The sequence below is a fragment of the Oncorhynchus clarkii genome, chromosome 17 (genome assembly GCF_045791955.1).
Source record: "Oncorhynchus clarkii lewisi isolate Uvic-CL-2024 chromosome 17, UVic_Ocla_1.0, whole genome shotgun sequence".
Lineage (NCBI taxonomy): Eukaryota > Metazoa > Chordata > Actinopteri > Salmoniformes > Salmonidae > Oncorhynchus > Oncorhynchus clarkii.
In genome coordinates, this window is record NC_092163.1 from 64,648,044 (window position 1) to 64,720,132 (window position 72,089).

The 72,089-nt window shown below is 42.4% G+C and overlaps 3 protein-coding genes across 3 annotated transcripts; all 3 read left to right on the top strand.

The window, feature by feature from the left end:
* Positions 1-415: 415 nt before the first annotated feature.
* On the top strand, positions 416-16,276 carry LOC139371272 (glutamate receptor, metabotropic 6b). Its single transcript, XM_071111554.1, has 10 exons — positions 416-878; positions 5,199-5,415; positions 5,576-5,711; positions 5,871-6,025; positions 6,171-6,311; positions 6,420-6,620; positions 11,075-11,214; positions 11,343-11,966; positions 12,143-12,454; positions 16,037-16,276. Exons 1-10 carry the CDS (start codon positions 426-428, stop codon positions 16,274-16,276), a joined length of 2,619 nt encoding a protein of 872 aa, XP_070967655.1. The 5' UTR covers positions 416-425.
* An 11,624-nt stretch (positions 16,277-27,900) lies between these two features.
* Positions 27,901-34,610, top strand: LOC139371273 (protein SAND-like). The gene is made up of 6 exons (XM_071111555.1): positions 27,901-28,025; positions 28,385-28,550; positions 31,196-31,594; positions 31,822-32,587; positions 32,682-32,829; positions 33,033-34,610. Exons 2-6 carry the CDS (start codon positions 28,418-28,420, stop codon positions 33,171-33,173), a joined length of 1,587 nt encoding a protein of 528 aa, XP_070967656.1. The 5' UTR covers positions 27,901-28,025; positions 28,385-28,417; the 3' UTR covers positions 33,174-34,610.
* Positions 34,611-36,895: 2,285 nt separating this feature from the next.
* LOC139369881 (macrophage-stimulating protein receptor-like) lies at positions 36,896-55,459 on the top strand. Its single transcript, XM_071109163.1, has 21 exons — positions 36,896-37,172; positions 39,199-40,531; positions 45,322-45,498; positions 45,629-45,751; positions 45,866-46,036; positions 46,306-46,466; positions 47,419-47,554; positions 47,786-47,922; positions 48,671-48,850; positions 49,004-49,103; positions 49,230-49,448; positions 49,612-49,752; positions 49,923-50,076; positions 50,274-50,363; positions 50,543-50,761; positions 50,990-51,070; positions 51,369-51,550; positions 51,694-51,803; positions 51,998-52,163; positions 52,331-52,467; positions 54,776-55,459. Exons 2-21 carry the CDS (start codon positions 39,311-39,313, stop codon positions 55,005-55,007), a joined length of 4,137 nt encoding a protein of 1,378 aa, XP_070965264.1. The 5' UTR covers positions 36,896-37,172; positions 39,199-39,310; the 3' UTR covers positions 55,008-55,459.
* The last annotated feature ends 16,630 nt before the right edge of the window (positions 55,460-72,089 follow it).

The window sequence follows — 72,089 nt, forward strand, 5'->3', positions numbered from 1 at the left end:
TTCTGGGATCTTTTATTTCAGCTCATGAAACATGGGACCAACACTTTACATGTTGCATTCATATTTTTGTTCAGTATATATGCCAGTGATGTCAAGACATTGTGTATTGTAATTTCTGCTGCCATGGTTAGAGCATTTGCAGATCAATTTGTATGATAAACAGTTATTTGACTCATGCAGTGTTAGTTTAAAATGTATGTAATGAAAGCTATACAGATGTATTTAACTTAACCAAAGACCAACATGTCCTCATTAAACTGTTCACAGGTATCAAAGGTAGAGGGAGGAGCCTGGTACTTTAACACTGGATACAGGAACCTTTGATGGCCAAAATCATGACATCACAGAGCCACAAATCGCAGTCCTGCTGTGGGTTTGGTCCACCTTTTGGATGTCATGTAACAACATTTCCCAGGTTACTGTTAATGTTGTTTCTGGGTCTAAGTCCAGAGACATGGGCTCAGCAGGGCACACAACCACACTCCATCAAGATTGAGGGGGACATCACCCTGGGTGGCCTGTTCCCAGTGCACTCCCGTGGGCCAGCCGGTGTGCCCTGTGGGGAGATCAAGCGGGAGAAAGGTATCCACCGTATGGAGGCCATGCTGTATGCCCTGGATCAGATCAACAGTGACCCTGACCTTCTGCCTAACATCACACTGGGGGCCAGAATCCTGGACACCTGTTCTAGAGACACCTACGCCCTGGAGCAGTCGCTAACCTTCGTCCAGGCCCTCATCCAGAAGGATAATTCGGACGTGCGTTGCTCTAATGGCGAGCCACCCATCATTCCCAAACCGGAGAGGGTGGTCGGAGTAATCGGGGCATCCGGCAGCTCAGTGTCCATCATGGTGGCCAACGTGCTGAGACTCTTTGCGGTGAGACTCCTTCTTGTGCTGTGCATTGCAGCCCTCACTGTACTATATTCCCATGCTACAGCATTATCCTCACACACGTACATATATTCTTCAGCAGAGTTAAAGGCCCAGTGCAGTCAAAAACTAGATTTTCCTATGTTTTATATATATTTCCACACTATGAGGTTGGAATAATACTGTGAAATTGTGGAAATTATGATAATGCCTTTAGTGTAAGAACTGTTTGAAAAAACTGTCTGAAATGTCTTCCTGGTTTGGTGGGAAGGAGTGTTGGCCTTCCATGGTGACATCACCATGCAGTTAAAATAGACCAATAAGAAAGAGAGCTCCAAACCTCTGCCAATAACAGCACATTTTCAGTTTTTCCCTCCCCACTCAAACCACTCCCACACAATCTTGGCTAAATTCTTTCTTGAGAAACAAAAGCTACTTTTGTTTCTTTTTGACCATTTTAATAAAAGTTATTTAATTGTTACCTAGAAATGATTTTATATTGAGATAAAAACAGCTACATCGGACCTTTAATATACCTTTACATTATGTAATGTGTGGGGCAATTGTGTGTTTTGATATAAATCAAAATTACACATTGAACTAACGTCTGTGCCCAGTGGGATGTAGCAGTAGGGTATGACGTCTATGGAAAGTGAACGCTATTCCCCTGTGAATCCATGTTCTGAGCCGCGAATAGGTTTTCCTGATGAATCAGCTGTGAACTCACACCCTGGCATTTTCCTCAACTGTTTCATTTCACACAAACTCAATATAAGATGCACTGCTGATTGCTATAACGGGACACTAAGGCTGCCTAAATCCCTCAGTGACATGACTCATTAATGACCCACTAGTAATCTAGAAATGTCGCTGTTAAAACTAGCCATTTCAACTAGGTTCAATAATCTTCAGGTTCAAGAAGCTAAGCATCTACCATCTCTAGTCTTCTGTCACTAGTTAATTCTCTTTATGGAGAGCTATTAGTTGGGAACCAAGGCGTCAACTTGCATATCGTGAAGATGTTAACTACAGAATTATAGATCCCATCCTCCATTAAGCCCCTCTCAGCAGCTCAAGACCCAGTCTGAAAATGGAGCATCAGGCCAGAGGGATGACATTGGTTCTACGATATCAGCAACTTTCTAACCGGTGTTCTGCAGATTTAACTAAAAGGTGGGCTTGTCCTGTACGTATGTACTCAGGGATGGAAATTAAGTCAGCCTGCTAGTCAGAGGCTAGTATTCTTTAGACCAGACTTGTAGAAAATGTGTCCAACTAGCCTGCTGCACAAGAAACTGTGTTTTCAAATATTGCATGGCACAGATTTTGGACCTGGGCTACTTAAAAATGTGGTCTACTAGCTGGCCAGTGCCCAAAATCCTTAAGTTCCATCCCATAATGTACCGTTCTAGAGTTTGCACAGTTACTCAGATAGAGTCTGATGTGTGATGTCCTCAGTCTGATTTAATACGCATTGCATCACCTCTATCTAATACCAGAGTCAGAGAGAATTTGTTTAAAAGCGTAATTTTCATGATTTAATATGATTGTTCTCTCATTTTAATCACAATACATAATATTCTAACATGACATCTGAACTACATGTTCTCTGTGGTATTTATTAAACGTTTGAGTTGTCCTGGTCTTGAGAGTGAATTGTAAGAGCTCTGGGAAGGGTAAGGTTTGTCTATAGAGTTGAGGTCAGAGATCCCTGTAAATGTCATTGAACTCAACACACATGGCACTGACAATATACATGGCATGGCCAAATAACCTGATAGGGTTGCAACATAGCAGAACAGTCTATTTATTTTTTGATAGACATTTGTCTGACAGCCATAATCAATTGATTTCTGAAGATAATTGATGTCATCCTTGTCTTTTGGTTTAAAGGAGGCTTAATGTTGTTTTAGGAATTTGTGTTGGAATGTAAATATTGGAAATGAATGTTACTATTGATGTTATCAATGTTTGGTGTATTGAATTTCACTCTCCCCAACAAAAGACTATATACACTGCTCAAAAAATAAAGGGAACACTAAAATAACACATCCTAGATCTGAATGAATTAAATATTCTTATTAAATACTTTTTTCTTTTCATAGTTGAATGTGCTGACAACAAAATCCCACAAAAATGATCAATGGAAATCAATTTATCAACCCATGGAGGTCTGGATTCGGAGTCACACTCAAAATTAAAGTGGAAAACCTCACTACAGGCTGATCCAACTTTGATGTAATGTCCTTAAAACAAGTCAAAATGAGTCTCAGTAGTGTGTGTGGCCTCCACGTGCCTGTATGACCTCCCTACAACGCCTGGGCATGCTCCTGATGAGATGGCGGATGGTCTCCTGAGGGATCTCCTCCCAGACCTGGACTAAAGCATCCGCCAACTCCTGGAATGTCTGTGGTGCAACGAGGCGTTGGTGGATGGAGCGAGACATGATGTCCCAGATGTGCTCAATTGGATTCAGGTCTGGGGAACGGGCGGGCCAGTCCATAGCATCAATGCCTTCCTTTTGCAGGAACTGCTGACACACTCCAGCCACATGAGGTCTAGCATTGTCTTGTATTAGGAGGAACCCAGGGCCAACCGCACCAGCATATGGTCTCACAAGGGGTCTCATCTCGGTACCTAATGGCAGTCAGGCTACCTCTGGCGTGCACATGGAGGGCTGTGAGGCCCCCCAAAGAAATGCCACCCCACACCATGACTGACCCACCGCCAAACCGGTCATGCTGAAGGATGTTGCCGGCAGCAGAACGTTCTCCACGGCGTCTCCAGACTCTGTCACGTCTGTCACATGTGCTCAGTGTGAACCTGATTTCATCTGTGAAGAGCACAGGGCGCCAGTGGTGAATTTGCCAATCTTGGTGTTCTCTGGCAAATGCCAAACGTCCTGCACGGTGTTGGGCTGTAAGCACAACCCTATTCAAAAGTGACCAAAACATCAGCCAGGAAGCATAGGAACTGAGAAGTGGTCTGTGGTCACCACCTGCAGAACCACTCCTTTAATGGGGGTGTCTTGCTAATTGCCTATAATTTCCACCTGTTGTCTATTCCATTTGCACAACAGCATGTGAACTTTGTCAATCAGTGTTGCTTCCTAAGTGGACAGTCTGATTTCACAGAAGTGTGATTGACTTGGAGTTACATTGTGTTGTTTAAGTGTTCCTTTTATTTTTTGAGCAGTGTAGTTGGAGCCATATATGGTATTCATGCAGATGTGGGATCTTAATTTGAGCCAGTTTACAACAGCAAGAAATCTATCCTGCAGCAACAGGAAATGTGAATTATTATGTGGATTATAATTATTGGACATTTTTGTAGGGGTTGATATATTTTTCGTAAGGGAAAATCAAGTCTGAAATTTCAAAGTGGAAATTACAAACTTCAAAAGTCTTTTTAAACCTCAAATACACTACAAGATTAACATGTCCTGCAGTGCAGGAAAGTTCACTTGCAACAGGGTGATCAAATTAAGATCTTAGATCTGTATCAGAGTAATATACGAATGTTCCCACTAGAGGGAAAGGGTGAAAGTAAAGCAACAAATTTAAGCTGCACGTGGCCATCAGAATTAAATATATTGTATGGCTTACAGCTGAGAAATGGTAACCTTGTCTCTTGATCTCTGTCTCTCTCCCTCTGTGCTTAACGTAATTTGACTAAAACCCATATAATCCTTCCAGATAATCTGTGAAATGGTTCTCTCCCTCTTCTCTCCTTCTCCCTTCACAGCCCCTTGTGTCTACCTTTCTCTCCTCATCCCTCCAAAGAACCTCTCATTAAACCATGGGCAGGCATTAGTGGGGTCAGAGCCAAGACCACTCGCATAAACTGTGTCATTAATGAAGTAGCACACCAGTAAATTAATCTTCTCATCAATTTTTTTCCAAACAAATGCTTTTACTGCGGTGAAATTTATCATCTGTATTTTACCATGACGTTGGCTTTTATGGCCGACACAGACCAGTAGTTATTGCTGTAGCAATATTACACTGTATGAATGTTCCAGTGGATTACATTGGCTGGACAAGTGAGAACTATTCAGCACCCTCCATTATAGTGTTGTTTTGGGACAAAATGCCTGTCAATGTGGTATTATGTTGTTTGTTTACCAACTGTGTGTATGATTTATCCAGACGAAGATTGATTTGATAAATGACACATGGTGTCTGGTGCTGCAGAGAAAGGCCCACATGGTTCAGTAACTTTCCAACATCCAGTAACCGTCCTTTTGAATCTAATGATTGTCTCTGGTATCTTTTTAAAGTTCAGCACATGCAGCCATTAACATCATGTAACATCTGTATCTTTCAGATCCCCCAGATTAGTTATGCGTCCACGGCTCCAGAGCTGAGTGACAAAAGCCGTTATGAGTTCTTTTCCCGTGTGGTCCCTCCTGACTCCTACCAGGCCCAGGCCATGGTGGACATCGTCAAGGCTATGGGGTGGAACTACGTATCTACACTGGCCTCAGAAGGAAATTACGGAGAGAGTGGTGTCGATGCCTTCCTCCAGATATCTCGAGAGGCAGGTTTGTACTGAATTTAGTGGTAAATTGACATTTTCTGATGTAGCGTAACCATGGCCACTATGGTGTTGCAATTGATGGTACTGTATGGGGAGGATATGAGGTCCAATGAAGAAACACCTTGATGGTTTGAATCTTGTGTCTTTCTTCTCCCTTTATTCAGGAGGTCTATGCATCGCCCAATCCATTAAAATCCCCCGAGAGCCCAAACCAGGGGGCTTTGATAAGATCATTAAGAGATTAATGGAGACCTCTAATGCTCGTGGGGTCATCATCTTTGCCAATGAGGACGACATCAGGTGAGTGGTAACTAAGTAGTAACTTTTCCTTTCCATAGGAAGGTTGTCACATAACCACCATGTTCTACTTGTTCTCTAAGCTCTACAGTACCAAGTTCTTATAGAGTCTAGAGCTACTAAAGGACCAGTGTGCTAATGTCTTACCACCACTTCTCACAGACGTGTCTTAGAGGCAGCAAAGAGGGCCAACCTGACGGGTCACTTCCTTTTTGTGGGCTCTGACAGCTGGGGGGCCAAGAGCTCGCCCATCCTGGACCAGGAGGATGTGGCTGAGGGGGCTGTCACCATCCTCCCTAAGCGGGCCTCCATCGACGGTAAGGAAAACATATGGAAAAGGTATTGCAGAGATACATTATATTTTGGTATTCAGTATGACTTTAACTTCAGTGGGTGATGGGAAAGTCTTAAACATATGGTGATAGTGATGTTCTGTTTGTCCTCTGTTGGTTCTTTGCCAAGGGTTTGACAACTACTTCACCTCAAGATCTCTGGAAAACAACAGAAGGAACATCTGGTTTGCTGAATACTGGGAGGACGACTTCAAATGTAAACTGACCCGAGCAGGTATCAAGTACGACCTTGGTAGGAGAAAATGTACAGGTAGGAGAAGAGGTTACTTCTGACATATTTTATAGCTCAAATCAGCAGATTTATTTATAGGCTACACTGGCTTTAACCATTGTATGCCACCCTTCCTCCCTTCTTCAGGTGAAGAGAGAATCGCTCAGGAATCTCAGTATGAGCAGGAAGGGAAGGTACAGTTTGTGATTGACGCGGTGTATGTCATGGCCCATGCCTTACACAGCATGCACCTGGACCTCTGTCCGGGCTCCATGGGTGTCTGTGAGAAGATGGACCCAGTGGAAGGGAGTAAGCTGCTCCAATACATTCGCTCAGTCAACTTTAATGGTGAGTTGGAAATGTAGGGAGCACGGGTCATTAAAGGTCCGTTTTTATCGCAATAACAATATCATTTCTGGATAACGATTAAGTACAAAAATTGCTTCTTAGCAAATGGCAATTTCTCAAACACAACTTTTGCTAGGACTGTCTGGGAGTGGTTTGAGTGGTCTTTTAACTAATTTAGTGCATGATGATGTCACCATGGAAGGCCAAAACTCCATCCTACCAAAACAGGTAGAGGTTTCAGGCAGGCGGTAATTTCCAACAGCTCTTAGGGTCTTGAGGGATTCCATTGGAGCAGCAATCAATCAGGTCTTGGAACATTCTATACACTTTGTTTAAATCAAGTTTGAAAATATATTTTCCATCCTGACTTTTATTTTTGTTGTTGCTGTCAAATCAGAATATATTCTTGATAAATTAAATTATTTTAAAAAATGGTTAGAAAGTGTATAGAGAAAATGCACAAACCAGTTGAATCAATGTTGTGTCAACGTAATTTGTCAACGTATTGTGACGTGTAATTTAATTGGAAAATACATTGGATTTGAAAGTTATCAACTGTTGTTTTGAGGGTGGAATTTCAACCACAGGATTGTGTCATCATTGTAACACATTTTCAGCATAGACAAACCTTGTATAAAGTACACTACAAGACCAAAAGTATGTGTTCACCTGCTCGTCGAACATCTTATTCCAAAATCATGGGCGTTAATATGGAGTTGGTCCCCCCTTTGCTGCTATCTTCTGGGAAGGCTAGATGTTGCAACATTGGTTGATGCTTATTTATAAAACCCTCTTAGGCCTCACTCCCCCTATCTGAGATACATACTACAGCCCTCATCCTCCACATACAACACCCGTTCTGCCAATCACATTCTGTTAAAGATCCCCAAAGCACACACATCCCTGGGTCGCTCCTCTTTTCAGTTCGCTGCAACTGTAACGAGCTGTCAAAAACACTCAAACTGGACAGTTTTATCTCCATCTCATCATTCAAAGACTCAATCATGGACACTCTTACTGTCTCTACCTTCTTGCTTTTGTGCTGTTGTCTGTGCCCAATAATTTTTTAATTTTTCTTTTAATTTCACCTTTATTTAACCAGGTAAGCTGGTTGAGAACAAGTTCTCATTTACAATTGCAACCTGGCCAAGATAAAGCAAAGCAGTGCGACAGAAACAACAACACAGAGTTACAGGGAATAAACAAGCGTACAGTCAATAACACAATAGAAAAAAAGAAAGTCTATATACAGTGTGTGCAAATGGCATGAGGAGGTATGGCAATAAATAGGCCATAGTAGCAAAGTAATTACAATTTAGCAGATTAACACTGTAGTGATAGATGAGCAGATTATGATGAGCAGATGATGGTGTGTAAGTAGTGATATTGGTGTGCAAAAGAGCAGCAAAGTAAATACAATTGCTGTGTGGACTTGCTTCCATTGTCACGTTCTGACCTTAGTTCCTTTATTATGTCTTTGTGTTAGTTTGGTCAGGGCGTGAGTTGGGGTGGGTAGTCTATGTTCTTTTTTCTATGTTGTGTTTATGTGTTTGGCCTGGTATGGTTCTCAATCAGAGGCAGGTGTCGTTCTAGGACTAGGACTCGTTTTACTATATAGATACTTTGTACCTGTTTCCTCCAGCATCTTCACAAGGTCCTTAGCTGTTGTTCTGGGATTAATTTGCACATTTCGCACCAAAGTACGTTCATCTATAGGAGACAGAACACGTCTCCTTCCTGAGTGGTATGACGGCTGCGTGGTCCCATGGTGTTTATACTTGTGTACTATTGTTTGTACAGATGAACGTGGTACCTTCAGGCGTTTGGAAATTGCCCCCAAGGATGAACCAGACTTGTGGTACAATTTTTTTTCTGAGTTCTTGGCTGATTTGTTTTGATTTTCCCATGATGTAATGCAGAGGCACTGAGTTTGAAGGTAGGCCTTGAAATACATCCACAGGTACACCTCCAATTGACTCAACTCAACTGATAAGCTAACTGACAATTAGCTTTTCAGAGGCTTCTAAAGCCATGACATCATTTTCTGGAATTTTCCAAGCTGTTTAAGGGCACAGCCAACTTAGTGTATGTTAACTTCTGACCCACTGGAATTGTGATACAGTGAATTATAAGTGAAATAATATGTCTGTACACAATTGTTGGAAAAATTACTTGTCATTCACAATGTAGATGTCCTAACCGACTTGCCAAAACTATAGTTTGTTAACAAGAAATAAGCAGAGTGGTTGAAAAACAAGTTTTAATGACTCCAACCTAAGCGTATGTAAACTTCACACTTCTATTTAGGCCTATAAAGCATTTGCAAAGTCATCAACTGCTATTGTTTCAATTCAACCTAGAATTAAACTAAAAATAGACAATATATATAGGCCCTAATGTTTCAAGCTGGTTTCAAGTTGATTTCACATGTAATGTTCAAGTTAATAATTAATATGTTGGATTCACATCTCCATCTCAACCAAAAATCTAATTTAAAGAATAAGACAAAATCAAATCAAACTTTAAATGCACTTTAAATCATTTGATTTGATTTAGTCCTATTCTTTAACTTAGATTTTTGGTTGATATGGAAACATGAATCCGGACAAACTGGAATTAAAGCCAGACCAATTCCATGGCACAAAAGATACATCTCATTTAAATGTTAATATGTTGATGCGTTGACAAACAAACACAATTCAATATAACTTTGCAATACAGTAAATAGCCTATGAACTTGTCGACAAATAAATCATATGTTGGATTCACGTCTCCAACTAAACCCCAAAAACGAGTTAAAGAATAGGATTAAGCAAGAGGCTCAGATGAAACTGTCCAAGTACTAGATAAATCTCCTTTAAATTGTGATATTTGGTTGGGTACAATTCAATATGACTTTTAAAATACAGTAAATAGCCTAAAGTTAAGGCTATCTTACAAACTAATGTATCAGTATTTATTCAACCTAAAATGAGGGACACGTCCATGGCCACATTTTGAGGTTACTGTAACTATAAATGTTTTCTTATGTTATCATAGAAAGTGTGCATGTTGAAGAGATAGCATGCAAAGATCCCAGGTCTGTGGAGATCTTCACAATTGCTACATTAATCTGTGCAGAATCTTGAACGGCATTTATCACTTACACTTTTAATGTAATCTCAACTGCAATCCAGGTCATTTAGTTGTGCTAATAGATGAAGCACAGCAATATAATACAAAGTCAATCCAGGTCATTTAGTTGTGCTAATAGATGAAGCACAGCGATATAATACAAAGTATCTGATTTTGTATTCCCATTGTAGACCTTTCCTGCAGTCAAAATACCAAATCACCCTTTAGTGGGGTCATGGGTGGAATGTTTTTTATATTTGAAACTGTTTTGTTATATTTCAGTGTTCTGTGATTTTTATAACGTGTAATATTGTGATACAGGTGTCTTCATTTTTTTAAGCCCCTAATTTTGTTTCAAAGTAGATTTATTTAAGACTACCAAGAAACACTCTGTGTGACCCTGATTTAGCCAACTGCAGTAAAATGTTATTAACTTTGTTGTGATTTTAAATGGTTGAAAGTGCAGTGATAATACATTTAGATGACAGCTAAACCAAAATTCTGACATTGTTTTTCAATTGGAATCTGGTTGTGCTTTAAGATTGTTGAAAGCATAGTGATAACACATTGAGAATTCAACAACCTTCTGGCTGCCTTTCTGAGTGGGTGAATACATGTTGAAATCTCATTGATCAACTTCTCAACCAAATGTTACCCAGATTTCCACATTGAAATGACATGGTGTGCCTAATGCATGGCTTCATGAAGCCTTTTCCACTTCTGGTTCCCATCACGTCCCATGGGTTTAAGAGAAGAGTGTGGAGGGAGTTCAGTCTGAAGACAGCACTGCACTCTGCATTAGCCTTGGGATCTCTGCTAATGTACTAAGCCACAGTACACAGCACATCCCTTCAATGCACTCTTCTTCCCCAGGGCTGCCTCTCTTCTTTCTTCATACACAAGACACACTCCTCTTTTTAGCTCCATCGTTCATAAAAAATACACTTCTTTATCACTGTTTGGAGTCCAAGGAGCTTTCTATGAAAGCATAGCTATTTCCTTTTCCCTCTTAGTGGATGACCTTTGTATAGAAAGCCCTCTCTGATTGAATGCCTGAACAGAACAGGCAGGAACAAGCTATAGTGTTAAGGCAACAGACCAGAGAGTACAGAAAGAATAGCATCATGTATGGAAAAGAACCCTCCACAGGAAGAATCTTATGCTCAGCTTTGCCCTGGTTGCATAAGTCTTATAGGTTCACCTCCTCTAATGTTACATTTTTCTTTGGTCAAAGGTTTAGGCATTCCACCAGGGAACACTACTGACCCTTTATGGTGCATACAATATACTGCCCAATAGTGGGTAGCCCTGTTGAAAATCCTTGCTCCTCTATCCAACAGGCAGTGCAGGGACTGGGGTCATGTTCAATGAGAATGGAGATGCTCCTGGTCGCTATGACATCTTCCAGTTCCAGCTCTCAAACACCACCAACCCTGGCTACCGGTGTATTGGCCAGTGGACAAACTATCTGCGACTCAATGTAAACATTTGTTTTGGCCTTTTTCATTTAGCTATGTTGATGTTCACTTTATCAGTGTTTTTATCACTTGATGTTCTTCAGCATGGTTTCTGTCACTGTGTCTGTTTCTGTCTCTGTTTCTGTGGAAGGCTGAGGAGATGCAGTGGTCGGGTGGGGACAGTGCAGTCCCTGACTCGGTGTGCAGTTTCCCCTGTGAGTTAGGAGAGAGGAAGAAGATGGTGAAGGGTGTGCCCTGCTGCTGGCACTGCGAGCTGTGTGACGGATATCAGTACCAGCTGGATGAGCTAAACTGTGACATGTGTCCCTTCGACATGCGTCCCATGCCAAACCGGACGGGCTGCCGGTCCACACCCATTATCAAGCTGGAGTGGAGCTCCCCCTGGGCCATCATCCCTGTGTTCCTGGCTGTCTTGGGCATCTTAGCCACCTCTGGATGCATCATCACCTTCATCCGCTTTAACAACTCCCCCATCGTCCGGGCCTCCGGCCGGGAGCTCAGCTATGTTCTCCTGACAGGCATCTTCCTCATCTACCTCATCACCTTCCTCATGATCGCAGAGCCCAGCGCCCCAGTATGTGCATTCCGCAGGCTGCTGCTGGGCCTGGGCATGTGTATTACCTACTCAGCTATGCTCACCAAGACCAACCGCATTTACCGTATTTTTGAGCAGGGCAAGAAAGCAGTCACGCCACCTCCGTTCATCAGCCCTGCTTCTCAGCTCATCATCACCTTTATACTCATTGGAGTGCAGGTGAGTGGGTTTCTGCCTCTCTCCTACTGCATGTGATGAAAACGAGGCAGTAATACAACAGTGTTTTTTGTTAAAGACATAGGAAATGGTGTCTGGAATGGTATACAGTAGAATTAGATCGAACGGCTGAACCATGGGCCACATCAATATTTTGCTAATTCTGTGTATATCCACAGTTACTTGGAGTTTTCATCTGGTTCGGAGTGGTGCCCCCACACACCATCATAGACTATGAGGAGCAGCACCCGCCCAACCCAGAGTTTGCACGTGGGGTCCTGAAATGTGACATGTCCGACCTGGCCCTGGTCCTCTGCTTAAGCTACAGTATCGTGCTGATGGTGACCTGCACTGTGTACGCCATCAAGAGCAGAGGGGTGCCAGAGACCTTCAACGAGGCGAAACCCATTGGCTTCACCATGTACACCACCTGCATCGTGTGGCTGGCCTTTGTGCCCATCTTCTTTGGCACAGCCCAGTCTACTGAGAAGGTTTGAAATTCAATGTTATATTTATATAATTGCTGGTATTTACCCTGCAGGAAAAATGTACATTTTTGATAAAACATTTTTTTTTTAAGCAACCATAAACTATGTTTTCTAGAATTGGTTCTAGAGCTAACTTCTCTATTGAAGAACTGTCAACACTGTTATTAAATGCTAGTTTGTTACCTGTCGTACTCACAGTATGTTCAGCATCCTCTTCCTTGAATGACAGATGCCAATTTACCTTGTGGCTTATTTCTATGCTTACAAAGCAGTGGAACAATAGTCAAGATTTAAAAGATGGAAGTTTATTCAGACTAGTAGGGTGTGTTATTAAGAGTGAGTCAAACTGAAATGATCCAACCCCCAGGTGAATTAAAAGTATTTTACCCTCTGCAAATGGAAATGAAATTAATCAAAGATGGGGGAACTCAGAAATGAGGTCAGATGAGCTCAGGGACAAAATGGGTCCCAGAGTGACAACAAATACCCCATACATGCTTTTCAATTACACAGTTACTCATAGCTTAGAATGTCTAAATATAGCATCAATAACATTTAGTTGTCAGATTGCATTAGTTGCAGACAGTATTATAACAATTACACAGTTACTCATAGCTTAGAATGTCTAAATATAGCATGAATAACATTTAGTTGTCAGATTGCATTAGTTGCAGACAGTATTATAACAGCACAATAACAGTAAAACAGTGTTATTAGGTAGGAATGCAGGGGTATTGATGCATTAGATTTTGAGAGGTACTCAGAAAAGTGTCAATTGCATGCTGATCATTAGGGAAGTGTGAATGGAAGGTGTTAGATTTGGGAGAGCACGGCAAACTTAGGGTTGGCTATGTTTTTACATTTTCTACTGACTTGCTTCAATGTGTGTGGTCTGGATGGTTGACTTGATTGCTGATGCACATGATAAGAAAATATCTCTCTCTGGTCTGTATTGCCTTTGGGTCTCATTAGAACTGCTCTTTGTCATATTTCAATGCCACTTAGTTGCTGAGCCATACTGTACCTAGCACTAGCCTGGGGTCGTGATGTCTTTAATATTAACTCATGTGAACGGTGCTCTCTGGTCATCCATGCGTTGCCACATCAGTGCTGGCCAGGTCATTGAGAGCCAATAAAAACCATAACAAAGAAGAGGACAGAGAATATAGAAATGAAAAGATATGTGGGTTATCCCCTCAGGATATTGTGCCATGTAGCTATTTATTAATTCATGAGGTGTACTGCTTTTGAATTGTCAGTGCATTGGACTCAGACCACAAGTCAGTTCTCATTACTGTTGTTGCCAGGCTGACAACAGAGGAACACCAAGATGATTAGCTAAAATACCCATGAATAGAGCACCACTCCTCAGTGTTTATAGTTACTGGGTTATAAATCTATTCGGCTAAAAACACAGCCGTCTAAAATCTAATCAAATCAAACTTTATTTGTCACATGCGCCGAATACAACAAGTATAGACCTTACCATGAAATGCTTACTTACAAGCCCTAAACCAACAGTGCAGTTCAGGAAGAGTTAAGAAAAAATGGACCAAATAAACTAAAGTAAAACATTTAAAATCATAAAAAGTTACAATAGCATAACAATGACGAGGCTATACACAGGTGGTACTGGTACCGAGTCAATGTGCGGGGGTACAGGTTAGTTGAGTAATTTGTACATGTAGGTAGGGGTGAAGTGACTATGCATAGATAATAAACAGCGAGTAGCAGCAGTGTAAAAACAAAGGAAGGGGGTCAATGTAAATAGTCCAGGTGGCCATTTGATTAATTGTTCAACAGTCTTATGGCTTGGGGGTAGAAGCTGTTAATAAGCCTTTTGGACCTAGACTTGGCGCTCTGGTACCGCTTGCCGTGCGGTAGCAGAGAAAACAGTCTCTGACATGTGTGACTGAAGTCTCTGATAATTTTATAGGCTTTCCTCTGACACCGGCTATTATATACATCCTGGATGGCAGGAAGCTTGGCCCCAGTGATGTACTGGGCTGTACTCACTACCCTCTGTAGCGCCTTATGGTTTGATGCCGAGCAGTTGCCATACCAGGCGGTGATGCAACCAGGCAGGATGCTCTCGATGTTGCAGCTGTAGAACATTTTGAGGATCTGGGTACCCATGCCAAATCTTTTCAGTCTCCTGAGGGGGAAAAGGTTTTGTTATGCCCTCTTCATGACTGTCTTGGTGTGTTTGGACCATGATAGTTCATTGGTGATGTGGACACCAAGGAACTTGAAACTCTCGACCCGCTCCACTACAGCCCCATCGATGTTAATGGGGGCCTGTTCGGCCAGCCTTTTCCTGTAGTCCATGATCAGCTCCTTTGTCTTTCTCACAATGAGGGAGAGGTTGTTTTCCTGGCACCACACTGCCAGTTCTCTGACCTCCTTCCTATAGGCTGTCTCATCGTTGGCGGTGATCAGGCCTACCACTATTGTCATCAGCAAATGTAATGATGGTGTTGGAGTCGTGTTTGGCCTCGCAGTCGTGGGTGAACAGGGAGTACAGGAGGGGACTGAGTACACAGCCCTGAGTGGCCCCAGTGTTGACAATCAGCGTGGCAGATGTGTTGTTGCCTACCCTTACCACCTGGGGGCGGCCCGTCAGGAAGTCCAGGATCCAGTTGCAGAGGGAGGTGTTTAGTCCCAGGGTCCTTATCTTAGTGATGAGCTTCGTGGGCACTATGGGGTTGAATACTGAGCTGTAATCAATGAACAGCATTTTGTCCAGATTAGAAAGGGCAGTGTGGAGTGTGATTGAGATTACATCATCTGTGGATCTGTTGGGGCGGTATGGAAATTGGAGTGGGTCTATGGTATCCGGGAGGATGGTGTTGATGTGAGCCATGACCAGCCTTTCAAAGCACTTCATGGCTATCGACTTGAGTGCTACGGGGCAGTAATCATTTAGGCAGGTTGCCTTCGCTTCCTTGGTTACAGGGACTATGGTGGCCTGTTTGAAACATGTAGGTTTTACAGACTCGGTCAGGGAGAGAAAATGTCAGTGAGGACACTTGACAGTTGGTCCGCGCATTCTTTGAGTACACGTCCTGGTAATCTGTCTGGCCCTGCAGCTTTGTGAATGTTGACCTGTTTAAAGGTCTTGCTCACATCGGCTACCGAGAGCATTATCACACAGTCATTCAGAACAGCTCCTGAACGTTCAGATGAAGAAACAACGTCTGTATGCTGTGTACCTCTGAGACTTCTCATCATATAGCTTCTTCAGTCATCGTATAGTAGTTAGGCATAATAAAGGTGTCATGGGGATTGCCATGGAAAATATTATGTAAGACAACCTCCATACATTGTTTATTGAATGTTTACTGTATTCTCATTATATTCTCAGAATACTATATACTCATTCACATTTTATTCTCTGATTAATAGAAGGAATTACAGGCATAGGATATATAATACAAATTTTAAAAAATCATATTTTGAGTTGTGAATGCAACACATGCAATTCACGTAGTACCCAGCCAGGCAATCCAACCCCTATTGTCAAATGTATAGGTTTATACTGAGGTATTTATTGTTAACTTTCACCCTGCCTTCTATCTGCTCCAGATGTTCATCCAGACCACCACCCTGACGGTGTCCATGAGCTTGAGTGCCACTGTGTCGCTCGGCATGTTGTACATCCCTAAGGTCTATGTCATCATCTTCCTTCCGGAGCAGAACGTGCAGAAACGCAAACGCAGCTTCAAGGCTGTGGCTTCAGCAGTGACCACACAACTCTCCCAGAAAGAAGACAAGCAGAACGGAGAGTCCAAAAGTAGTGCCATAGTCCCTGACAGATCACAGTGAGTAAAGCAGAGACGGTGTCCAGTCAGAACTCTTAGGTGCTATTTAGAACCTAAATGGGTTCATCGGCTGTCCCCATGGGAGAACCCTTTTAGGTTCCAGGTAGAACCCTTTCAGTTCCATTTAGAAACCTTTTGGGTTCCATGTAGAACCTCCACATGGAAACCAAAAGGGTTCTACCTGGAACTGAAAGGGTTCCACCTAGAACCAAAAAGGTTAACTACTTGTAACCAATAATGGTTGTCCTATGTGACAGCCGAAGAACCCCTTCGGAACCCTTTTTTCTGTGTCCACTGATCCTTCACCTGTGTTACTGTATGTATTCACAATGACAGAAACAGATTACAGTGTTCATTTTTCACTAAGACAATAGTAATTGCTCTCTCTTCAATCACTTTAGATAACCCAGCAGGAAACCAGAGATGAATGCGACACTTGGCGCCTTACAGATGACAGCTTAGCATGGTCTCTCTTGGCAAAGCACAGCTTTTGATCAATGGTGAAGGCTACACTGTCACATGGTTGGGATGGAAATGAAAAGGAGACGCTAACTTTGTCATTCTAAATAAACACTGACTGACTCGCAACAAGTGCTGTGACCTGACTGTAAACGGAACAGTTGATACATTGGATCATCCTCCTGGATCATCCTGATTCCTGAACAGAACACAATGAACATTGTAGACAGCTTTGCCAGACTTCAGGACACAGTGTCTCCTTTTACAGTAGGACATCTCAAATTGACCATGGCAATGAAATAGTCTTCTTTGATTTTTCTCCTCAGGACAATTATTTGGGTCAGTAGTTGATCAAATGATAAACCTTTTCCCGACTGGATGATCCAAAGTGGGATATTTTGAAAACAATGAAGCTTTGTTTGCTTGATTTATCAGCACTACATGGGTTGTGTGTACATTATATGAATGCTTCCATAGTATTGTGTGTATGAGTGTTACGACTTTGACTCGTTCTTTTTTACTGATTTCACCGGAAGGAACTAGCTTTTCTATACACTACTAAATCCTGGAATACGTGTAGGGTTCATGGAGGACATACTTTTAAAGAGAGAAACAATTGTAGGGAATTTTGATTACTGACGTCAATACTACCAGATCAAACCTCATGTAAGGGACCATTTTAATATAACATCTACAGTAAATGCTTTTGTTCGGTGTTAATTGTTTTAGTGGTAATGACTTGTATATGCTGCTGCAGTCTCTCTATACAAGAAACCATTGATTCTGAACAGGATATTGTGTTTTGTAAGGCACCTGTGACAATTGCGTTGTTAGAACAACTTATGGTAGACACTACACAATGTATGGCAGTTCCCTAGATTGTTCCAAATATCTTTACAGTGCTGCTGGGGTTGTGATAGGGAGAACAGTTATGGTAACACTAGATTTCACTGGGAATATCATTTGTATTTCCAATGCCTACTTTTGTTCGTCAATATTGTGCCATAAAATCACAGGTTTGTGGTATCAAAATGTTACAAGTTTCCCTTAATTTAAATTAGTGATTTTATGTAAACCTATTTGTAAATGAATATTGTGGCACCATAATGGTCCACAAAACCACGATAGCCCAGTTAAGGTCACATTTCTAGATCACAGAACGCTGTGCTGAGGGGTACTGAGTTTCTATTTTGTGAGCTCGAACGCCATGCAGTGGTGGCTCAGTTTGCAACAATGTTATTTGCAGTAAGATAATGTTTTACTTTGCCGGGGTTATGCTCAGGCTAAGGGAAAAAGGTGACAGAATTATTTTTTAAATGATATTGATAGGCATTTTATATTTTCAAATACGGTTACACTAAAATATGAATAATATATGAATAATGACAACTCCATTTGATACCCCACAATTCCACCTCAGTAGCTTTCTTTTTTTTTTCCTTTTTTTAATTTTACCCCTTTTTTTTTCCCCAATTTCGTGGTATCCAATTGTTGTAGTATCTTATCTCATCGCTACAACTCCCGTACAGGCTCGGGAGAGACGAAGTCATGCGTCCTCCGATACACAACCCAACCAAGCCGCACTGCTTCTTAACACAGCGCACATCCAACCTGGAAGCCAGCAGCTGGCCACCTTGGTTAGCGTACACTGCGCCACAGGAGTCGCGATGAGACAAGGACACCCCTACCGACCAAGCCCTCCCTAACCCGGGCGACGCTAGGCCAATTGTGCGTCGCCCCCCCTGACCTCCAGGTCGCGGCCAGTTACGACAGAGCCTGGGCGCGAACCCAGGGACTCTGATGGCACAGCTGGCGCTGCAGTACAGCACCCTTAACCACTGCGCCACCCGGGAGGCCCTAGCTGTAGCTTTCTTCCATTGAGTGAGGCTACCATTGTGGGAGATTTATTGAAACTGTACAGTAAAACAGAACTACTTACTGGGTAAGCTAACCATTCTGTAGTGTGGAGACTAGAGTGTGGCACATTACGTGCCCTGTGGTGATGTCTCCACTACAGTATCATAGTGAGACGCATCTTGCAGCAAACCCTATCCAGGTCTGTTTAGAATGGAGAAACAAACAGGTTAACACACCACACGCAACAGTTTATGAAAAAACAATAGTTTATTTTTTGACAAGAGATCTTATGCAGTAATCACAAGTAAACATATGCATCTAAAAGAAATTGCATTTGAAAAATTTTTAAAATGTATTTAACAAGGCAGGTCAGTTAAGAACAAATTCCTATTTAAAATAACGACATAGGAACAGTGGGTTAACTGCCTTGTTCAGGGGCAGAACGACAGATGTTTTCCTTGTCAGCTCGGGGATTCGCTCTAGCAACCTTTAGGTTACTGGCCCAATGCTCTAACCACTAGGCTTCACTGCCGCCCCAAGTGGGAAACAACTTCTAAATATTCAATACAATGCTGTATTACAATATTCAGACAGTAAGTAAAACAAGAAATGTTCAAGTGTGAAAGATGGATCAAATTTGGATTTGTGTAATGTGCAACTGAGTCAAATGGCTGACATTTCACAGATGCTAGTAATGATATGTTTCAGTCAGCAGAGCACCCTTCCTTACACTCAAAATTATAAACCAGAAAAAAATGAAATGTCTCAACACAAAATGACTAAACACAGACAGGGGGTTTCATGAGCCAAATGAAGTCTCGATACACCAAAACAAATTCTCATCAAACTAGCAGCTATGCCCATTCATGCCCAAAGCTTGGAGCAGGGCCTCAAGTAAGAGGTCCAAGTTATTTTTTACCTGACTGGTAAACCTATTCAGGTTGCTCCTCTATATTTCCCCAGACGGGCTGGTCACTAGTGTCAGAGGTGCAACTTACACACATGCATCAGTCAGGGATGGAAAGGTCACAGGTCACTCCAGAAAACTGTTAAGCGTAAGGCAGGTGGAGATCTTGGGAGGAGCTGGTCGGGAACCATTTTTTTCTCTTGGCCTTTATGAGCGGGTGAATCTCTGACAAAAGAGACTGGTGTGGGGGGGCTGAATTAAGGAAAGTGGTATTCCATAACAAATGGCATTCACATGTTCCTCCACTATGGTTTCCTATGAGATTAGTTACAGCAAATGTATAACGACATATATTTGTCAATAGACATCAGAGGATAAAATACATAGTCACAATATTTACTTCAATACCCATATCAATAAAAATACCTGTCAGTACACCTGAATTGTATGGTTTGAGAAAAGGATACAGGCTGGAAGAATTTGGTTCTTCCCCAAGTCCACCGTAACCACGACATTGTCATATCGTTGACAAGAACAAGACAGGGAGTCAGGTTAAACCTACAGCTCCCAGTTTAATCCTCTTGGGGTCCAGCATGCTGCCGAATGTTCTCTTCCTAAACAGGTTGGTGTTACGGAAGGAGGTATCCATGGGCACCACCTCCTCTCTGGCCTGAGAAGGTTATGGCATGCTTATGCTTATGGCATGCCATGCACACTAATGTACAACACATCTTGCTCTAAAATGTAACATTACATTAGTAATTTAGCAAATGATCCTAACCAGAGGCAAGTCTGTTCATGTGTTAAGTGAACCCTTGGAAGTGGTAAAATACCTTACTTCCAAACGAGGCTTTGTCTTGGTGTTTGGTCAGTGAGGACGACAACCTGAGAAACAAAAAAAACTAGATAATTATGATCAATACTTCATGATAACTGTTCATTAAAAAATAAGTGTCAGAAGCATATGTTCCTCGTCAATGACACACTGTAGAGGGAGACTCACACGGCAGGGTCCAGATGCATCTTCTTGGATGGGACCTGTGACAACCTTTTATACACCGGGTCAGGGGTGATGATGTCAAAGGTCATGTTGAGGGCAATGTCCTCACTGTTGGGAGGCTGGTGGAGATGGGGCGGTTTCAGCTCCACTGGGGCAGGGCTGAAAGACAAGGGGGAAATAACCCATCAGTGACTGACACCAGATCTACCAAGAAGGTATCTTTACAGTGCATTCGGAAAGTATTCAGACCCCTTGACTTTTTCCACATTTTGTTATTTTAGAATAAGGCTGTAACATGTATTAAATAGTTTTTTTTCCTTCAATAATCTACACACAATAACCCATAACGACAAAGCAAAAACAGGGTTAGGAAAACTAAAATATTACATTTACATAACTATTCAGACCCTTTACTCAGTACTTTGTTGAAGCACCTTTGACAGCAATTACAGCCTCGAGTCTCCTTGGGTATTACACTACAGGCTTGGCACACCTGTATTTGGGGAGTTCCTCCCATTCTTCTCCGAAGCTCCTCTCAAGCGCTGTCAGGTTGGATGGGGAGAGTCGCTGCACAGCTATTTACAGGTCTCTCCAGAGATGTTCGATCAGGTTCAAGTCTGGGCTCTGGCTGGGCCACTCAGAGACTTGTCCCGAAGCCACTCCTGCGTTGTCTTGGCTGTGTGCTTAGGGTTGTTATCCTGTTGGAGGGTTAACCTTCACCCCACTTTGAGGTCCTGAGCAGGTTTTCATCAACAATCTCTGTACTTTGCTCCGTTTATCTGTCCCTCAATCCTGACTAGTCTCCCAGTGCCACTGAAAAACATCCCCACAGCATGATGCTGCCACCATGTTTCAGCTCTAGGAAGAGTATTGGTGGTTCCAAACTTCTTCTGTTCAAGAATGGAGGCCACTGTTCTTGGGGACCTTCAATGGTGCAAAAATGTTTTGGTACCCTTCCTCAGATCTGTGCTGATGTAACCGATGTGAAATGGCTAGCTAGTTAGCAGTGGTGAGCGCTAATAGTGTTTCAATTGGGGACGTCACTTGCTCTGAGACCTTGAAGTAGTTGTTCCCCTTGCTCTGCAAGGGCCGCGGCTATTGTGGAGCGATGGGTAATGATGCTTGGAGGGTAGCTGTTGTCGATGTGTGCAGAGGGTCCCTGGTTCGAGCCCAGGTAGGGGCGAGGAGAGGGATGGAAGCAATACTGTTACACCGCCACAATTCTGTCTCTGAGCTCTACAGCCAATTCCTTGAACCTGGCTTGGTTTTTGCTCTGACATGCACTGTCAACTTATATAGACAGGTGTGTGCATTTCCAAATCATGTCCAATCAATTGGATTTACCACAGGTGGACTCCAATCAAGTTGTAGAAACGTCTCAAGGATGATCAATTGAAACAGGATGCACCTGCACTCAATTTCAAGTGTTATAGCAAACAGTCTGAACATTTATGTAAATAAGTCATTTTGGACAGCTTTCATGTCATCCTTGGTCATGTTCAACTCCATTGTGGCTTTATGCAACTACAGAGATATGAGAGACGGTCAGTCTGAGATCGGAAGTAGAGACACAACCGACATTATCCCAGAAAAATTTCAATTCATGCGTTTTGTTTACATGCATTACCTTGTTGTTTGAAGCAAACACGTCCCTTTTGAGCTTTTCACACATTTAGTTTGAAGATCTGAGGCTCCCTTTTAGCTTGTCATACTCTCTGCCAAGGATAATAGGATTACTTAATAAATATACTTACACAACACTGATGCCCCTGACAATGTATAGTGCAACAGTAACACACAGCAGCTATGAGTTTGATGTTCCTTACTTCTTGAGAGAAATGCAGTAGATGGAAAGCTGCTCCACATGCAGCCTGGCCAACACCCATGTCAGTGATCATGGACTCCTCAGTTCTCTGATTCTGCAACACCACATCCAGACTGGGAAGCACACACACACACACACAAGATATACAAGCCAGCAAAGTATGGTTAATGTTGGCACGATAGTGTGCTAATTATTATTGTGTGAGTGTGCTGCGGGCTACCTCTCATGTGTTTTCATTTTGGTCCGGAGTCATCGGGCTTCCTCCTTGGCAGCCTGGGTCTCACATTGCTGGTTCTCCAGGTATTTCATCCTTTTCAGACAGGTAAAATAAAAAAATAAAAAATACACATTAGAGACATGTCAGGTAGACACGAGAGTGTAAATACATTTGGCTTTGTGTTTGACAACTTGGCATCCTACCCTGTGAGCTGAGCATATCTTTCTCTTCAATCTCCTTCCTCACAATGTTCAGGTCTTTCTTCTGCCTGTTCACAGCCTCCTCCAAGCCCTCTACTATCTTCAGTCTGTCCCTCGAGTCTCTGAGAATAAAAATACAAGTAAATGTTTTAGCCGTACCAAATGCAAAATAGCTACACCATCATAATGACACATGGTATATCAAAGCAAGCATCAGTTTTATCCACTGGCCTCTAACCTTTGGTACTTAAAACAACTTTCATTCCATTGAGCTCATTCTGCAGAAGTAATAAACAAAACACTGAATAAACTCCAAATCATACAATAATATTAACCCCAATCCACATGCCATGAGTGACACTGACAATAGGCTATTCATGAGTAAATAGTGTTTCCTCCTGGTATAGGCATACCTGCAAACTCTCTGGGTCAGCAGAGGATCCCTATTTTTCACCATGAATGTCAAAGAACAACCTGTTGATGTGTCTGATGCTAACCTGAGGGTAGAGTACAGATAAAGATAAACATGCAGAAGAAGAGGCGGTAGGTAGCCTAATGGTTAGAGCATTGAGCGAGTAACCGAAAAGGTTGCTACATCAAATCCCTGAGCTGATAAGGTAAACATCTGTTGTTCTGCCCCTGAACAAGGCAGTTAACCCACTGTTCCTAGGCTGTCATTGTAAATAATTTGTTCTTATCTGACTTGCATAGTTAACTTCATTAGCATACTGGTTTTTGTCCAGAATTTCGGATGACTGATGTGCCCAAAGTAAACTGTCTGTTACTCAGGCCCAGAAGCTAGGATATGCATATACTTGGTAGCATTGGATAGAAAACACTCTGAAGTTTCTAAAACTGTTGAAATAATGCCTGAGTAAAACAGAACTGATATGGCCAGCAAAAACCAGAGGAAAATCCATCCGGAATAATTTGTTTTTGAGGTCACAGGCCATTTCAGTGCTTGTCTATGGGAAATACAAATAGATAGGTCCCAGATTGCAGTTCCTATGGCTTCCACTAGATGTCAACAGTCTTTAGAAAGGGTTTCAGGCTTGTTTCTTGAAAAATGAACAAGTAGTTGGTAGAACTACAAGGTCTCTCATTAGAAAAGTGGTCTTGGAGTGTGAATGAGGTGCGCTCTCTTTGTTATTTATCTTCCCTATTGAATATACTATTCTCCGTCTTAAATATGATTGTTTATTTAGATATTAGAGTACCTGAGGATTACTTAGAAACATCGTTTGACTTGTTTGGACGAACTTTACTGGTAACTTTTTGGATTCATTTGTATGCATGTTGAAAGAGTGAATTACTGAGATTGTTGGCGCCAACTAAACATACTTTTTTGGGATATAAAGAAGGACTTTATCGAACAAAACAATAATTCATTGTGGAGCTGGGACCCTTGGGATTGCAAACAGTGGAAGATCTTCAAAGGTAAGTGATTTATTTAATCGCCATTTGTGATTTTGTGATGCCTGTGCTGATTGAAAAAGTATTTTGGTGTGGGGCACTGTCCTCAGATAATCGCATGGTATGCATTTGCCGTAAAGCATTTTTGAAATCTGACAACGCGGTTGGATTAACAAGACGTTAAGCTTTTCAATTATGTATGACACTTGCATTTTCATGAATGTTAAATATTAAAAGTTTTGTATTTGGAATTTCGGATTATTATTATTATTATTTCACCGGATGTTGTCGTAGGTGTTCCGCTAGCAGTTTATGTGCCAAAAGAGGTTATATAAAAGGTCAAATAAAATACCTGTTTTCTACATTGTGGACAGGCACTCCTCTCAGTAGAGCCCAGGACACAGCCACACCTCGTGTTGAATGTGCCACCACAGATCCCAGCACTGGCCTGCCGGTCAGACAGTATGCTGTCGTAATCGTGTCCACAATCCAGTGAGACAAAGAGCTGGTCTGTTGTTCTCACTGACCGTGTCCGCTCCACATAGGCAGACAGCATGCGGAGAAGTAATTACAATTTAGCAATTTACACTGGAGTGATATACGTGCAGATGAGGATGTGCAAGTAGAAATACTGGTGTGCAAAAGAGCAGAAACAAAAATGGGGATGAGGTAGGTAGTTGGTTCAATGGGCTATGTAGAGCTGCAGCGATCGGGAAGCTGCTCAGACAACTGATGATTGAAGTTAGAGAGGGAGAAAAAAAGACTCCAACTTCAGCAATTTTTGCAATTCGTTCCAGTCATTGGCAGCAGAGAACTGGAAGGAAAGGCGGCCAAACAAGGTGTTGACTTTGGGGATGACCAGTGAAATATACCTGGTGGAGCGAGTGCTATGGGTGGGTGTTGCTATGGTGACCAGTGAGCTGAAATAAGGCAGAGCTATACCTAACAAAAACTTATAGATGACCTGGAGCCAGTGGGTTTGGCAACGAATATGTAACGAGGACCAGCCAACGAGAGCATACAGGTCGCAGTGGTGGGAAGAATATGGGGCTTTGGTGACAAAATGGATGGCACTGTGATAGACTGCATCCAGTTTGCTGAGTAGATTGTTGGAGGATAATTTGTAAATGACATCGCCGAAGTTGAGGATCGGTAGGATAGTCAGTAATACAAGGGTAAGTTTGGCAGCATGAGTGAAGTAGGCTTTGTTGCGAAATAGGAAGACGATTCTAGATTTAATTTTGGATTGGAGATGCTTAATGGGAGTCTGGAAGGACTTTTAAAAAACTAGCCTTTGCTTTCCTAACGGACTGTGTGTATTGGTTCCAGACTTCCCTGAAAAGTTGCATATCGCGGGGACTATTCGATGCTAGTACAGTACACCACAGGGTGTTTTTGTGCTGGTCAAGGGCAGTCAAGTCTGGGGTGAACCAAGGGCTATATCTGTTCTTAGTTCAACATTTTTTGAAAGGGGCATGCTTATTTAAGATGGTGAGGAAAGCACTTTTAAAGAACAACCAGGCATCCTCTACTGACGGGATGAGGTCAATATCCTTCCAGGATACCAGGGCCAGGTCGATTAGAAAGGCCTGCTCGCAGAAGTGTTTTAGGGAGCGTTTGACAGTGTTGAGAGGTGGTCGTTTGACCGCGGACCCATATGCAGGCAATGAGGCAGTGATCGCTGAGATCCTGGTTGAAGACAACAGAGGTGTATTTAGAGAGCAAGTTGGTCAGGATGATATCTATGAGGGTGTCCATGGTTACGGATTTAGGGTTGTACCTGGTAGGTTCCTTGATCATTTGTGATTGAGGGCATCTATCTAAAATTGTAGAATGGCGTGTGTGTTAAGCATATCCCAATTTAGGTAACCTAGCAGTACAAACTCTGACGATAGGTGGGGGGAGGCAATCAATTCACATATGGTGTCCAGGCCACAGCTGGGAGCTGAGGGGGGTCTATAACAAGAGGTAACAGTGAGGGACTTATTTCTGGAGAGATGGATCTTTAAAAGTAGAAGCTCAAACTGTTTGGGCATAGACGAAAGTACCTATTGAGGTTGCGGAGGGTCCAGAATCGGTCGAAACCCTCAGTTTCTTTTTTGGACCACAACATAAGTGGAGTAGAACCCACCTAGCCGTTCTGATGTCTCAATCCTGCGGACGACACCCTTGTCCAGGATTGAGGAATTATTCAGGGGGGTCGGCCACCGTGGTGACACCAAGGCCCCTGAAGAACGGAGGCCGGCACTGTAATTGGAGTCAGTACCCCTCGATCATCAAGGACAACACCCATGGGGACTCTAGACACTCCACCCACTTTGCCCTTTGAGACCGGGACAAGCGGCCAAGGCCAAGGAAGGGTGTGTCAGGGGACCTGCCGGGGCCCGCCTCTCCTCTGGCGCCCCAAGCACATGGGTCCCTCAGGCACGTCCCTATGGTGGTGACTATTGACACCATCACACCTGTCAAAGGGAAGTTAGAAGCTCAGCCAACCCAACAAGTCCACGAAGCAGGGGTCCGAAGCCCTGGAAGAGCTTATGTTGTGACCTGCTTGGAGGAATAGGAACCCTTGAGGGATATGGCAGAGGGATACTCAGCAGAGATCAGGACAGATGGAGAATACTCACTGTCCACCAGTTGATGACCAGTGCAGTGACTACCCAAGTGAGTAGGCCTCTCATAGCCTCTCGAGCCGCTGAAGCCCAGCTGGCGGCCTCTGATGGCCTGTCAGCCCCTCTTACATAGTGAAGAGTGCCAGCATCGTCCCCCAGGAACAGCCTATCACTGGCCAACAGGGAACAGCTGTCGTTGCCATCGAAGCTATCAACCTCCTGACACAGGGCATGCGCCCTCTGTTCAAGGTGGTCCCAGCAGTCCAACTCATGCCCCCGTCCAGGACTGGCAGCAGATGGGCTCTGCCTGCAGTGGCTCTGGTACTGGGCCAGGTAGAGGGACTGACAACTCGCTGCCGCACCACTCCTGCGTCCTCAGCCTGAACCCCAGCCTGGCCGACCCACTTGCGCATGGCTTCCAATCGCGCCAGGCGCAGGTGTGCTAAGAACACCACACAAAACAGGTATCCAGTATGGCCCAAACCCAGGCAGAGCATACACAAGGTATGTAGATCCCCAGGGGGATGCCACCATCACACCTGTCACAAAGGGAAGCCATAAGCTCAGTCAAGCCAACAAGGCCACGGAGCCGTGTTCCGACGCCCTGGGAGAGCTATGTTGTGACCCGCTTGGAGGAATAGGATCCCGGTGAGGGATAAATTACCTAGTACCTCTGAAAACACAGGGAAAACCCCCTGTGGGAAAAACAGGCAGACAAAAAAAAAACAGCAACCAGGTAAAGTATTTGATTTATGTGTTTTTTTTGTTTTACTTCAACTGCGATTTTACCTAGCAGGTTTAAGTAAAAGTAAAAGTATCTGCCCCTTGTGTGTATGTAGTCATCAAAAGGGTACGTTCGGATATCTTTTTTTTTTGTTTCTTTGTTTGAGCTATGCCGTGAAATTAATTTTTCAGAGCTAGACCATCCCATACTTTCTAAATTGAAATATTGTTAACCACCACAAAACTAGCGAGTTAGGCACACTGAAAATTGTAAATGTACAAAATATGAACGAATCTACGTAGCATCATGCTAACCCTCGTAAAATGAAAATAGACGCATTCGGGAACGTACCCAATGCACTCAAAATGGTGAGAAATTACTTCATTCCCCATAATTCAATAATAAAGGCACTGTACTTCCGTCAGGAGATACGCGCCCGCTAGAGGTGGTATTATTCTACACACAAAGAGTCAAACAACAGTTTACGATAACGTTACAACAGTTAACATGCATTTAAATTCTTCTCGGAGAAATTAAAGGTAGCTATGATTTGAAAATAATGTGTGTACACAGGAAAATGCAATAGCTAGCTAGCTAACTATCCTATTTACCTGCAGAACTAGCTAGCTATGCTAACAAACTAACGTTAGCTAGCTAGATAGCTAAGTGTTGTCTCAGCAAGAACAGCTCGAAGATCCGCTCAAGTTGTCGACTGTTGTACCAATCGTCTTTCCCTCTCATCTTTAACATGACATGTATACATAGTCACAGAAAAACACAGTCAGTGTACTCAACTTGGAGTCAATGTGTACAACAACACGAGACTAGGCCGATGCGAATACTGAAACGCACTGTTTCAGATGTTGACAGACTTGGTAATTACTATCCCGTGTTACAGGTGGTTGTCCCTGTAGTAACTTATGCAGCAGTGATGGCTGTATATGTCCACAACAAGGGTATACCGTGGGAGGTCCAGCAGAATGGCACCCTGGCACCAGTGGACCGTCTCCGCAACGAGAGGTCTGAAAGCCCCACTCCAGGCCTGGTGGTGGGCACAGAACCAGGTGGGCATGGCTACTCTAATAATGGCATCACTTTCCAGTGACCGATATCCACCTGTAGCTTACTTACTGTAGATGTCATGTTACTACAGACTAGCTCCCCTGTCTGAATTAAACATCCAGTCATAGTTCTGAACAATGCCACTTTATGGTGACAGAAAATGTATATTTCTCTAATTGAAATATGTGTCCTCTTGAACAGAGGATAAAATGGGCTGCTTATAATATTGCACTTGGCCAACTATGGACCTAATTTTTTATTATTATTTTACTTAATTGGAAATAGTTTCAAATAAATACTTTACATGCCACATGTTCTATTGATTGGACTAACAGCTCTTGCTGTGCCACAATTTCACGAGCACGACGGCAGCATGAAATAACTGTTGAATCTACCATTAACTCAATTTCATCATGTGACGTTTTCCAAGAAACCGCTTTGACACATTTTGAACCATGCAACCTCTGAACAGACCTTCAGTGTGTGTTGGCTGGATAAGAGGGAGAAGGAATGTCGCTGCACAAGAGCTCACATGTATCCTTTCTCATCCACATATCATGCTTCCTGGATTTAGAATAAGTGGTCTTTGAAATAAGTGGTAGGTTTTGCTTGTCTTATTTGTTCTGTTTCAGACTGAGAGTATGTTGGATTATGATTGATATGGTACGTTTGTTTATTTGCCTTTCCTGAAGGTCATGATACAGATTTGTTTTGGGGAAGGAAATACAGTACTCTATTCTTCAGGAGTGATTCATGCTGCTGGCTCTGTTAATTAATAACACCAGCATTACTGAGAAAATAGGACCACAATGAGTTTAAAAAATACTTTGGCAGTGCATGGCCAATTAATCTATTAAGTCTCGGGCCCTGTAAAGGAGCATTTCAAAGGCCTGCCTCTTGGCATCAACGTAATTTCCTGTCCTAGAGATGAAATGCACGTTGAGGTTCCACCTCTGAAAAATAGGCTGCTTATTCGTATTCATGAATTGGGTGTGGGAATTTCCACGTTGATTTGGTAAACGTTAACAAATGGGGCACTGACAGCTGTCAGCGTAGTTAGCGAGCATGTTAACCTTATCTAGCTAGCTAATGTTATCTGTTTTTACTACACCGTATTCAAAAGATTAGCCATTTGGCTCTATGGCTGGTTCTGGAGCTGGATTTGTGATAAGCATTGATTTTGGGAAAACTTTGCCACAGATGGAAACATCTTTGACTTCGCCATCTATTGTTATCTCCAAAATGTTGGCATCTTCCATAAATTGCGCCTGCAAATCCGCCATAGAAAGAAATAGTTAGAAAAAATAAGATGAAGCTCCGGTAACTATTGAACTATTGAAAGATGGATAAAAAAAGTGGATGTGCATAAACACAAGTTTGCAGCCCTTATTTTTTATTTGTTCCATGGCTCAGGCGGCCAAGTGGACAAGCCTGTTTGGCTCATCTCAGTCATTAAGAGGAATAACTTTGCAGCTGCTGTTTCTATTTAATTAACAATGCCATGCTAGTAGGTGGTAACCTTAAAATAAAACCCAGCCCTGAAATGAAACGTAGGCTGAATAGAATTTGTATGTCATATCATAGGATAAAACATTCACACAGATTTGCAAGAAGTAGGCAGTTTGGATTTGTCACTTCAAGCCCGAGTATGTCATACTTTGACTAAAACTATGATTTCTCGACTTTAAATTGTTGTGAAACATCTTGGGTAAGCACTGGCCATTGTCTTTCAGTACGAAAACATTTATTTCTACTGATGTGGGCATTTAACAGGGGTACATTCTTTTTTCAAATCCAACTTTATTTATATAGCACATTTCTGACACGGATGCACCCCAATACACTTTACTGGGAAATGTATAAAAACAATAAAAAGAGCACGAGACAGACAATCTGTAGATAACAGTCATGGGAGTTCAAACAGTAAAAGCAGATGACAAGAGGACTGTAGAGACTAATCCATGTTTAAAACCAAAAGCTGAAATGTTTTTTATATAAAAATATAAATGATTAGCTAAAATAAGACTAAGAGCACCCAGGGAAAAGCAAAGCTGAAAATATATATTTTTGTACACCCCTCAGATTCTCTTGCATGCTGTTTTTATATATTTCCAGGGGAGAACTTAAATCCTAGTCTGACCTGGGAAAGGCTTGGGAACTCTTACTGCAGATGGAAGTGTCATCTAAATTAGATTATCTAAATAGGATATGACTTGCTGTCCAGGAAACATTCGTACATCATTCAATGAAAGATGGCCTCCCTCTTTTTCCCATTCCCCTTAGGCACTCACATCAAAGTGCTGTTCTCCTGGAGGTGATCATAATGCACACCACTTATGACCTCTGTCTGGAATGGCTGTTAGTGTTGTAGTCAACGCACAGTTGAAGCAGTTCAGTTCTCTGTCCTTCCAAGAACATCCATAAACTGATTTCACTTTTACTTTATTACGCTTGTACTCATTTAATATTTTTGCCTGCTAGATGTCACTGTTTCATCAATTGATATTATAAAAGACCAATATTTTACCCAGTGTTTGCTGTCAGGACAGTCAGTTAAGCCATACATTTCCCCCCTGTATTCAGATGTTGATGAGGATGGGTTTATGTACAGAATCACTGTATTAAAAACATGATCTCATCTCCACAGGTGCTGGCCAGGAGAGTGCCATGTTTGTTCATGCACAGTCCTTTGAGGACCTGACTGCTGACAGTGAGCCGACTACTGAGCCAGAACCTGAAGGAGAGACTGTGCTTGGAGAGTCAGCAGAGGAGGAGGCTCTATGTCTGGGGGCTGAGCAGGTGACCCAGGAGGAACAGCAGCCGGAGGTAGAGGAGGAGCGCTCAGAGAACAGGAGTAAGGAAGAGGATGTGTGCAGTGAGGTCTGGCGTAGCCACAGGAAGCATGTGTTTGTACTGAGCGAGGCAGGCAAGCCCATCTACACCCGCTACGGCACAGAGGAAGCCCTCTCCAGCACCATGGGGGTCATGATGGCACTAGTCTCTGTCGTGGAGGCAGATAAGAATATCATCCGCTCCATTCATGCAGGTGAGTAGAAGATGTAGGGAGTATCTCTGTGGAGGGGCAAATTAGTTAGAGTAGCCTTGCAGTTTTTTGTCAATGAAACATGGTGAACAACTATGAAGTAGGCTACATAATTGAAAGCTCAGTCGGTAGTTCTGTCAGTAAGACATGCCATATTGCAAGAAAGGCTGCACCTATCTACTAGTACTGTAGATGTTTCATTGCCCTCTCATTCAAATCTTCTGTTCAAGATGGTTACAAAGTGGTGTTCCTTCGCAAAACTCCTCTGGTCCTGGTGGGTGTATCCCGGACCTGTCAGTCAGACAGAGAGCTGACGCGTGAGTTGCAATACATCTACTACCAGATTGTCAGCCTGCTCACCCTCACCCAGCTCAACCACATCTTCCAGCATAAGCAGAACTACGACCTGCGCCGCCTACTTGCAGGCTCCGAGCACCTCACTGACAACCTGCTGCGTCTGCTGGACCGCGACCCGGGCCTGCTCCTCAGTGCTGTCACCTGCCTCCCCCTGGCCAGCTCCACCCGCGACCTGGTCTCCTCCAGCCTTCAGGCCGCCAAGGCCAAGAGCTTGGTCTTCTCCATCCTCTTGGCTGGGGACCGTCTGGTCACCCTGGTGCGCAAGAAGGACCAGTACCTGCACCACATGGACCTGCACCTGCTCTTCAACCTGGTGGGCTCCTCGTCATCTTTCCGCGAGGGCGAAGGCTGGACGCCCATCTGCCTCCCTAAATTCAACACTGCTGGCTTCTTCCATGCCCACATCTCCTACCTGGAGCCTGCCTCTGACCTCTGCCTCATCCTGGTGTCCACCGACCGGGAAGACTTCTTTAACCTGTCTGATTGCAAGCGCCGCTTCCTGGAGCGGCTGAGTCGACGCACTGCCTACCAGTCCCTGAAGGAGGCACTGAAGTGCCCCAGCTACTCTGTCACCCAAGTCAGCATCCCAGAGCTCAGGCACTTTCTGTACAAGTCTAAGAGCTCAGGGCTCTACACTAGGTGAGTATGGATCATCAGACACATGATAGCACACATGATCTCCTATCCTGACTTACCACCAATTTAACCATTCTGTTTCTGTGTTCTCCATCAGCCCTGAGCTGCCCTTGCCATACCAATCTTTAGAGGACCAGGAGAGGCTGATGGGATTGTACCAGTACCTCCACAGCCGCTTGCACCAACCGACACGTCCCCTGCGCTCCATCTACCGCTGTGGAGAGACTGAGAACTTGCTGGCCTGGGTAAGCATAGTGTTATACCAATCTATAGATTTGCATTGTTATTCATCTCATCTTATTGATACCATCTTGTAGATGTTACAATTCAGTCTTGCAGTGCATAATAAAGATATTGGTTCATAAGGATCTCTTCAGGGGGTATCTGTAGTACCATTGTTATTAATCTCCCCTCTAAATCCTCTTCCTCTACCCTACCTCTCCTTTAGGTGACCAGTGGCTTTGAGCTCTACCTCTGTTTCAGTCCTCTTGGGACCAAGGCCATGGCCGTGGCTGCTGTTAATAAGCTGCTGAAGTGGATCAGGAGGGAGGAGGACCGCCTCTTCATCCTTAGTCCCCTGACATACTGAGCCCCCATCTGAACTAGCTACAGTTCCAAGAAGCCCTGGCCCTCTAAACTCGCCTCATGACGTTGAAGTCTGATGGTCACCATTGGAGGCCATGGATATAATGCCAACAAACCATCATGCATCACTGTTGTGCATATGCAGTCTGTGTTTGCTCTTTGCAGACCCTTCAGTCTATGGTCATCAGGGGGTCCAATGAGGTCATCACAATGAGAGTACAGCTATGTTTTATCAAACATAATTTTTTGATTTTAATTGTTTGCTTCAACTACGGTGATTGCCCTATGGGAATTGAGAGTTACGCAGCAGACATTTCAATTAATAACAATAACATCTGTGATGCTGTCCCTGTTGCTATAAGATGATTATTTTAAACTCACTGTATGGAATCACTACCTGGACATGAGGAATGCTGTGTGTTGTTTTAGCAGTAACCTACAAATATAACCAATAGAGACTGACCATCTTGAAAAGGAACTACATTTGTTTTTATGTAACTAGTATGTGCCTGAGGGGCTGTTTTATGTTTACCAAGATGCTCTTGCTTGGTTAGGGGATGCATGTGAAGGGAAATGGTTAACTTTCTGGGGAAAGCACATTCCTGTGACTCAATAGAGTCAATATTGTCAATAGTCCCTTATAGTTAGCCCAATAATTGATGAAACCAAAAAAATATTAATCTCACTTAATGACTGTAATGCAGTTAGCCCCATGCGCTCTACTTAGGCACATATGCACATACTTAAAAATATACTTATTCATTTCATTATTTTGTTTGTCTGCATACTGCAAGAGTAATGTGAAAATTCTACCATGATTACTGTTTTGTTTTTTCAAAAGATTGTTTTGAAAGTTTTTTTTTTTAATGATTATTTGTGTCTTCATTTTTTGCTTGGATTAATGTTTTGATCATGGATTTTCACAGTCAAAGATGATGTAATTGGAAAAGTATCTTTATTTTAAGATGGGAATCTCTCAGGTGTCTGTATTAATATGATTTATGTTATCTCACAAATTATAAGTGTTTCATGAGTCCATCACATTTGATTAAGAAAAATACTGTAATTTTCACATTCACCTTGGCAGTCATCAAAGGCCTTCATGCCTTACCTAATTGCCTTCAGAGTTGTGCTAAGCTAATGGGGTGTGATGGCTGGAGCTTGTTAGGGTTTTAGGGTATTGTAGCTGATTAGTTTACAGTGGTGGAAAAAGTACCCAATTGTCATACTTGAGTAAAAGTAAAGATGCTTTAATAGAAAATGACTCAAAAGTGAAAGTCACCCAGTAAAATCCTACTTGAGTAAAAGTCTAAAGGTATTTGGTTTTAAATATACTCACATATTAACATTACATTAAGTAAATGTAATAGCTAAAATATACTTAAGTATCAAAATGAAGTATAAATCATTTCATATATTATAAACTCAGCAAAAAAAGAAACTTACTCTCACTGTCAACTGTGTTTATTTTCAGCAAACTTAACATGTGTAAATATTTGTATGAACATAAGATTCAACAACTGAGACATAAACTGAACAAGTTCCACAGACATGTGACTTACAGATGGAGTAATGTGTCCCTGAACAAAGGGGGTTGTCAAAATCAAACCACCAACGCCATTAAGTACTGCAGTGCATCTCCTCCTCATGGACTGCACCAGATTTGCCAGTTCTTGCTGTGAGAAGTAACCCCACTCTTCCACCAAGGCACCTGAAAGTTCCCGGACATTTCTAGCGGGAATGGCCCTAGCCCTCACCCTCCGATCCAACAGGTCCCAGACGTGCTCAATGGGATTGAGATCCGGGCTCTTCGCTGGCCATGGCAGAACACTGACATTCCTGTCTTGTAGAAAATCACGCATAGAATGAGCAGTATGGCTGGTGGCATTGTCTGCTGGAGGGTCATGCCAGGATGAGCCTGCAGGAAGAGTACCACATGAGGGAGGAGGATGTCTTCCCTGTAACGCACAGCGTTGAGATTGCCTGCAATGACAAGCTCAGTCCGATGATGCTGTGACACACCGCCCCAGACCATGACGGACCCTCCACCTCCAAATCGATCCCGCTCCAGAGTACAGGCCTCGGTGTAATGCTCATTCCTTCGATGATAAACGCGAATCCGACCATCACCCCTGGTGGGACAAAACCGCGTCTCGTCAGTGAAGAGCACTTTTTGCCAGTCCTGTCTGGTCCAGCGACAGTGGGTTTGTGCCCATAGACAACGTTGTTGCCGGTGATGTCTGGTGAGGACCTGCCTTACAACAGGCCTACAAGCCCTCAACCCAGCCTCTCTTAGCCTATTGAGGACAGTCTGAGCACTGATGGAGGGATTGTGCGTTCCTGGTGTAACTTGGGCAGTTGTTGTTGCCATCCTGTACCGGTCACGCAGGTGTGATGTTCGGATGTACCGATCCTGTGCAGGTGTTGTTACACGTGGTCTGCCACTGCGAGGACGATCAGCTGTCTGTCCTGTCTCCCTGTAGTGCTGTCTTAGGCATCTCACAGTACTGACATTGCAATTTATTGCCCTGGCCACATCTGCAGTCCTCATGCCTCCTTGCAGCATGCCTAAGGCATGTTCACGCAGATGAGCAGGAACCCTGGGCATCTTTCTTTTGGTGTTTTTCAGAGTCAGTAGAAAAGTCCTTTTAGTGTCCTAAGGTTTCATAACTGACCTTAATTGCCTACCGTCTAAGCTGTTAGTATCTTAATGACTATTCCACAGGTGCATGTTCATTAATTGTTTATGGTTCACTGAACAAGCTTGGGAAACATTGTTTAAACCCTTTACAATGAAGATCTGTGAAGTTATTTGGATTTTTACGAATTATCTTTGAAAGACAGGGTCCTGAAAAAGGGGCGTTTATTTTTTTGCTGAGTTTATATAAGCAAACCAGATGGCACCATTTTCTTGTTTTGTTTAATTTATGGATATCCAATACTCGGATACTCAACATAATTTGCAAACGAAGCATGTGTTTAGTGAGTCCACCAGATCAGAGGCAGTAGGGATGACAGGGATGTTCTCTTGATTAGTGTGTGAATTAGTCCACTTTCCTGCATGCTAAGCATTCGAAATGTAATGAGCACTTTTGGATGTCAGGGAAAATGTATGGAGTAAAAAGTACATTTATTTTTTCTTTAGGAATGTAGTGAAGTAAAAGTAAAATTGTCATATATATACTAAAGTACAGATACCCCCCCCAAAAAAATATAATTTAAAGTACTACTTAAGTACTCTACTCCACTGTTAATTTGTGCCACAGGTCTAGCTTGTAGATCTGCCAACATTTTACAAATGTTCCTAGCGATTAGTGACTTAATATTAGGATAAATAATACATGTGTTATGAAATGTAATGTGTAGGTGTTCATGTCTGAATACAACACATTGTGAGAATTTTGTCTGTAGGCTATCATAGGACAACTGACATCAGTAACTATTTAACCACATACAAGAGACAGATTTTTTTACCCCCTCTTTGGTAAGATTTTATTGTAAATTGTTTTTTAAATTGTTTTTATTTCGTTACTTTCAACAATTGCACATGGACTACTCATTCATATATTTATGTTAAATCCCCAAAAGTTTTTTTTCTTTGTAAATAAATGAATAGGAAATACATTTTTGAAGTCAAGTGGCAAGCTTCATCAATTTCACTATCATTTTATGCACTTGGCAGATGCTACACTGTATTACTAGTGCGCGCCAAGAGGAGGGGCGTGCGTTCCCTCATTTTAGGAGTACTGCATGTCGTCTATGGTTCAACTTGTGCATGGAATTATTAAGAACTGTTTACATTTTTGAATATACTTTTTTGAATAGGGTAGGCTATATTATTTGGGAAAATTCAGGCTCATGTAATGCTGTATTAGAATCAATAGGCCTATCGGTGGAGTGAAAAAGTAGGCTTACATGTTAAAGTCCGCGCGCCGTCAAGAGTTTGGCAATGCAGTCAGAGCCAAATGAGAGATTCGTGATCTATTTTCATTAGCTCAAACAGGTAAGTAAAATCGTAAAATGCTTTATATAATTTGAGATGAGTTTCCTCGTTCTCCCTCCTCACCCAGCTATACTGTGATTTAGACATCGAATGAATTCAATTTGGATTCAGAAGAAGGTTATATTCACACTGATATGATTTAATAATCTGAAATATAATATACGCTTTTCTATGATAGATTCCCAGTAACTGGTCTACATTGGGTGTTTCAAACCTCCCACTGGGCACAGACGTCAATTCAACTTCTATTCGGCGTTGGTTCAATTTAATGTAGTTGAAATGACGCTGATTCAGCCAGGGAGTGTGTGTCAACTGTGTTGTCTCTACTCCACTTGAAGGACAACATTCTTTCTGTTTATATTGTTTTTGTCAGTTTTAGAACTAGGTTGAGATATGCTGAAAACAAATAATATATATAATATTGTATTGACAACTACTGTATGTATTTACCTGGTTTTATGGAGGAATTGTGTACCTCAACTGTTTTATGATGATATACACATGGCATTTCCTACAAGTCAGATAAACTCGTATTGCCTTATTGCATGTTTAACAGGGCAGCTGTGAGAATTATAAACCTATTAATCACATCGCAGTTTAGTTGGATAGCTAATACATTAGTGCTATTGGAGATGTTCCCAGGCAGACTCATGGCTCAGACAGTTGACCAAGCTGCATAGACAAAGTACTGTACTCCACTGTATTCATTGATACATAGCCTATTCTAATGCTCTACTCTCCTAATGACATTTGTAGAAAGAACCTGAAAAGGCTAAGGTAATGCTATTTGTGACTTTTCAATGACCAAAACCAGATTACAATGCATCACATGCCTACCTAAAAATGGCAATGAATGGAAACTCAATTTCAAACCTTTGGTTTATTAACCATGAGCATGCAGAAAGTCAATCAGTCCTATTAATATGTATACCCATGTCCCTTCTGGTTTTAAACACTAAACCTCAGTTGGTTTGACATGAAGTTGCAGGTGTTATAATGTAACATGTACACCAGTGCAATTCAATGAATTATTGATGTTGTATATTATTGATGTTGTATATTTCCAATTTTCAATCAAGTCTAAAGGCAAATTATTATAGGTATTTTTACTGTATCATGAAGATTATTATATACCGGTAGTTAACCTCCTTATAATTATTCTGTTGTTGAAATTGCACAACACGTTTTTGAGAAGCTCCCATGTTCATGTGGGACTTAGAAGGCACGTATTGTATGACCATCTTTCTCCCAGAAAGGCACGTAGTGGTTGTGACAGGAATGCAAAGTAGAGAGGCCCAGGTCCCTGAGTGCCACATTGCTATGATGTGTCCAGTTAAACATCAACCCAGGGGATCAGGCTCAATTAAAATGCAGAATGTCCAGGGGACATGGAGTGCTTTGGTCAACTTCAGTACTAGCTGTAATTGATGAGCAATTATGTATTTCAACCCATTCATCATTTGAATGTAAAGACCTCTAGGAAAATTAAAATCTCCAGGGAGATTACTATTCTATTGAATTAGAAGAAGTCTGGATTATTGATCTGTATTGAGCTAGAAAGACAGAGGGTTTGAATTACTATAGCCTTCGTATGAGAACACATTGGGATAGATGCTTTTTGACATTTCTAGGGCTTTTACATTATTAGGTTGTGAGGACAGAGGACAGAGCATGACATTTTTAGGCACTTTATGAAATAATTCAGATTGTTAATTAAGAAAAGGTTTCACAGACACATACTGTGTAATACCAACACAGCTCTCTTTGGCTACCGGTATCTAAACATTTCCTATATTTATTTACATTCCCTTCCTTATTTACTATGATTCAGCAGAAGCTTTTAACATTGGCTCTTTATCACCACACGTCTCTTCATCACTGTCTCTCTCATATTTGGCTTGACCAGAAAGTACTCAGCTCTTTGTTTTTTAGATAAAATCCCATTATGTTTACAGTTTAGGAGTCATATTGACTGCAATCTTGTGGACTGTCTGGGTGTCCTACTTTAATAATTCATCTTTTTTAGTCTCTTCAGAGATCTGCAGCTGGTCTCAATAAGGATGACATTGTCCAACCATCAGACCTGGAGGTAACCCAAAGACGTCAGTGCTCCCTTCTCTCTGTGTCCCAGATTGGAGATGGTCCACTGGGCCACCCAGTGGTTGACATGTGTCTGGCTCCAGACTGTCCTGGCCTCTGCGTTGGACACCTGTCCCTCCACAGCCCCTAGCCCTGTCAACTTCTCTGTGGCCTACACCATGCCCTTCTTCCAAACAAAAAGCCCCATCCAAAACATAGTGACCAACTCAATATACCAGGAAGTGTATGTTGCATCTCAGAATGTGGTCGAAGCTGTGAACATGAGTTTGGAGAAGGTGTGGGAGCTTCCTACAGGCCCTGTGGGCAGCCCTGAGTGTAAGATTTGCAATTTGTGTGATGTTGACAAGGATCCCAACTTCCTAGAGAACACTGACAATGAAGTATTGTTGTTGGATACGTTCTTTATGTATTTATATTCTTGTGGGAGTTCTCAATATGGTGTGTGCCATTTTCACCAACTTAAGACAGATGGACAAGCACCCAATAAGAATTCTTCAAAATGTTTATTCAGAAAAGAATCTAACTCTGCTGCCTATTGCCCTGACTGCCTTGCCAGCCCGCTGGGCACCAAAGTCACCATGGTGGAGGAGGGGCAGACTGTATACTTTTTTGTGGCTGCCACTGTCAATGACAGTGTTACACAGAGATATGGCAGGAAGTCCATATCAGTGCGCCGACCATTGGCAACAGAAGATGGGTTCTACAGCGATGTGCGGGGACTGACCGTTCTGCCTAACCTGCGCAGGACCTACAACATTGAGTATGTCTACAGCTTCTTCACCCAGGAGTTTGTCTACTTCCTGTCCGTCCAGAGAGAGAGCCCTGACCAGGAGTTCTCCCCGTTTCAGACTCGGCTGGGCCGCCTGCCGAGGAGCGAGTGGGAGATGAGAAGATACCGGGAGGTGGTTCTGGAGTGCCGTTTCGAACCCAAGCGGAGGAGGAAGAGGAACACGGTGAGCGGGAGCGAGGCCTTTAAGGATGTGGTTTACAATGTGGTGCAGGCAGCCCACTTTGGGAAGGCAGGCAGGGAGCTGGCAGATGAACTAGGGGCAGAGGAAGAGGATGACATCCTGTATGGAGTGTTCGCTGTCACAGATGACAACGGGGTCACAGAGCATGACTCAGCCCTCTGTGCCTTTCCCATGGACAACGTGAACAAGGCTATCGATGACGGGGTGGATGACTGCTGTAAGTCCGGCCCAGAGCAGCTGTCCCGGGGACTGTGCCACTTCCAGGCCTGCGAGAGCTGTCCTCATGAGGTGAGTTCACCAGCCCACCCACTCAACACTCACACAGGTTTCTCCAGAGAGGTGTTGATAAATTGTGTTATATACTGTATGTATATTCCGTCTGTTCAGTATGTCTCCAAAATGCATATATAGCATGTAGTTTTTCGCTTACAGGCTTACTGCACTCTAATATTTGTGACAGACTGAGTAAACGTTAGTTTGGCTGCTTGAGCAGTACAGAGAGGAAGCCCAGATGCGTGCGTACATGCCTGGCTGGACTGGTAAAATGAAGACTTGTCTGTGAAGTCAGTGAGAGTGGGTGATCCACTGATAACTATATAAAAAAAGTTTTACAAAAGTGTGAAACAGTGTAAAGGATAATGAGTGCACCAGGAGATAAGTGGGAGCTGTCTGTAGGACTGGAACATTCTGTACTCCTTTTATGGCAGTAATCCAGATTATTTTAACAGCTCTCATTCCTGTGTAGATGAAGATATAAGATCATTTGTATATTCTACAGTACATTTGGAAGGTATTCAGACCCCTTGACATATTCCATATTTTGTTACGTTACATCCTTATTCTACGAAAATTGTATTCTACATTTTTTCAAATTTATAAATTTATAAAAAATAATACCTTACATACAGTACCAGCCCAAAATTTGGACACACCTACTCATTCAAGGGTTTTTCTTTATTTTTTACTATTTTCTACTTCGTAGAATAATAGTGAAGACTTCAAAACTATGAAATAACACATATGGCATCATGTAGTAACCAAAAAAGTATCAAACAAATCAAAATATATTTTATATTTGAGATTATTCAAGGTAGCCACCCTTTGCCTTGATGACAGCTTTGCCCAGATGACACATCCATAAGGCTTAATCAAAATTATTCTGTTGTCAGCTAATATTTTGTCTATTCAATTTAGTGAATAGCATTGGTGTTTAGTATGAGGTTTTCAGCATGAAATATCCTTTATATATTTTGTACACAATTTTATTTATTTTACAATGTCAATATGTATGTTTTGTCAATGTTTGGGCATCAAATCAGTGGCAGTTGTGATGTTTTTGTTTGGTTTATAATGCCATTGATGAGTAGATGTGTTTTTTTTTCTCAGTAAAAAGGCAATTTTCTCTTGAACCATATGGCCTATCTATTAAAAACTCAGGGACAATATGGACACTGATATAAAAAATGAATAGTATATATGAATATATATATATATTTTAAGTTATTCAAGTATAAATTACAAAATTTACCATAGATTGCTATAGATTTTCTGTTCATTACCAAAATACCTGAAGATTCTGGTAACTTTGGTAAACTAACGGTAGCTTTGCAACCCTACTTCTGACTCCTTAACTCCTCTAGGGAGCAATCAATTTGTCCGGAAGCTATTTTCTTAGGATGTAAAACTGCTTTATGGAAAAAGGACACACCATTATTCCAACACAAGAAAACAGCTGAAAAGGAACAGGATTTTGGACAGAGGCCAATGTATTTGGGAGTTAGTTAGCTTTTAAACTTGTTTCCAGATATGTGTCTTTGAATAAATGTCTCATGGCACATGTACTTTAACAGTGCCTTTGGCAATGTTCTATTGTCAGTCAAATGAATGTTATGCCTCATTAATCTGGCAATTAAACAACATTTTTGATTGTCACCGTGATATATAGGCGTAAGGCCGAGACAATAAGAAGACACAGTGGCAGAATAAATTCATCCACACCTTTGTTTCATCACAAAACCGGAGAGCAACATCTGCCTGGTGAAGTCCACAAAACAAACAGTTACATGGTCAAGCAAGTTAATATTTCCAACATTTTCAGACTACTAAACAACTATTGATTTAGAACCAGAGAAAGTTACTGCAAGTCGCAAAGAAAACAGGAGCTGCCTCCACTAATTCCAGCAGCATTTCAACGTCAATATTTCCACATCATCAAATCACCTATGTTTAGTCTAATACAGTGACAACTAAGATACCAAAAAACGATTTAGCCCAATCAACGTAATCTAAATATGATATGGCTGTCCATGGTACTGATTAACATGTTGACTCACCCTGAAACGCCAATGCCATCGTCCTCTCTTTTATGACTCTGTCATACAGTACACACTTTTAGTTTTAGTTGTCCTAGGTTACCTGGTTAAAATGCTTGCTCGTTAGTCTAACTTCCTTTGATGGGCAATGACGCGCCAGGCCAGCTAGTTTAACATTAGCCTACTACCTCTAGCTACATTTTGAACTTCCATCCTCTCAGGCCAGGGACACAATATATGAATTTATGGTTAGATCAGAATCACCATTATAATAATTTGCCAGTACGGAGAATTAAGTAAAACCACTAGTCCAAATCCCTATCTCGATCCATGGGTAATTTAGGAAAGGGACGATTTTAGCTAGCTAGTTAGCCACCGGAGGACAACAACACAATGAGATGCAATAATTACATTTTTTTCTGTAAATTACGTTTGGCTTGTGATTGGTTTGAAGCCAAATCCAAACTGGCATCAGATAGAGTGCGTACACATACTGAGACAGAGGGGTGCTGTTTCGCTCAATACTGAGACAGAGGGGTGCTGTTTCGCTCAATCGGATGCTTTTCCAGGGAGATACATTCAGCCTCCTACAAACTGAAGGAAGCCTGGCCATGAACCTCCTTGAATGTGGAATGTTCCTGTAAGGCCATTGGAGAGTTTGACATTTAGCCACATTATGTGCATCAGATAACTATTGACTAAATTTAGAGGTTCCAATGATATTGAAGATGGTTGACAGCTTGAAATGTTGTCTTTGCCAGATTCATTAGCGAAGTATTATGCCAAATTAAGAACTTGCCAACAAACTCCTGTCATCCACTATTAGTCACACTTGACATTAAATGGGTGGATGAACGAAAATCCTTCATTAGATTCTCATTCTGCAATACTGTAATTCTAGGTGAAGGCAACTGAGGCCACCTCTACCATGTTTTACAGTACTTTTCTGTTCCTGTGTGTTTTCACAATTCAGGGCAGGAGTGGCCTGCCAGCTGGAATTTACAGGAATCTGAAATCCTGGCCCCTCCCTCTCCAACAGTAGCTCATAGCTGATACCAATAACCCTGCTTCTCACAAGAACAACTACACTTCCTTTTAGTGTCATTACCTGTTGTGTAGTAGGCATTATTGAAGTGGATATATTTTGTTATGTGGTCAGATGACTTGAAAACAGAGCCCTTTGGCCACACATACCAGTGGTGGTTTGGTGCTCGAAAAACAGATGCATATGCAGAAAATAACCTCATACCTACTGCAAAATATGGTGTTTTGGGATTATTTTGCTTTCACTGGTCCTGGGGGCCTTGTTAAGGTCAATTGCATCAAGAACTTTTCCAAGTACCAGGACATTTTTGTCAAAAACCTAGTTATCTCTGCCAGGAGGCTGAAACTTGGCCACAAGTGGATCTTCCAGCAAGAGAAATAACCCCAAACACACAACAAAATCTACAAAGGAATGGTAAATTGACCACAAATCAACATTTTGCAATGGCCATCTCAGTTTCTGGACTTGAACCCCATTGAAAACCTGTAGTTTGAATTGAAGAGGGTAGTCCTTAATCGCACACTAAGAATATCAAGGATCTGGAAAGATGGAGGAATGGTCTCTCTGTTTGGAGGAATGGTCTAGGATCCCTCCCAATGTGTTCTCCAATCTCATAAAACATTTGACAAAAATGCTCAGTGTCACTATCCTCGCATGCGGAGGTTATTAGTTGTCAAACAAAACCTCTGACCAATTGTATTAGTATTAAAATGTAAATAATTAAAATAATAAAATGTGTAAAAATGTTTGCTCATCTTTATCAAGGGTGCCAATAATTTGGGACCCGACTGTATAATTTGAAGTCTGTTTCAGTGTACTATTACTGGCCCATTGCATTGAGTGCTTACCGTTGTCTGGTTATTGCCTCACTGTCTGCCCTCTACCTCCAGCACACCCAGATGTTGTGAAACCATGGAAATAAACCCACCTTAACCAATCTTTTCCTAGTACAGTATTGTGGGAGAAAACACCTTTTTTTACAAGTTCCCGAGACAGTCAGAAAAAACACTCTGATCATACGACATATTACATTTTGTGTCAGTAGTACAGATACTGATTCCCAAACACCACAAGCAGTTATGTTGAACTAATGAGTATATACTGTTCCTTAGCTATATCCTTCTTCTTCTAGTTTTTGATTCAACTGCCTTTTTGGAGAATTCCTAATTTGCACAACAGCTTGTGTGCATATTCTTGACTGTTGTAACTTGAAATCTGAGACAATGATTGCTTCGTTATCATGTTATTTGTACCTCTTTAGATGGATCGAATAATAGGTTTAATTGTACCACGTCAGAGTGATCACTAGAATATAGTAGCGCTATGAATCACTGTGGCCTCTGAGGCCAGACACGTTACAACTTTTTCTTCCTTGTTCACTTGGCATCAGAAAAGCTGCTCATCTAGTTCCTTGTTCCTAGAACTTTCATGCCACATTTGTTTACAAAACAACAGCAGTAGGCTGTAGTGCCTCAAGGCCTGATGTCAAGTACCCTCATATACTGCCCTACGTTTACTAAAGCACTTTAGCCAACAGGTTGGAGCTGGAGGGCTTTTGTTACAAAATGTGAACACAATTTGTACATGCATCAAGATAATATATTTTTTTTGCTTTCTGTTATTTACACTCTTAGAAAAAAGGATTGCAAAAGTATTCTCCTGGCCCTACTAAAAATGTACATCGTCTCCCTATCTACTATGGCCTATCTCCCTGTTACTAGAGCATGGAGAACAACGCCACCTGCAGGGACCACCCCAGCATGGTGTCTAAGCCTTATTACAGAGTGGACCTCTTCAACAAGCAGATGAATGATGTCCTGCTCACCTCACTGCTGGTCACCACCATTGAGAACAAGACCGTGGCACACATTGGCACCTCCACTGGACGGCTCCTGCAGGTATGGAGGGGGACAGAGAGCTCACAATAGTGTGTGATCCTGATCCATTTGATCTAATGAATAAAAAATGTGAACACAGTCCAGCCCTTCTTTGATAGATTACTAACTATCTGCTCTGTCTCTTTGTCAGCTTGTTTTGAGAAGATCAAGCCCTACTATCTTTGCTAATTACACCTTGGTAGAGAACCAGAGGGTCTCCTCCATTGCTGCTGTGTACTCGTCAGAATCTCTACTGTTTGTGGTTGGAGACAAGGTATGGAAAAGCCTGTTCAAAATCTGTTACAGTTAGTAAATACACTGTACACAGTAATCAAAGTGACTCTTTGATTTGATCAAAGTTAATCAAATCTCTCTCTTTGGCTGTTAGGTGATCCAGGTGCCTCAGAGGGGGCCAGGCTGCCAGCACTTCATGACCTGTGCAATGTGCCTGATGGCCCCTGAGTTCATGGGCTGTGGCTGGTGCTCTGGAGTGTGCTCTTGGAAGGAGGAGTGCAGTGGCCGCTGGAGGAATGAGTCTTGCCCCCCTGGTATCACCGGGGTGAGAAGAACTGGGGAGAGGGATGTGTTTGTTTAATGCAGTTTAGATTGGAGCAATTAGCTTCCCACCAATACCATGGTTGTTAATGCTGGCTAGAAATGTCATTAGTCATATGCATGTTTGGTTATCCTAAAGATATGTTTGAGATTGTCCATATTCACAGATTACCTGAGCATAACGTGACCATAACGTTGTATTTGTATGTGGTTATTATGCTAAGTTGTTATTGTTGGTCATATGCTGAGTCTGTTTGTTCCTGTTTGGTTTAGTTCTTCCCCAAGATGGCTCCCCCTGATGGTCAGTCAGAGCTGACTCTGTGTGGCTGGGAGTTCCAGTCTCCCCTGAGGCCTGCCATCAGCTCCAGAACCCACCTGGTCAGACTGGGACAGACAGCCTGTGCTGTGCTGCCACTGAAGAGCAACAACACACAGTAGGCTTTTTCACACTTCATTGTTCTTCGTCCAAGACAAAGACTGGCCCTGGGTTAACTTAGCCTGTTTTCCCACAAGCAGGATTAACTGAAACCAAATGTCACTTTTCTGGAGTAGCAAATTCAAATTAGGTAACAGTAGAACTCTGTGATTGGCTAGCCCCGAAAAGTCGGTGCTAATCCTCCTCCAAAGCAGGGCCAGCTAGTCCTGGGCCAAGGTTGGTGCTAGCCCACTTTAGAATGTTTAAGTGTAGATACTCTCTTAGCCCTGGACTAAGTTTGAACTCTCTCAGTGAGTACCACTCACTATGACAGAGATACACAGTGAATCATATTAGACATATTGACTTAAACTGAGTATACCAAACATTAGGAACACTTTCCTAATATTGAGTTGCATCCCCGCTTTTGCCCTCAGAACAGCCTCAATTCATTGGGGCATGGACTCCACAAGGTGTTGAAAGCATTACAAAGGGATGCAGGCCCATGTTGACTCCAATGCTTCCCACTGTTGTGTCAAGTTGGCTGGATGTCCTTTGGGTGGTGGACCATTCTTGATACACACAGGAAACTGTTGAATCTGAAAAACCCAGCAGCATTGCAGGTCTTCACCCTCTGAATGACACACATACATAATCCATCTCTCAATTGTCTTAAGGCTTAATCTACACTGATTGAAGTGGATTTAACAATTGACATCAATAAGGGATCATAGTTTTCACCTGGATTCACCTGGTCAGTCTATGTCATGGAAAGAGCAGGTGTTTTTAATGTTTTGTTTACTCAGTGTATACAGTAGGTTTATTATATGTAGGTAGGTTTTACTCAACTAGTAATGCAACATAGATGTTAATAAAACCGAAATGTATTCATGTCTCGTGGTGATTTCTGATGCATCAATGTTAATTTGACACTGACATATTGATGAGCCTGTTCTTGTGCCGCTCCTTAGCCTGGTGTGTAAGATTCGCTCTGGGGCCATTGAGCTGTCCAAACCAGTTAACATCACTGTAGAGGTGCAAGAGGGGAAGGTGGAGGGCCGCTACTCCATCGACGGGAACGCGGAGATGCCAGGATTTACCTTTGTGGTAATTTGAACCTACCGTTGATTTAACTGCTTAGTTGTAGTTGGGTGATTCATTTAATTATGCCTCTGTTAATAATAAAATATATTATTGCATGTAACAGAAACATATTGTAAATATCAAGTGAGTTTGGAAGTATCCTCTGTTGTACATACAAAGTCACCATCACATTATCAGCAATACTTGATGAATGGCCTTTTGATTAAATTGGGGACATTTTGCTCCCTCTGGCAGATTCCCAACATCACAGAGATCCAGCCCAACTACGGGCCTCGTGTTGGGGGAACTCTGATCACTGTGACTGGGCCTCACCTGGACGCTGGGAAGACCAGAAGGGTCACTCTGAATGGAGAGCCCTGCCCAATCACCAGGTGGGCAGATGCAGTTACTGGTTATGTTATTATGTCTCTCTTGTGATGGTTTCACCCAAGTCTGTTTTCTCTAACCTGGACTTCTAAAATACCTGACTGTACACTCTTAGAAAAAAAGGTTCCAAAATTGTTCTTCCGCTGTTCCCATAGGATAATCCTTTTTGGTTCCAGGTAGAACCTTTTTTGGTTTCAGATAGAACTATTTTGTGTTCCATATAGAACCCTCTGTGGAAAGCATTCTACATGGAACCCAAAAGGATTCTACCTGAAACCAAAAATGGTTCTTCAAAGGGTTCTCCTATGGGGACAGCTGAAAAACCCTTTTAGGATCTAGATAGCACCTTTTTTTCTATGAGTTTATGACATAATTCACTGTCTACTATTTACCTGTGAGAGCCGCATGCTTGTCCCAGCTTTTGTTTGTACAGTAATGTCAGTATTGGAAACTGATTTTGATCTGACTGTGCTCAGACTACTTATTATAACTTTTTTTTTGTTTTTACCTTTAAACCTTTCAATTACAGGGAGTGAATGAAAAACTAGTTGTTTTGATGACTAACTCACTGTGGGGGAAATATATAGATATTTTTTTTCAAAAAGTCTACCAGTATATCTTTTAAGTTGTCTGTTAAACTTTTTAATGTGTCAGATGTGAAAGCCACATGTAGAGTGAGGTGAACCTACATCCTATAGTATTGCCTGTAGGAGCACTAACCCTGGACTTTCCCTCTACTCCACCGGTCTCCAGTGTCACAGCGCCCAGAGGGAACATGTCCTCAATCATCTGTCTGTCTCAGCCCATCTCGGAGGTGAGGGATGTCCCCCTCAGTGTGTTCATAGACAAGTCCCCCGTCCTCACCACCAAGGTCTTCTACTACAAAGAGAACCCCGAGGTCACAGCCGTCCTCCCAGACTGTAGTTTTGACAGGTAGGCCAAGCCAGTGAGGCTTCTTCACTATATGGAATGACCCGTCTCAACGATCAGTGTTACCATCTCAACCATGAGATAAGGTTGAACGATCTAAGCCCTGCTGCTGGGTCTCTGTAAAATCTGTTATGTTATCGTCTCTCCACTCTCCAGGGGGTCAAAGATAATCATTGAGGGGAAGAACTTGGACTCTGTATACAGGACCATCATCCGCTTTAGGCCCAATGAGAGCCACCTGAAGCCTGTCACCAGAGTAAGATCTCGTTGGAAGATTATACTACCACATACTGTGTACATGATAGAGATGAAAACATGTTTTATCTCTATAGTATACATAATATAATCATATTCATACAGCTATTTTTATAATTCCCTCCAGGAGTGCAAAGGCAAGTCGTTGCCCACACGGATGGAGTGCATAACCCCTGCTTTCCCCCGGGAAGAGACAGAGGAAGGGGAGCTCTCCTTTGATATGGATGGAGCTGTTGGACTGTGGAATGGAGAGTTCTCCTACCACCCCTATGGCGAGCCAATACCCTTTGAAACTGACGGCCATGTACTTAGGCTGTATGCTGGACAAGATGAAGTGTCACTACATGTAAGTGCAACAGTGCCATAACAACAAAATGTTAATGGTGTCATGTCTATTTGACTGCAACTTACTGTCAGAAGGAGTAAGAATACTGTTTTTATTGCTTACATACTGTTTAAACCTTTTCAAGAAGAAAAACTCAGAACTCTTTTTTTCTTCACCCTCACAGCACCAGAAACTGAATCTTGTGAGTTCCTGCATGACAATCACTATGACAGTGGGAGGAGTGGATTGTGACGCGAAAGTTCTGGACAATGAAATCACCTGCAGGATCCCTAGAAACGTAACCATCAGTGGACTGCCTGTGAAGGTAAGTTAGTAACATGGAAACTATCTTGTCCATTCAACATTAGAGTATGTCAACAGCTTTACATAGATTCATGCAATAAACATCCTACTATTGGGTTTTCCCTAAATATGTGTTTAAGTGAGGAAAACCAGACAGTAGTCTGGCAGCAGTCTTGATCTATCCTCCCCCAGATTTCCATCAATGGGCAGGTTCACAACGTTGGGACAGTGGTCCTGGTCAGTAACCACTACATGGTGGGCATCGTACTGGGGATACTGGGGGCCCTGGTGGCGGGGGCCGTGCTGGCCTTCGTAGTCATGAAGCACCTGAGGAAGCAGAAGAAAGGTGGGTTTCCATGTCTGTCTGGACTTTAATCAGGCCATCTTACACAACCCCATGACTGGTAATGAGGATGTCTTATGCAACTGGTTTCAGTAGGACATCCACAGTCGTGCACAGTGACAGCGGTAGCTAACATTGTCTTGTTGACTTTTGATGCGGTTCCCTACTCCCTTGGTTTATGATTGAAAACTAATTTCCAGCCTCTCAGGTGGAGACCCGTTTGGCTCATAACCACAACCGCCCCGGCAGCAGTAGTGTGGAATTGTCACCTGTAGGGGACTACAGAAGAGGTGAGACTGTAATTGGCTAATATCATATTTTATGTAGGGGATCTATCAATCCATTTTGTCTCGTTCAATTTCTATTCTTAGGTTTCAACAACAGTGGTTGAAATCTACACATACTGACATAAATTAATTATCTACACATGCTGAAGGAACTCTACTGACCTTGCCCCTCACCACTCTAGTAGTCCTGCCTCAGAGGCCAAGTTCGGCTCTGGGAAGCCCAGTGGTGTTCCCCAGCCCGGCCTATGCTGCAGGCAGCATGGACCCCACCCTCACCCCCCTCATGCCCCCTGAGAAGATCTCCATCTCCAGCTTTAGACCAGAGCTCCTGGAGGAGGTGAAGGACGTGCTGATCCCAGCAGACATGCTCATCGTCCAGCACCACCAGATCATCGGCAAGGGTCAGTCTCATTACAGTGTGTACAGCACACAGAGTGCTTTTTAATCAAATGCATATAGGCTACTACTCCCATACTACCTTGACTGATGGATAGAGGGTGTTATTATAGCATATAAATCAGCAATTTTAAAGTTCATGGATCATAATAGGGACTCACACCGATGACGTGATATACAGTATGTCGTTGAATTTTGTTTCTGATGATAATAATGTTCTCTTATCTCACCAGGTCATTTTGGCACAGTTTACCATGGCTACTTCACAGACCATAACAACAGAGAAATCCACTGTGCAGTCAAGTCATTGAACAGTGAGCACCTCCTCCCTGATTCACAATGTTCTAGATCTGAACCAGGTGGACTGAGTATTAGTCACCTGTACATGTGACCAGCTGGGTAAACATGGAACAACCCTGCTCATACGCAGGAATAATTAAAAATGTACACTAGGTTTAATGTGGTTTGTTTAGGGTTTTTAAGCTTTATCTGTAAATGTTGACTGTTCATAAGCAGTTTTTACGTTCATTTATGTGTGTGCCCTGCATATGAGCATGCATTTGTGTGTGCGTGTGTTGTGCATGTGTCGTGCATGTGTGTGTGCCATATCAGGGATAACAGATGTAGAAGAGGTAGAGCAGTTTCTGAAGGAGGGCATCTTGATGAAGGGGTTCCATCACACCAATGTTCTCTCTCTGCTGGGCATCCTGTTGCCTCAGGAGGGGCTCCCCCTGGTGGTACTACCTTATATGAAGCACGGGGACCTCCGCCACTTCATACGCTGTGAGAAAAGGGTGAGGAAGCCGGCGCCAAACAGTAGCTACAATACAATGTTCACTTTTATCAGCATACAAGGGATCTCCTTAACACCTCAGTGATATATCTCAAGGCTTATGTGACCGACATCTTTATTGTGTGGTATTGATTCTTCCTATAGAACCCCACGGTGAAAGACCTGATTGGCTTTGGGCTTCAGGTTGCCAAGGGGATGGAGTACTTAGCACATATGAAGTTTGTGCACAGAGACCTCGCAGCACGCAACTGCATGTAAGTCAGGGTTGAGCAGTCACTTCAGTTCTCTTTGACTGGGGCTAGTCACCACTTTAAACTATACATTAGTCCTGACATAAGCAAACTGGTTTTATTTTACTTAGCAATGCTACTGTACTATAGTTGCAGGCTTGCTTTCACAGATCACCAATCTGTGACCCTTATGTTTGCCCTTACTATTGTCTGTGCAGGCTGGATGAGTCGTACACAGTGAAGGTGGCAGACTTCGGCATGGCCAGGGATGTGTTCGATAAGGAGTACTACAGTGTTCAGGACCACAGGAAGGCCAAGCTACCAGTCAAATGGATGGCCATTGAGAGCCTACAGACACAGAAATTCACTGCCAAGTCAGACGTAGTAAGTGAAGGAATTACTTTCTGATAACATAATAAGAATTAGGCAGCAGTTGTGGAATTAGGACTGGCTATTAATTACAGTGATACTACACAGCAATAAGAGCAACTTTATATTACACTCAAATCATTTCTCACCATGCTAACTTTCATCATGACCTCCTATTACAGTGGTCCTTTGGGGTTTTGATATGGGAGATGTTAACCAGAGGAGCAAGCCCCTACCCAGAGGTGGACCCCTATGACATCACACATTACCTGCTGAAAGGCAGGAGACTCCCCCAACCACAGTTCTGTCCTGACCCTTTGTAAGTAGTGGTAATGATAGTCTAGATAACAGTTAATTTTGTTGAAAATACTTCATAGTAGAACTCAAAAGAAAAAAATAAGCCCTTTTCAAAGTAAACAAATGATATGTCTATGGTAAATAATGGTTATACAGTAACATATATGCTTTAAAAAATCTGAAGGTTCTGGATGAATTTCCCACCTCTACAGTTGCAGCAAAGAGAACCAGGAAAGTATAGCCAGTAATTAAAGGATGTGGGAAAGGTTAACCTGCAGTGTTAAACCTGTAAATGTCCACCACACACATATCCAAATATTGTTAAGCAATGTCGTCTGGGAGTTAATGATCATCAATAGGCTTCACTTGAAAGATATCCTTAAACGCGCCCAAACGCACACACATTTACTGGTATGAGATTACATCTGAACGTCAATGTTTTTCCATGTGTCCTCATCCCATTATCAATGATACATCCAACAGTCTAATCTAATGTGTCCCTTCTCCCAGTGAAAAATAGGAAGTGTTGAAATACAGATTAACAATTGAGAGAACAACAGTTGAGTAGGATAGCAAAACATAATGGCTGACTTTTCTGTGTGGGGAAAAAACACGTCAAATATGTAAAAGCTATAAATCGTCTCCATATCGCTTTTAGTCGCATAGTCTTTTCGGTCCGTAAATTGAAATAAGTACATAGCCTGTACAATATTGTTTTATTTCAGTTAAGCAATTTGTACACTACCGTTCAAAAGTTTGGGGTCACTTAGAAATGTCCTTGTTTTCCATGAAAACATACATTAAATGAGTTAAAATTAATAGGAAATATAGTCAAGACATTGACAAGGTTATACATAATTGTGTCCTTCAAACTTTGCTTTCGTCAAAGAATCCTCCATTTGCAGTAATTACAGCCTTGTAGACCTTTGGCATTCTAGTTGTCAATTTGTTGAGGTAATCTGAAGAGATCTCACCCCATGCTTCCTGAAGCACCTCCCACAAGTTGGATTGGCTTGATGGGCACTTCTTACAGTCATACTGCTCCCACAACAATTCAATAGGGTTGAGATCCGGTGACTGTGCTGGCCACTCCATTATAGACAGAATACCAGCTGACTGCTTCATCCCTAAATAGTTATTGCATAGTTTGGAGCTGTGCTTTGGGTCATTGTCCTGTTGTAGGAGGAAATTGGCTCCAATTAAGCGCTGTCCACGGTATGGCATGGCGTTGCAAAATGGAGTGCCTTCCTTCTTCAAGATCCCTTTTACCCTGTACATATCTCCCACTTACCACCACCAAAGCACCCCCAGACCATCACATTGCCTCTACCATGCTTGACAGATGGCGTCAAGCACTCCTCCAGCATCTTTTCATTTTTTCTGCATCTCACAAATGTTCTTCTTTGTGATCCAAACACCTCAAACTTAGATTAGTCCCTGTAGATACTTTTTTCCAATCTTCCTCTGCCCAGTGTCTGTGTTCTTTTGCCCATCTTAATACTTTCTTTTTATTGGCCAGTCTGAGATATGGCTTTTTCTTTGAAACTCTGCCTAGGCCAGCATCCCGGAGTCGCCTCCTCACTGTTGACGTTGAGACTGATGTTTTGCGGGTATTATTTAATGAAACTGCCAGTTGAGGACTTGTGAGGCATCTGTTTCTCAAACTAGACACTCTAATGTACTTGCTCAGTTGTGCACCTGGGCCTCCCGGGGCCTTTCTCTTTCTATTCTGGTTAGAGCCAGTTTGCGCTGTTCTGTGAAGGGAGTAGTACGCAGCGTTGTACGAGATCTTCAGTTTCTTGGCAATTTCTCACATGGAATAGCTTTCATTTCTCAGAACAAGAATAGACTGACAAGTTTCAGAAGGAAGGACTTTGTTTCTGGCCATTTTGAGCCTGTAATCGAACCCACAAATGCTGATGCTCTAGATACTCAACTAGTCTTAAGAAGGCTTTATTGCTTCTTTAATCAGAACAACAGTTTTCAGCTCTGCTAACATCATTGCAAAAGGGTTTTCTATTGATTAATTAGCCTTTTAAAATTATAAACTTGAATTAGCTAACACAACATGCTATTGGAACACAGGTGTGATTGTTGCTGATAATGGGCCTCTGTAAGCCTATGTAGATATTCCATAAAAAATCTGACGTTTCCAGCTACAATAGTCATTTACAACATTAACAATGTCTACACTGTATTTCTGATCAATTTGATGTTTTTTTAATGGACAAAAACAAGGACATTCCAAACTTTTGAATGGTAATGTATGACTTGTACTTCTATTGTTAGAAGAAAGCCCCATAGTATGTTCTATATGGAACTCTCTCCAGGTATGCCATCATGCTGCAGTGCTGGGACCCAGACCCAGAGATGAGACCCAGCTTCGCAACGCTGGTGTCTGCTGTCCTGACCATCCTGTCTGGCCTTGAGGGGGAGCACTACATCAGCCTCAAGGTCACCTACGTCAATCTGGACCAGCCACGCCCCTACCCTGCCCTCACAGAGTCCGCAGATGAGTGTGATTCCTCAGACACTGAAGACACACGCTCAATGTCCTCCTGATGTCACATCAGGACAGGTACATGTAATACAGTATGGCTTGGTGCTATGAGCACAAGGGGCTCAGTTAGAAAGTCAAACTAAAGGTCGTCGTTTATCCTGGAGAAAATGACTTGTCTTTTACTACCTAGTGTTGAAAGTGTAGGGACTTGAATGGTCCTCCCCCGTTCACATTATAGTATATTACCTGGGAAAGCTTTTGGTAAATAATAACGGATGTAATGTCTATATGTTTTCTCTTAATTTTTTTGAGATGTAGTAATTATACTGTATATTTTGGATCATAATTTTACCAAACAAAATGTACCCTAATGTTTTAACAGTGATCTGTTATTATTCTGTTACTTTTATTTCATGCACAATGTGTTTTAGATAGTGTAATAAATTAACATATTTATTTGTTTATATACTCTTGTTCCTGTGAGATTTGAGTAAAATGGCTCATTTATGTAAAATTCCAATATGATAAGATATTAATTTATGTAATTTAAGTTTTAACATTTTCTACATTAGCTTCTTCCCATGTGGTGGTTTCACCCATTGTCACTCTACACTTACAGTAGATCATAGACAACTGACACTTGTGTAAACTGTCACTGGTAAATATGCAGCTGGGATATGCAAAAAACACATTTCCAATTCACACGTGTATGAATAAACGTGTACATGTGTGAAATAGGACAAATATAAGCACCCACCAAATTATAGTCCATCAGGATATTATTACTGACATTGAGAAAGGCTTCCACTAGAGGCCAGTGTTCTACTATATTTATGGAACGCTGGAAAAATATGGAGAAAATTCAGCACTTCTTTAATATGTGAATCACGTTGTATGAACACCATAAAGTAAAATAGAAATAACTCACTGAAAAACATGTAGTACATACCATATAGATAATATCCTTTCCATACTTTAAAATGGCATATCTATCTGTCTTTGTGAGTGCACACAGTGGTCATTAGCCAATTAGATTTGGCTGTTGTCATGAATTTAATAGGAAGAACAACCATAAAACACCCATCCAAAGATGAGCTGGATTTCTGTGGAAAGTAGCAACAAAAGTCACACAACAGTCCTGCTTCTTGCACACAAAAGGAATCCAAGACAAATAAAGAGGGAAATTAACATAAAGTCTATGTTTTTCCCAAGCTACATAAGAACAAAAGTGAATTCCCAGATGGCGGGACATTTGATTATTTCTAAGAAAAGCGCACATTGTAAAAAATGTGCCTGGGTGCCGGGGAGGGTAACACCCAGTAGGGCAGAACCATGGGTTTTACAGGAGAAGGAGGGGATGAAGAAACTCTGTCTCTCTCCACCACACGGCCTGCCTGTCTGTGTGATAATGCTGCAGCCACTGTGAAACCTGGCTTCATCACACCCAACTTAACCTGCATGCCTCTCCTTTTGATCTTTATCTGACTGAGAACCTCAGTAGGTTCAATGCTGGGTCTCTTATCACACAGTGATTCTTCTCTCCATGTGCAGGCAATACACATCCAATAAATATTTATACAAGGGCATTCTCATCTGAAACTATAGTATCTATAATGTACAGTATCTATAATGATTCAACAAATGCTTTTCTCTAGGATTTTATTCAAACATCAGAGTTGTGGGACATGTTCTGTCAGCTCTTACTAGCTACAGTATATGTAACGGATGTGAAATGGCTAGCTAGTTAGCGGTGTTCGCGCTAAATAGCGTTTCAATCGGTGACGTCACTTGCTCTGAGACCTTGAAGTAGTAGTTCCCCTTGCTCTGCAAGGGCCACGGCTTTTGTGGAGCGTTGGGTAATGATGCTTTGTGGGTGACTGTTGTTGATGTGTGCAGAGGGTCCCTGGTTCGCGCCCGGGTATGGGCGAGGGGGCGGTCTAAAGTTATACTGTTACGTATACATGAAGAGAATGAATGACTGTTAACTTTCAAAAGACATAGTATCACGCACTGCAGTATGGTTATAGCATAAGGTAAATCAAAGTGTAAACACTGTCAGGAATGGAGGGTAGGGAAGTGACTTGGTGCACAGGTAGACAGTACCCTTGCACTTCCACACCTAGGTGGCAGCAGCAACGGGGCCCGGCTTTATAGGTGCAGGGGTGTGGTAGGTGAGAGCAGTGAGGCTGAACAGTAGCCTCTGGAACTTGGCGGGGCCTTTCTGCTTTTGTTTGAATCTTTAGTGTTGGAAGGCCAGCAATTCATAACCTGCTTGGGTTGGCCGACTTTTGGCATCCGCACAAAGCTGTCCCTGGACCCTGGTGAGTCATTTGTTGCCTAGACACATGCATCCAACACTCTCTCTGTGGACTCTTACTTTAATGTTAAATGCACACATTAAGACAGGTGAAGTTAATTAGGACTAGAACCCTAGACATAGCGAGAGTAGACATTTCAGAAAGCTGGCTAGCTGGTTTTGTAACACTACTTCCACAGTACCGCATTTGGCCAGCTCCTGGTAAATCAGGGTTCTGGCACAAATCTTCTGGCACAAAAGCAATGTCAGAATAGAAGTCGGCAACTTAGGAGGCATGCTGAGTGACTGAGTGTGTTGATTCAGCCATTTATCAGTAGTGTATAGGCCTCTTACAGAGCCTCTGGGGTTGTTGCCAGAAGATTCTGACCCTACTGTTATGCTTGTTTACACTGAGCTGCACTGGGGTCGGTACGCAATCATGGTTAGCCATATGGAAAAGTAATAAACTCTAAAATCATGGGCATTAATATGGAGTGGGTCCCCCTTTGCTGCTATAACAGCCTCCACTCTTCTGTGAAGGCTTTCTACTAGATGTTGGAACATTGCTGTGGGGATTTGCTTCCATTCAGCCACAAAGGTATTAGTGAGGTCGGGCACTGATGTTGGGCAATTAGGCCTGGCTTGCAGTTGGCGTTCCAATTCATCCCAAAGGTGTTCGATGGAGTTGAGGTCAGGGCTCTGTGCAGGCCAGTCAAGTTCTTCCACACCGATCTCGACAAACCATTTCTGTATGGACCTCGCTTTGTGCATGAGGGCATCATGCGGAAACAGTTAAGAGCCTTCCCAAAACTGTTGCCACAAAGTTGGAAGCACAGAATTGTCTAGAATGTCATTGTAGGGTTAAGATTTCCCTTCACTAGAAGTAAGGGTTCTAGTCCAAACCATGAAAAACAGCCCGTGATAATTATTCCTCCTCCACCAAACTTTACAGTTGGTACTATGCCTTTGGCTGGTAGCGTTCTCCTGGTATCTGTCAAAACCAGATTCATCCATCGGCCTGCCAGATGGTGAAGCGTGATTCATCACTCCAGAGAATGCGATTTTTAAGCGATTCTACACTCGGTGGTCCCATTTTGTGAGCTTGTGGGGCCTACCACATTGTGGCTGAGCCGTTGTTGCTCCTAGATGTTTCCACTACACAATAACAGCACTTACAGTTGACTGGGGCATCCTATGACTGTGCCACGTTGAAGTCACTGAGCTCTTCATTAAGGCCATTCTACTGCCAATGTTTGTCTATGAAGATTGCATGGCTGTGTGTTCGATTTTATACACCTGAAATAGCCACATCTAATAATTTGAAGGGGTGTCCACGTACTTTTGTGCAGACAGTGCATTCGGAAACTATTCAGACCCCTCTACTTTTTCCTAATTTTGTTACGTTACAGCCTTATTCTAAAATAAATCGTCATTATTGGGTATGCACACTATAATGACAAAGCAAAAAACGTTTTTTAGAAATGTGAACAAATGTATTAAAAATGTAAATCAGAAATACCTTATTTACAGTACTTAAGTATTCAGACCCTTTGCTATGAGACTCGAAATTGAGCTCAGGTGCATCCTGTTTCCATTGATCATCCTTGAGATGTTTCTACAACTTGATTGGAGTCCACCTGTGGTAAATTCAATTGAGACATGATTTGGAAAGGCACACAGCTGTCTATATAAGGTCCCACAGTTGACAGTGCATGTCAGAGCAAAAACCAAGCCATGAGGTCGCAGGAATTGTCTGTAGACACTTTAATAACTCTACCTACATGTACATATTATCTCAATTACCTCGACTAACCGGTGCCTCCGCACATTGACTCTGTACCAGTACCCCCTGTATATAGCCTCGCTATTGTTATTTTACTGCTGCTCTTTAATTATTTACATTTTTGGAATTTAAACTGCATTATTGGTTAGGGCTTGTAAGTAAGCATTTCACTGTAAGGTGAACCTGTTGTATTCTGCGCATGTAACAAATAAAATTTGATATGATTTAGAACTCCGAGACAGGATTGTGTCAGGGAAGTGTACCATTGCAGCATTGATGGTCCCCAAGAACAGAGTGGCCTCCATTATTTTTAAATGGAAGAAGTTTGGAACCAGCAAAACACTTCCTAGAGCTGGCCGCCCGGCCAAACAATCGGGGAGAAGGGCTTTGGTCAGGGAGGTGACCAAGAACCTGATGGTCACTCTGACAGAGCTACAGAGTTCCTCTGTGGAGATGGGAGAACCTTCCAGACGGACAACCATCTCTGCAGCACTCCTCCAATCAGGCCTTTATGGTAGAGTGGCCAGACAGAAGCCACTCCTCAGTTAATTAGCACATGACAACCCACTTGGAGTTTGCCAAAAGGCACCTAAACGACTCTCAGACCATGAGAAACAAAATTCTCTGATCTGATGGAACCAAGATTGAACTCTTTGGCCTGTATGCCAAGCGTCATGTCTGGCGGAAACCTGGCACCATCCCTACGGTGAAGCATGATGGTGGCAGCATCATGCTTTGGGGATGTTTTTCACTGGCATGGAAGATCGTTGATCGTTGATGAAAACTCGTTTCAGAGCACTCAGGACCTCAGGACCTCAGACTGGAGCGGAGGATAACCTTCCAACAGGACATCGACCGAAGCACACATCCAATACAATGCAGGAGTGCTTCGGGAAAAGATTCTGCATGTCTTTGAGTGGCCAAGCCAGAGCCTCGAACTTGAACCCGATCTAACATCTCTGGAGAGACCTGGAAATAGCTGTCCAGCGACGCTCCCCATCCAACCTGACTTCGCTTGACAGGTGTGCCAAGCTTGTAGCTGCATACCCAAGAAGACTCGAGGCTGTGTTCGCTGCAAAATGTCTGAATGCTTATGTAAATGTGACATTTCTGTTTTTTGTATTTAAAAACATTGCAAAATGTCTATAAACCTGTTTTTGCTTTTTCATTATAGGTTATTGTGTGTAGATTGATGAAGATAAAAAAACAACAACAATTGAATCATTTTGAAAATGACTGTAACGTAACAAAATGTGTAAAAAGTCAAGGGGTCTGAATACTTTCCGAAGTGTATATGGCTTTATATATCAAAGACAGTGACATATATTTTAATATATGATCGTATATTTAAAACCCATATAAACCTGACAAACATTTTAAAATCTATGACCATATAGTTTAGTAACATAAATCTCACATCCCCCATACAAAAAAGAATAATATGAATATGTATTTTCATCATGAAAAATGTACTCAGATTTAAAAAATGTTGTTGCTTTGAAATGTGTTCCAGAAACGTCTTTTAAAATGTTTTATTTTACATGCCATATATTTTAAAGCAATACATACATTTCACATGTAGGGTTGAATTATTTTCTAATTTCATTTAGTGTTAGGCAACCTTATGATTACTTTGTCAAATCTTCGTATCTACTATAGATGTTGCCATCTCATTTTGAAATTAGATTGAGATGTCCTAGACCATTGTAGGATTATAATTTGTGATGTACACGTTTTGAAAATGCACAGAAACCTAAGTGTGAATGTTTATTTTCGTACACTATAGTTGTGGCTGCCCATGAGGTTATGGAATCACATTGTATTTCTAAAACCTTGTTTAGATTATCTATAATGTCTGAATATGGTTTTAATCCACTACTATTTTGGGAGGAGTCCTCCAAGGATTTCAATTGGTAATTGTTTATGCCTGTTGCCACCAGCAGGGGGCGAGGGAGCACAGCGGTTTGCATCTCCCCTCCACTTAACACTCGAAGACTCCTGTGACAACTACCATTTAACTTTTTTTTTGCTTTGTTCACTTAATTAAACAGGTATATAGTGGACAAAAACACATTATTTATAGAAAATGTTTGTCAAAATGATTATCTGAGTGATACTTACCTTTTTATGTTGAAATTGTATTATTTAAATGTAAAAATTGATCGAGTGAACTGTTAGAGATCTTGACATAGAGATGACTGGGTTTGCGGTTATGCAAGGTATGTACTGGTTTATGGTTCATTTAGCTATTTAAAAGCATTTTTATTGAAACTTAGTACTTGAGGTTAAGATAAATACTGAGAATGTATTTTTTTATTCATATTCTATTATTGTACTTTTGTCTTTTACAGCATCTGACTTAATTATTCATATTTTGCAGATGGAAATTTCCCTGGCTCCAACGTTACAGTCCCAAAGAACATCTGGAGGGCAGCCATGCAACCTGGCTAACAGTTCCACTGAAATGGCAAGAGCACATTTGGGTGCTTTAGATCAGGGTTACCCAAGTGAGGTCTGCACAACGCATCACCGGGGGCAAACTACCTGCCCCCCAGGACAATTCCAATTCTATGTAACAATGGCTGTGGTACAGTATGAATTTGTAGTGTTGTACAGATAAGCCATTATCTTCAGACCTAGCTAACATTTTAATATCTGGCTGTGTTATTAGGATTTTGGATAATTATTTATGACACATTGAACTTATTTCATTTGAACAATTCAAGGTGGAAAAGCTAAAAGGGGAGAAGATGGGGAGAAAGACTGATTGGATCCTAAAAAAGTTCTGTGATAACTGGTGAGTAGGTTTTTGTTCATCGATTGGAAATGAGCATTTGACAGTTTGTGGTTATTGAAACTATATTTTAAAAATAATATGACTCATGGCATGCTAACTTCAATAATCTCCAAATTGCACACAGAGATATACAAATTGTGTTCATGAGTTAATCTGACTCTGGGTAAGTAGAAAAATGTCCAATCTCCAAATCTCTCAGTATCACATTAAAAATGAACACCATAATGTTTCCATCTCCATTTTCGACGGTGGGGATGGTGTTCTTGGGGTCATAGGCAGCATTCTTCCTCTTCCAAACACGGCGAGTTGAGTTGATGCCAAAGAGCTCCATTTTGGTCTCATCTGACAACAACACTTTCACCCAGTTGTCCTCTGAATCATTCAGATGTTCATTGGCAAACTTCAGACGGGCATGTATATGTGCTTTCTTGAGCAGGGGGACCTTGCGGGCACTGCAGGATTTCAGTCCTTCATGGCGTAGTGTGTTACCAATAGTTTTCTTGGTGACTATGGACCCAGCTGCCTTGAGATCATTGACAAGATTCTCCCGTGTAGTTCTGGGCTGATTCCTCACCGTTCTCATGATCATTGCAACTCCACGAGGTGAGATCTTGCATGGAGCCCCAGGCCGAGGGAGATTGACAGTTCTTTTGTGTTTCTTCCATTTGCGAATAATCACACCAACTGTTGTCACCTTCTCACCAAGCTGCTTGGCGATGGTCTTGTAGCCCATTCCAGCCTTTTGTAGGTCTACAATCTTGTCCCTGACATCCTTGGAGAGCTCTTTGGTCTTGGCCATGGTGGAGAGTTTGGAATCTGATAGATTGCTTCTGTGGACAGGTGTCTTTTATACAGGTAACAAACTGAGATTAGGAGCACTCCCTTTAAGAGTGTGCTCCTAATCTCAGCTCATTACCTGTATAAAAGACACCTGGGAGCCAGAAATCTTTCTGATTGAGAGTGGTTCAAATACTTATTTCCCTCAATAAAATGCAAATCAATTTATAAAATTTTTGACATGTGTTTTTCAGGATTGTTTTGTTGTTATTCTGTCTCTAACTGTTCAAATAAACCTACCATTAAAATTATAGACTGATCATTTCTTTGTCAGTGGGCAAATGTACAAAATCAGCAGGGGATCAAATACTTTTTCCCCCTTACTGTTTGTGTTTATAAAGCAGAAATATCACATATATTCACAATTATTGTATATTTTAACATGAGTGACTTATATGTACTTGTGTGGACACATATATGATCATATGTTTCCACCATATATGCCCATATAAATACATAATGCCATATTATTTTCCCATATGGGTACATTAAGACACAGTGGAACCGGCGTGAGATATGGGTCAGAAAAAGTACCTCAATGCAGGGATGGGATATGCCACTGTTCTCCAAATTCTACCTTCATCCACACTGATACATCAAAGATCAAAATACTTATAGTTTTCTTGGAAAACTGCCCTTTTCGTCCTCATGCTAGCTACTGTAACAGTAGCCACTGCAAACATTTTGGAATGGCAGTGTCAGCTTATCAGCTTCTTTGTTGTTTCGATGTATCAGTATGGATAAAGGTAACATTTGGAGTATAGTGGCATATCCCATCCCTGCATTGAGGTACGTTTTTCAACCCATATTTTGCACCGGCTACACAGTGTCATGATTGCGTTCAGACCCCAGTTCAGCTCAACAAGCGTACGGTAGGAATCTTCTGGCAACTGCGGCTGGACCTCGATCAAATGTTTTTTTTTACCTTTATTTTGACACACCAAGGTCTCTTTTCCAGATAAGCCCTGTATAGCACCGCAATACACATGAAAATACAATCAACACATTAAACTATCATAAACAACAATGCACGAAAAGCAAAACGCACATTCTTCAGTAAGAAGGTCCCCTAACAACTGTCTGAAATGCACTAGAGCAGGGTTTCCCAAACTCAATCCTCAGGAACCTAAGGGGTGCACATTTTGCCCGAGCACTACACAGCTGATTCAAATAATCAACTAATCATAAAGCTTTGATTATTTGAATCAGCTGTGTAGTGCTAGGGCAAAAGCCAAAGCGTGTCCTGGGATATAAACATTGTGTTGTTATTTTACCTGAAATGCACAAGGTCCTCTTCTTCTACAATTAATCCACAGATAAAACAGTAAACCAAATTCCTTTCTCGTCATCTCTCCTCCTTCCTGAGGCCTCTTTTTGACTTCTTTGAACTTTATATGGCAGTTGGCAACCAACTTTATGGTGCATTACTACAACTGACTGGAGTGTGGACGTCAGTTCATCTTTCAATCACCCACGTGGGTATATGCTCCTAATCACCAATGAGGAGATGGCACGTGGGTATATGCTCCTAAAAACCAATGAGGAGATGGGAGAGGCTGGACTTGCAGTGGGTTGAGCGACACAAATAGAACCTAATTCTATTTTAGTGCCTGGCCACGCAGACGCTCGCGGAGGTGCGCGAGCACTGTCGGTGCAATGATTGAATAACATGTATGTGTACATTTAATAAGCAACGTTCACGCACGCGGCGCTAGTGGTGTGGTCAGCATGTTAGGCTTATCCCACTGGGCACAAACTGGTTGAATCATCGTTATTTCAACCTAATTTGTCAACATGCTGTGAAGTGAAATCTACATGGAAAATACAGTATATTTGATTTGAAAAAGTAATTATTGTAAACAGTTGTTCTCAGGGTGAAATTTCAACAGTATTATGTCACCATGGTAACCTAATTTCAACATAGACAAACCTTGTATAAAATGTTGAATTGGTATCTTTAAAACAACGTCAGATCTTCAATGTTATATACACGATCAGAAAACAATACAATAGGCTGGGCAGCTCTACCTGCTGGAGAATGTATCTACAGCTACGCTTTGGTCTCCCATGCAGGGTTTTAACCAAGCCCTGCTTAGCTTTATTTGTCACTGACTGTTACCAATGTGCTAGAGTGATTGAGATATCCACTTATCTAAATAGATTAACTGTTGCTGTCGAAGTCTAAGGGTAGGTTGAAAAAAGTAGGGGGGCTAGATGGCTGCCCTGGGGAATTCCTGATTCTACCTGGATTATGATGGAGAGGCTAAAGAACACCCTCTGTGTTCTGTTAGACTGGTAACTCTTTATCCACAATATAGCAGAGGGTGTAAAGCCATAACAAGTAGGGGGGCTAGATGGCTGCCCTGGGGAATTCCTGATTCTACCTGGATTATGTTGGAGAGGATAAAGAACACCCTCTGTGTTCTGTTAGACTGGTAACTCTTTATCCACAATATAGCAGGGGGTGTAAAGCCATAACACATACATTTTTCCAGCAGCAGACTATGATCGATAATGTTAAAAGCCACACTGAAGTCTAACAAAACAGCCCCCACAATGTTTTTATCATCAATTTCTCTCAGACAATCATCAGTCATTTGTGTAAGTTCTGTGCTTGTTGAATGTTCTTCCTTATAAGTGTGCTGTTGTCAATTTGTTTACTGTAAAATAGCTTTGTATCTGGTCAAACGAAAAGTTTACTAAGGGTTGGTAACAGGCTGATTGGTTGGCTATTTGAGCCAGTAAATGGGCTTTACTATTCTTAGGTAGCGGAATGACTTTTGCTTCCCTCCAGGCCTGGGGGCACACACTTTCTAGTAGGCTTAAATTGATAATATGGAAAATAGGAGTGGCAATATCGTCCGCTATTATCCTCAGTAATTTTCCATCCAAGTTGTCAGACCCCGGTGGCTTGTCATTGTTGATAGACAACAATAATCTTTCACCTCTTCCACATTCACTTTACGGAATTAAAAATTACAATGCTTGTCTTTCTTAATGGTCAGATATACTTGGATATGTAGTGTCAGAATTTGTTGCTGGCATGTCATGCCTGTCTGCCAGTCTTGCCAACGAAAAATAATTAAAGTAGTTGTCAATATCAGTCGATTTTGTGTTGATTGAGCCATCTGATTAAAGGAATGATGGAGCAAAATAAGCTTCCCCCCCAAAAAATGAATTTAAGATCCTCCAAAGCATTTTACTATCATTCTTTGTCATTTATCTTTTTTTCAAAGTACAGTTTCTTCTGCTTTTTATTCAGTTTACAGTGCATTTGGAGAGTATTCAGAACCCTTGACTTTTTCCACATTTTCTTTTATGTTACAGCCTTGAGGTCATGAGGTCCATGAGGTCAAAGGAATTGTCTGTAGAGCTCCAAGACAGTATTGTATCAAAGCATAGACCTGGGGAAGGGTACCAAAAAATTGCTGCAGCATTGAAAGTCCCCTAGAACACAGTGGCCTCCATCATGCTTAAATGGAAGAAGTTTGGAACCGCCAAGACTCCTTCCTAGAGCTGGCCGCGTGGACAAACTAAGCAATCGCTTGAGAATCATCAGGGAAGTGACCAAGAACCCGGGGGTCACTGACAGAGCTCTAGAGTTCCTCTGTTGAGACTGAGGGGCAGCTCGGGACTGAGGGGTAGCTCCGTATTGGCTGACGACTCTGGCAGATCCTGGCTGACTGGCGGCTCTGGCAGCCAGGCTCTGGCAAATCCTGTCTGGATGGCGGCTCTGGCAGATCCTGGCTGAATGGCGGCTCTGGCGGATCCTGGCTGAATGGCTGCTCTGTCGGATCCTGGCTGACTGGCGGCTCTGGAGGATCCTGGCTGACTGGCGGCTCTGGAGGATCCTGGCTGACTGGCGGCTCTGGCGGCTCCTTGCAGACGGGAGACTCTGATGGCGCTGGGCAGACGGGCAGCTCAGGCGGCGTGGGCAGACGGCCAGCTCAGACGGCGCTGGGCAGACTGGAGACTCCGGCAACGCTGGAGAGGAGGAAAGCTCTGGCAGCGCTGGACAGAGGAGCTCTGGCGCCTCTGAACAGAGGGGCTCTGGTGCCTCTGGACTGAGGGACGGAAGCTCTGGCAGCGCCGAACAGGCGGGAGACTCCGGCAGCGCTGGAGAGGAGGAAGGCTCCGGCAGCACTGGACTGGCGGGAGCACCTGTAGGGATGAGACGGAGAGACAGCCTGGTGCAGGGGGCTGCCACCGGAGGGCTGGTGCGTGGAGGTGGTACTGGATAGACCGGACCGTGCAGGCGCACTAGAGCTCTTGAGCTTGGAGCCTGCCCAACCTTACCTGGTTGAATGCTCCCGGTCGCCCTGCCAGTGAGGCGAGGTGGCACTGGGCTGTGCTGGCGAACCGGGGACACCATGCGTAAGGCTGGTGCCATGTACGCCGGCCCAAGGAGACAGATGCGTAGAGCCGGCTTCATGGCACCTGGCTCGATGCCCACTCTAGCCCGGCCGATGCGAGGAGCTGGTATGTACCGCACCGGGCTATGCACCTGCACTGGGGACACCGTGCGCTCCACAGCATAACACGGTGCCTGCCCGGTCTCTCTCGCCTTCAGGTAAGCACAGGAAGTTGACACAGGTCTTCTACCTGGCTTTGCCTCCCATGTCCATTCCTCCTTGCGCTGCTCCTGCTGCCGCTGCCTGTCACCACGCCGCTTGGTCCTTGGTTGGTGGGTGATTCTGTCACGATCGTCGTAAGAAGTGGACCAAAGCGCAGCGTGAATGCATCATTTAATAGATGACGAAAAACACTAAATAAACTGTACAAAAACAATAAACAAATAACGACCGTGAAGCTATCATAAGAACTGTGCTGACACAAGCAACTTACATAGACAATCACCCACAAACAAACAGTGAAACCCAGGCTACCTAAGTATGATTCTCAATCAGAGACAACTAATGACACCTGCCTCTGATTGAGAACCATACTAGGCGGAAACATAGAAATCCCCCAAATCATAGAAAAACAAACATAGACTGCTAAATAATAAATTAGGGACATTTTCTAAAAACCTGTTTTTGCTCTGTCATTATGGGGTATTGTGTGTAGATTGATGAGGAACCATTTAAAAAAAAAAAACATTTAGAATAAGGCTGTAACCTAACAATGAAAAAACCTGAATACTTTCAGAAGGCACTGTAGTCACATGATTTCTCAATTTGCAATAGGTTTGCTAATTGGTTGTGCAGCCAGACGTGTTTGCCTTTCCTTTTGCCTCATCCCTCTCATCCATACAATATTTAAATTCCTCATCAATCCTCAGGGATTAAACCGTTTTTACAGTCATTTTCTTAATGGGTGCATGCTAATTAGTAACTGGAATTAACTATTTAATAAATGTGTCAATTGCAGCGTCTGTTTGCTCCTCATCTCCTTCACCCAAATCCAGACAGCTGATGTTCTGAAAGAGCTGCAAAATCTGGATCCGTACAAATCAACAGGGATAGACAATCTGCACCCTCCGCCGAAATTGTTGCAACCCCTATTACTAGCCTATTCAACCTATTTTTGCCAAGTGTCACACAGCAAAAATCCAAAAAATGGAAGGCGCTCCACAGTAAATGTTCATTTTGCAAATGCACATCAAGTCAAGTCACAAGGGTCAAATTTTGAAAATGTGAAAAATAATTAAAAAATGTATCACCCTCTAAAAAAGTACTTTGTGGACCGTTTTTTGAAAATCTTTCGATTTTTTTGGCAATTATACATGTAGAAGAACTGTATGAACATACCTTTGTCATATTTTATTGTCATATCTTTTTTTACTTGTCCATAAGGCATATGTTTTGTTTGCAATATGATTTCATAGGAAATCAAAAGTCGAGGTCAAAAGTCAGTGAACCATTGCCAAATGCCATAAGAAATGTCCAAATGCACTATGAAAGTATTGAAAGTGCCAAATCAGGTTGTTATGTCCATTTGCCATGTACGATCATAGGAAGTCGGTTTCCAAACCCAAAAGTCAGTGAACCATGTCCAAATGGCATTTATACTGCCCAAATGATATATATCACTATGTAAAGCCATGAATCAACCTAGATGGTCTATTTGTCATGTATGATGAGATAAATATGCACTTTATCGAACAAAACATACATGTTTTGTGTAACATGAAGTCCTATGAGTGTCCTCTGGTGAAGATCATCAAAGGTTAGTGATTAATTTGATCTATATTTGTGCTTTTTGTGACTCCTCTCTTTGGCTGGAAAAATGGCTGGGTCTTTCTGTGACATGGTGGTGACCTAACATAATCGTTTGTGGAGCTTTCGCTGTAAAGCATTTTTGAAATGAGACGCTGTGGCTGGATTAACAAGAATTTTATCTTTAAAATGGTGCCTAATACTTGTATGTTTGAGAAATTTGATTTATGAGATTTCTGTTGAAATCTAGCGGAATCCCATTCATAGACAGGATAACAGAACAAGATGTTCAGATGTTCATAGATGACCAGCAGGGTCAAATAATAATAATCACAGTGGTTGAGGGTGCAACAGGTCAGCACCTCATGAGTAAATGTCAGTTGGCTTTCATAGCCGAGCATTCAGAGTATCTCTACTGATCCTGTTGTCTTTAGAGAGTTGAAAACAACAGGTCTGGGACAGGTAGCACGTCCGGTGAACAGGTCATGTGGTCCATAGCCGCAGGCAGAACAGTTGAAACTGTAGCAGCAGCACGGCCAGGTGGACTGGGGACAGCAAGGAGTCATCAGACCAGGTCGTCCTGGGGCATGGTCCTAGGGCTCAGATCCTCCGAGAGAGAGAAAGAGAGAAAGAAAGAGAGAAAGAGAGAGAGAATTAGAGAGAACATACTTAAAATCACACAGGACACCGGATAAGACAGGAGAAATACTCCAGATATAACAGACTGACCCTAGCCCCCGACACATAAACTACTGTAGCATTAATACTGGAGGCTGAGACAGGAGGGGTCGGGAGACACTGTGGCCCCATCTGACGATGCCCCCGGACAGGGCCAAACAGGCAGGATATAACCCCACCCACTTTGCCAAAGCACAGCCCCCACACCACTAGAGGGATATCTTCAACCACCAACTTACCATCCTGGACAAGGCTGAGTATAGCCCACAAAGATCTCAGACACGGCATAACCCAAGGGAGGGCACCAACCCAGACAGGAAGATCACATCAGTGACTCAACCCACTCAGATGATGCACCCCTCCTAGGGACGGCATGGAAGAGCACCAGTAAGCCAGTGTTAGAGGCAGAGAATCCCAGTGGAGAGAGGGGAACCGGCCAGGCAGAGAAAGCAAGGGCGGTTTGTTGCTCCAGTGCCTTTCCGTTCACCTTCACACTCCTGGGCCAGACTACACTCAATCATAGGACCTACTGACGAGATGAGTCTTCAATAAAGACTTAAAGGTTGAGACGAGTCTGCATCTCTCACATGGGTAGGCAGACCACTCCATAAAAATGGAGCTCTATAGGAGAAAGCCCTGCCTCCAGCTGTTTGCTTAGAAATTATAGGGACAGTTAGGAGGCCTGCGTCTTGTGACTGTAGCATACATGTAGGTATGTGCGGCAGGACCAAATTGGAAACATAGGTAGGAGCAAGCCCATGTAATGCTTTGTAGGTTAGCAGTTAAACCTTGAAATCAGCCCTTGCCTTAATAGGATGCCAGTGTAGAGAGGCTAGCACAGGAGTATATGATCACATTTTTTGTTTCTATTCTAGATTCTAGAAGCCATGTTTAGTACTAACTGAAGTTTATTTAGTGCTTTATCAGGGTAGCCAAAAAGTAGAGCATTGCAGTAGTCTAACCTAGAAGTGACAAAAGCATGGATACATTTTTCTGCATAATATTTGGACAGAAAGTTTCAGATTTTTGCAATGTTACGTAGATGGAAAAAAGCTGTCCTTGAAACAGTCTTGATATGTTCGTCAAAAGAGAGATCAGGGTCCAGAGTAACGAGGTGCTTCACAGTTTTATTTGAGAGGACTGTACAACCATCAATATTAATTTGCTGATTCAACAGAAGATCTCTTTGTTTCTTGGGACCTAGAACAAGCATCTCTGTTTTGTCCAAGTTTAAAAGTAGAACAATTTGCATCCATCCACTTCCTTATGTCTGAAACACAGGCTTCCATCAAGTGCAATTTTGGGGCTTCACCATGTTTCATCGAAATGTACAGCTGTGTGTCATCAGCATAGCAGTGAAAGTTAACATTATGATTGCGAATGACATCACCAAGAGGTAAAATATATAGTGAAAACAATAGTGGTCCTAAAACGGAACCTTGAGGAACACCAACATTTACAGTTGATTTGTCAGAGGAAACCCCATCCACAGAGACAAACTGATATCTTTCTGACAGACAGATAAGATCTAAACCAGGCCAGAGCTTGTCCGTGTAGACCAATTTGGGTTTCCAATCTCTCCAAAAGAATGTGGTGATCGATGGTATCAAAAGCAGCACTAAGGTCTAGGAGCACGAGGACAGATGCAGAGCCTCGGTCTGACGCCAATTAAAGGTCATTTACCACCTTCACAAGTGCAGTCTCAGTGCTATGATGGGGTCTTAAACCAGACTGAAGTGTTTCGTATACATTGTTTGTCTTCAGGAAGGCAGTGAGTTTCTGCGCAACCGCTTTTTCTTAATTTTTTGAGAGGAATGGGAGATTCGATATAGGCCAATACTTTTTTATATTTTCTGCGTCTAGGTTTGGCTTTTTCAAGAGAGGCTTTATTACTGCCACTTTTAGTGAGTTTGGTACACATCCGGTGGATAGAGAGCAGTTTATTATGTTCAAATTAGGAGGAACAAGCACAGGAAGCAGCTCTTTCAGTAGTTTAGTTGGAATAGGGTCCAGTATGCAGCTTGAAGGTTTAGAGGCCATGATTATTTTCATCATTGTGTCAAGAGATATAGTACTAAAACACTTGAGTCTCTCCCTTGATCCTAGGTCCTGTCAGAGTTGTGCATACTCAGGACAACTGAGCTTTGGAGGAATAAGCAGATTTAAAGAGGATTTGCTTTCTAATGATCATGATCTTTGCCTCAAAGAAGTTCAAATTTATCACTGCTGAAGTGAAAGCCATCCTATCTGACAAATGTTTTGGGTTTTTAGGGGTACGACTGCATCTAGGGTATTTCGCAAGGTTAAATTGAGTTCCTCAGTTAGGTGGTTAAATTATTTTGATACTCTGACATCCTTGGGTAGGCGGAGGGAGTCTGGAAGGGCATCTAGGAATCTTTGCGTTGTCCGAGAATTTATAGCACAACTTTGATGATCCTTGGTTGGGGTCTGAGCATAATATTTGTTGCGATTGCAAACTTAATAAAATGGTGGTCCGATAGTCCAGGATTATGAGGAAAAACATTAACCTGTTGACGGGTTAGGGTTCCCTTTTGGGAACGACCCCTCCCACGTTCAGCTGGAACGTGGCGCATG

Bases quoted from the DNA above. Each gene is read 5' to 3' on its own strand.
- LOC139371272 (XM_071111554.1), top strand. From the start codon at position 426: ATGTTGTTTCTGGGTCTAAGTCCAGAGACATGGGCTCAGCAGGGCACA. The intron at 6,026-6,170 runs GTAAGGAAAACA...TTCTTTGCCAAG, and splicing joins TAAGCGGGCCTCCATCGACG to GGTTTGACAACTACTTCACC. The intron at 6,312-6,419 runs GTAGGAGAAGAG...TCCCTTCTTCAG, and splicing joins TGGTAGGAGAAAATGTACAG to GTGAAGAGAGAATCGCTCAG.
- LOC139371273 (XM_071111555.1), top strand. From the start codon at position 28,418: ATGGCTGTATATGTCCACAACAAGGGTATACCGTGGGAGGTCCAGCAG. The intron at 28,551-31,195 runs GTGGGCATGGCT...TCATCTCCACAG, and splicing joins GGTGGTGGGCACAGAACCAG to GTGCTGGCCAGGAGAGTGCC. The intron at 32,830-33,032 runs GTAAGCATAGTG...CCTCTCCTTTAG, and splicing joins CTGAGAACTTGCTGGCCTGG to GTGACCAGTGGCTTTGAGCT.
- LOC139369881 (XM_071109163.1), top strand. From the start codon at position 39,311: ATGGTCCACTGGGCCACCCAGTGGTTGACATGTGTCTGGCTCCAGACT. The intron at 49,753-49,922 runs GTAAGTTAGTAA...ATCCTCCCCCAG, and splicing joins TCAGTGGACTGCCTGTGAAG to ATTTCCATCAATGGGCAGGT. The intron at 50,364-50,542 runs GTGAGACTGTAA...TCACCACTCTAG, and splicing joins TGTAGGGGACTACAGAAGAG to TAGTCCTGCCTCAGAGGCCA.